The sequence below is a fragment of the Amblyomma mixtum genome, chromosome 7 (assembly GCF_055824585.1).
Source record: "Amblyomma mixtum isolate Tamu chromosome 7, ASM5582458v1, whole genome shotgun sequence".
Lineage (NCBI taxonomy): Eukaryota > Metazoa > Arthropoda > Arachnida > Ixodida > Ixodidae > Amblyomma > Amblyomma mixtum.
Window position 1 is genome coordinate 47810289 of NC_143018.1, and position 70804 is coordinate 47881092.

General features: G+C 49.3%; 4 protein-coding genes and 1 pseudogene across 6 annotated transcripts; 3 read left to right on the forward strand and 2 right to left on the reverse strand.

The window, feature by feature from the left end:
* Positions 1-12361: 12361 nt before the first annotated feature.
* LOC149335955 (uncharacterized) lies at positions 12362-13912 on the reverse strand. Its single transcript, XM_089554604.1, has one exon. It carries the CDS (start codon positions 13803-13805, stop codon positions 12642-12644), a length of 1164 nt encoding a protein of 387 aa, XP_089410730.1. The 5' UTR covers positions 13806-13912; the 3' UTR covers positions 12362-12641.
* Positions 13913-16092: 2180 nt separating this feature from the next.
* Positions 16093-24368, forward strand: LOC149335956 (uncharacterized). Of its 2 annotated transcripts, XR_016284129.1 has the most exons (5): positions 16093-16415; positions 17860-17982; positions 18067-18176; positions 19265-21572; positions 22397-24368. XR_016284129.1 is itself a non-coding variant. In XM_089552497.1 (4 exons), the coding sequence occupies exons 1-4, from the start codon at positions 16227-16229 to the stop codon at positions 19425-19427; spliced, it is 585 nt and encodes a 194-aa protein (XP_089408623.1). In that variant the 5' UTR covers positions 16093-16226; the 3' UTR covers positions 19428-24368. The 2 variants fall into 2 exon arrangements, 1 of the variants encoding a protein (XP_089408623.1); XM_089552497.1 differs by having other exon boundaries at positions 19265-24368.
* LOC149335957 (uncharacterized) lies at positions 24369-25856 on the forward strand (annotated as a pseudogene). Its single transcript, XR_016284130.1, has 3 exons — positions 24369-24565; positions 25044-25129; positions 25565-25856. The product of XR_016284130.1 is annotated as an uncharacterized LOC149335957 (transcript).
* A 5070-nt stretch (positions 25857-30926) lies between these two features.
* LOC149335958 (uncharacterized) lies at positions 30927-32090 on the reverse strand. The gene has a single exon (XM_089554046.1). The coding sequence runs from the start codon at positions 32088-32090 to the stop codon at positions 30927-30929; it is 1164 nt and encodes a 387-aa protein (XP_089410172.1).
* A 25964-nt stretch (positions 32091-58054) lies between these two features.
* Positions 58055-59438, forward strand: LOC149335959 (uncharacterized). The gene has a single exon (XM_089554605.1). The coding sequence runs from the start codon at positions 58055-58057 to the stop codon at positions 59216-59218; it is 1164 nt and encodes a 387-aa protein (XP_089410731.1). The 3' UTR covers positions 59219-59438.
* Positions 59439-70804: the final 11366 nt, after the last annotated feature.

Consider the following 70804-nt stretch of genomic DNA (forward strand, 5'->3'; position numbering starts at 1 on the left):
TGCATCGTCAAGAATGCCACCATTTGCAGTCTGTGCGACCGCCGTGCTTTCAGCTTCACTTCGCGGCGAGTTCGTTTGGCAAGTGCGGTTGAAATTTCGCCTGGCTCAAGGAGACGCGCGAAAAAAAGAATAAACTCCGCCACGAATGCTTTTTTTTTCTTTCATGGTATTTATATACATGGATTTGTACAGAAAACATATGCGGTATATACATTTCTGCGTGTGTATACACTAGTGCACTGCACGGGCTCGGGCCGGCCCGAAAGCCCGGGCCCGGCCCGGCCCGCGGGCCGGGCCGGGCCGGGACATGATCTGTTTTTCCGGGCCTGGGCCGAGCCCGGGCCTGAAGTTGCGGGCCCGGGCCGGGCTCGGGCTTAAAGCTGCGGACCCGAGCCGGGCTTGGGTCCGTGTAGAAAAGGCTAGTGTCGGACTATTCATTCACTATTGCAGAATGAAGTGCACAATTGCTACGCGCTGAGACAAAAACTAAGCTTTATTCATTCACTTATTTATTTCCTTATTTCCAAGGCGCGATGGCTTAGTGGTCAAGGCGCTTGATTACTGAGCCGGTGAGCCAGGCTTTGCTCCTAGCCTCGGCGGCCGCATTTCTGTTTCGGCGGCAAGTATGACAGCCCCATGTACTTTGTAGTATCATTGCTCGTTGAAGAAACCCAGGTGGTCGAAATGATCCGGAGCCCTCTGCTTCGGTTTCCCCTTGGGCCCCCAAAAACATAGCTTTTATTTTATAGCTGTATTTTCTCATGTGAGAAAATTCACTAACTAAAACGCGTTTGGTTTTCTTTTTGATCAGCTTACCACAAAAGCTCGCGAGAGTTTGTAAATCTCATCTCATGACCAAATCTATCCATCCTCGCTTCTTCAGCCTGGTTGACATGACAATTAAGTGCTTTTCCCTGTAAGTTATCACGTGATTCGCGCGTTATCTTCTGCTCCACCAGCAAGAGTAAAATTTAACCGGTCCTAATTGGCCATTGATCGTTCGTCATCCCAAAACATACCTATACACTATTATAAATGCATTCTGGAAGAACATATTGCCACGCGCCTAACGCGCCGTGCGGCCTCCGCGCTGAGCCGAAGACGACGACGAAGCGGCGGAGGGCTCTCGAGGCGCGCTTGTTCTGTTCGGTGTCCTGGAACCTGGCGCTGTAATTAAAAGAAGGCTCCCAGTATTGGGTTCTTCCCGACGCCTACCTTCACGGCTCCTCTGGTCGTGACAATATTAGATTACGACGCTTATAGTCTTCAAAACACACACCGTGAAATACCCAAGCCTTTTAGCTTTTCGTTTCTGCTGAAAGGTGACCAGTTAGGCTATGAGTTCAACCTGTGAGATCGCGTTCACTAAAAAAAATGTCATCCTACGGCTTGCTAGGCAGCTTTAATGTTTATAATTCGCGGACGGCAAAATATAACTGATTAAAATCATGGGGGAATGCAAAGTAGTCTATTAAGCGCGTATGCAGCCCTTTTTATTTGGCTCTCGGAACTTCGGAGTGTATCTTCGCGCACCTATAGTACACGAGATCACTGTCTAAAAGAGGGCCTGGCGAGCACTACTCTTCATCACCTCTTCTGGGTTAAAAAGTACCAACTTTCTGCAACCCAAACGGTGGTTTCAGAACCTTTGTCGGCCAGTTTCTTATCGGCCTATATTATACTAGCAGACTACTTGCTCAGTGTGAGCAGTATACCTCACACGTTACTGTGAAACGGGCCGGGCCGGGCCCGGGCTGGGCTTCACTTCGGGATTCACGGGCCGGGCCGGGCTCGCTAGAGCGATAATTTAGCGGGCCTGGGCCGGGCCCGGGCTTGAAGCCGCGGGCCTGGGCCGGGCTCGGGCTTCAAGTCTCGGGCCCGGGCCGGGCTTGGGCCTCAGATTGAGGCCCGTGCAGTGCTCTAGTATACACACACACAAAATCAATTATTTACAGAACACCTAGGTAGGCGCTACGTGGCAGAAACACAATAGTAAACATATTATAACGGAATGCTCAAGGTTTGAGCGTGAATAAAGGCGCATGTAGTGAATGCATGGGTTTCATGAATAAAGTAAAAGAAATAAAAATTAAAAATAAGGAGAGAAAAAATAAAAAAATGAAATTAAGAAAAATAAAAATAGGAAAAATAAAAATATAGAAATATAGAAATAAGAACAGAAACAAAAATGAAAAATAAGATGATAAATAAAGTACGAAAAATTAGTAAAGAAAAACCACTAAAAATAAGAAAATAAACAAAAATGAAAGGAGTAAAATATGAAAAATAAAAATAAACAAAAACAAACAGTGCGCCAGGAAACGCTTTCCCCTTGCAGCACTTCAGAGAGCCAAAGTGCGCCCAGAATTTTAACCGCGCCGATTTCCGTCTCCTCCTCCGCCTCCATACAGGCAGTGTGTGGACGGCCGACCGCCTCACCGTGATCTAGTGCGCCAGCCGTGAGCGAGTGAAACAGCATGGTTAAAATTTGCAAGGTCGCTTATTCATTATTAGCGCTCCGATTTACTTACCAGGTGGCAAGGCGAGAATGAACCAGTGTGCGGACACAATATAATATGCATCCCATGCGTTCTAAATATTGCTTCACTGGCCACCGCAACTGCCTCTCTACAGAACTGAGGGAAAAACTGGAAGTCAAATGGATAACCGATACTAAACCGCCCACACTGCGTCTTTCCGTAGCACAATCGGATGCGAAGACCAGCGCACTTTCATTTGTTTTTCACGCAACACATGAAAAAAATTGCTGCTCTCGATCTATGACGTGTCGTCAGCATTGGCAAGAAAAAGAACGGAATGCGGAGAGGGCGCAAAAGGGCCTTTTATTTCCATTCAACAGTAACACGCACACTTGCACAAGTAGCCCAAAGATATACAGCTTTAAAAAAATAGTTCACTCAACTTGACAATTAGCTGATAAGAAAGCCACATTTGACTGATCGTTCACAGGCTTCGATATTTCATGAATCGGGAAGTCATGATTCCAAACTGTTTCACTGTTCTGACACAGTATGGGGGTCATTAAACATATAAGTCATCATCATCAGCCTGACTACACCCACTGCAGGGCAAAGGCCTCTCCCATGTCCCTCCAATTAACCCTGTCCTTTGTCAGTTGCCGCCACTGTATCCCCGCAAACTTCTTAATCTCATCCGCCCACCTAACTTTCTGCTGTCCCCTACTACGTTTGCCTTCCCTTGTAATCCACTCCGTTACCCTTGAGGACCAGCGGTTATCTTGCCTTCGCATTACATGCTCTGCCCAAGCCCATTTCTTCATCTCGATTTCAACTAGGATGTCATTAACCCGCGTTTATTCCCTCACACACTCCGCCCTCACCCGTTTTATTCCCTCACCCACTTCTTTCGATCTCTTAACGTTACACCTATCATTTTTCTATCAAAGAAAGAAAACCTATAGGCAATGAAAGCTAAAATATATCGAAGGAGTAAAATAAGCCACAAGGCGCGCCCCTTGCCCGTCATTCAATCTCGACGTTCACGTAGAGAGCTCTATTTACGACAAATCCCCGAAGTTCAATATCGTTCCAGTCGACTTCTCTCGTAAAACTGCCACGGTTCGCAACCCCGAGGCACGGCTGTTGAACCGTTTCGGGCTCCTCCATGCTTACTGGCAGCTTTATGTCTTGTTCCGTGCCCATGGTGTGCGTCAGGATGAGCGTGACCTTCTTGGAGAACGGCCATTCTACGAAAATATCCCAGGCGCCTCCTAAAAGGCAGAAAGCAAAGCGCGCTGTCACCCGGTACTTGCTCCTTTCGAATTGGCACTCCAGCTTGAAAGTGTAACCGGCCAATGTGCAGCTGTCACTTGATAACACCCGATGCATTTTAGTGTCGGTCAGCGTTTTGTTTGCGTAATATACATCGAAGAACTTGCACACTGCGATGAAAGCGCTAACTTTGGACGGTGACCGGTAGGGACCAGGGGAAAATGGAGCCTTCTCCGCCATGCAGAGATCAGAGCCGCGTTCGTCCTCGCTGTTATCTTGTTGTGCCTCCACCAAGTGACACTGAAGGCCGGCCATGCGCTCTATTATAGAGCTTACACTCATCGCTAACGCATCGTGGTCGAATTTCTCACTTGACGCCCGCTTCTGCATGGTTTCCAAATCCTTCTTCATTCCTCCGAGCTTCTCGACGACACTTGAGATCACAACAGAGCGCACACGTCGCCGTGGAGCAGCTTCGGCGGAGCACTGTCGGTAGTGTTTGACTGCGGCGCTGCGAAAAACCGACTGTTGGCATTTGGCACACCTCACCTTATCGCTGCCGCAAGAGACGACATGGTCCTTTAGGTCGCGCAGCTTACCGGCAAAGCTGCACGCCTCTGTGAACTTTACATCATTCAACGGGCATGCGCCTAGTTCCTTCGGGATCTGGTCCTTGCATACGTGGCACAAAGCGTGACCGCAGGGCAGCAGCAGGGAGCGACTGGGCACCAAGCCGCAGATACCGCAGACTCGTGTGTTGGGCAGTGGCTCGACGAAAGCGACAGGTCGGTGCTCGAGGAAGTCGTCGAATCCCGTCAGCAGGTACTTCGTACCAGACATTCTGACTTCTCCCTCGGTGGTGAGGCGCCGGGAAGGACAGAGTGAAAAGGTACGCGAAGGATGTACGCAAAGACTGCGGGCGCAGGGAGTAACTGCGAAAATGGACACCTGAACAGTCGGGTAACGCTGAGAGCAGAGGATGAGCAAACACTCTGTTGTGAACGTTATCACCTGGCGCGCTGATAACTTCGGGACGTACCGAAGCAAAGACTGAAGGCCCCCTGAGGCAGAGCATTGCTAAGCGGTTGCCAGACCACCATTATTGAGAGTGTTGACTTATTGGGTTTCAGCGGTGAACTATACTGTTAAGGCTGATGGCATATCCATTCTGAACTGCGGACAGTTCATAGTGGGCTAGTGACGCATAAAAAAAAAGTATTAATAGCTGTGAGTAATTATTTGCGACCTGCGACGTTTATGCAATGCATGCTGTATGAAGCCATTTTCCAGGACAAGCTGCGAGCGCCGACATGTGATACGTCACGAAACGAAGGGGCGAGGAAGTTTGCGGTCTCAAAGGTGCGCATTGTTCCGTGAATTGCTTTTGTCGCTCTCTTTATCTCGTCTTGTATGTTCGGTGAAAAGATTAGACCCTCGACGGCAGCACCTATGCGCTCCGAAGCGATTAGATAAGAACACACAAGGAAATAGCGTCAAGAACAAATTCAAAAGCGTGACACGGAAAAACTCTTGTGTTTGTGCTGGCTCTTCTTTCTGTAACAGGCACCAACTAGCCCCTGCAAAAAGCTTTTCTTGAATAATTCTGCTTCGATCAGCTGTTTTGTGCTATGAATTGGTTTATGGTTTATGGGGGTTTAACGCCCTAGCGAGACTAAGCTTATAAGGAACGCCATAGTGAAGGGGTTCGGACATTTCGACCACCACCTGGTTGCCCCGCCGCGGTGGCTCAGCGGTTACGGCGCTCGGCTGCTGGCCGCGGCGGTTTAATTTCGATGAATGCGAAATTCTAGAGGCCCGTGTACTGTGCGATGTCAGTGCACGTTAAAGAACCCCAGGTGGTCGAAATTTCCGGAGCCCTTCACTACGGTGTCTCTCATAGCCTGAGTTGCTTTGGGACGTTAAACCCCATAAACCAAACCATTTCGACCACCTGGGGTTCTTTAAAGTTCACTGACATCGCACTGCACAAGGGCCTCTAAAATTTCTCCTCCATCGAAATTTCGCCTCCATCCAGGCTCCTTAATAATTAAGAGGCGTGTAACCCACCACAAGTAATATCCGTGTCGCAGTTTTTAGAATTTAGAAAACGAATACATGAGCTTTCGAGAAGCTTGCATGCAAAGCAAACTCTACAGTTCAGGTAACTCGCTGAAATATCCAAAAAGCGTAGGTCACATCACCAAGGGTAACCGCGTTTTGTAAGTTCTAAAGACTGATACAGATATTTCTTAGGGTGGGCTACACGCCGCTCAGTAAATAAGGAACCTAACAGTAATAACGTTTCCACATAAGTTAATCAGCCTGCTAGTTAGCACCCCTTAGATCTATTCTGATGTACATCACCGCCATGACGAAAAAAAGCGCTGTTCTCACTCAAAAAGCCTATTAAGCATGAAATGCTTTTAGCTCCCGGTGTCGGCAGTGTGGTGACGTCACGCCGAGACCGAGAGCCAACATCTGGGCACTGAATTCCACAAATCGGGGAGCTGTAGCGAGAGCATCTGGGCACCGTACGAGATTTAACGAGACTCTCTAAGCCCTCCTAGAGGACCGGCATACAAGCGCCGGTAGCTTTGCGCCGAACAGGTGCTGGCGTTCCTCCCTTCCTGTACGGTGCGGTTCGGGTGTCCACCGAGATGACAGAGAATTACTGCGCCATTTCCTTTCCTCAAAAAGCGTCGCGTTCAAAGGGCAAGGCATCGCGCCGAACGGGTGGTGGCGTTCCGTGGACTGCCTGGCAGCGCTACAACACGCTGTCGCGTTCCACTCCTAAAGGCGAAGCTTAAGCGTCATTAATAGCAGTTGATTAGTATTATCATTAATCAATAATTAGTCGCTAATTAGTAATTTATCAATACTTCATCATCATTTATGTGTAACGTAATCCAGTAGTGACGTCAACAGTGTCACATAGGCAAAGTGGTGCAGAAAACGCTTTCGCCTCTACGCACTTTAGTCAGTTTCGAACGCGCTGCATATACATTCTTGTCAGGCCTGCGTCTCGTCGTGTCCGCGTACGCTTCTGCATCGTCCTGCATTTCAATGCCGCCACCGTCACAGCTGCTTAAGCCGAGCAATGCAGCCTGATGAAAGGAGAGGTAGGAAGCGTCTTGCGGAAAGCGATCGCTTTCCGAGTGATACGCCACAGCAGAAGACTTCTCGCCCCTGCCGACAACGCCATGATTATGCGGCCGCTCCCGAAAGCGACAAAGCCGCCACGGTTCGCGGCTGCCTACCTAAGCCCGCACTATTGCAGGCGATCGCTTCGACGCAACAAGAAGAAAACAGAAACCGGATGTAGCTGACGAGGCAGGGCGGAAGAGATTCCCCAGAAACTCACAGGAAACGATTGCGTCCACATGGACCAGTGCACAGTATGTCTGGTGTGGTGTGGTGTGTTGAACACTAGACTCATTTCAAGATTTTCACTAGTACCATCTACAACCAATGTGTTATGCCCGTAAACATTTCATGCTTACTCTACTCTCGGTTACGGGAAAGGCAGAGATTTTTTTTTTAATCTTTGGCGAAACACTCTGTATATAAGGTCTTGTCGGGTGGGCAGCACTCACCATAAAGCAGCGTTAGTTACTTCAACTCGTGCTGACCTAGCAAAACAACCGGATTAATTTCACAAAAAAGAAGAAAAACACGACAACTTGTGCGCATGACATTTATCTTAGACCACACTAAACACTACGAATGCTTATATGGGCGCCAACCACAGTTGAGTTGTCTCGCAATAAGTACGCAGTAAGGGAACAATTATGTCATACAAAGTAATCTGAGCGCGTAGTTGGTGTCACATTGCTCATTACTTCTCGGAACTTAAGAGTCAAGTTACCCATAAAGGAAGTCCAATGACACAATTCATAAAAGGGAAGTGCTTTAAATCCTTTCACGAAGGCGGACAAGAGACCAATGCGCGTGCGCGCTTTTGCGTACGTGCTCACTGACAGCTTCAGGAAACATCGCACTAATACAAGCTGAAGAACCATGCGTTAGCACGTCCCAGCGACGCCACCTGGCCCCTTGAAGAACTTCTTTTAGCTGGTGCTCTCCTTCGATTCCGTGATTACCGCCTTCACAGCGAACTTTATTTCGCTCTGAAATGGCTTGTATTCAAGCTCACGGAACCTCAGGGAACCTTACTGGGTCTAAAAACCACCGAAAACTGCCGTTTATAATGCAATGTAATTGCGCTGGGATTCTAAGGCGATTAGCTCTACTGAAACCGTTCTTGAAATAGTATAGTGCTCCGGTACTGGCCCTCTCGGAGCTGGTCCGCCATAAGGAGATCTTTGACTGGTTATGTCGTCCATAAAAATAGCAGGAGAAAGTCTCTTCCAGCAGGAAGTGCCGCGCTCTTTACATACGCCTGGAGATTCCACATGCATCTCCGAACGTCACCGATCTTTGCACGGATCACTTTGGTGAGGATACAGATCGGCTTTCAAACTCTTTCAATTGTATTCGTGTATATGTCTCCGCGGAGGAAGGTAGCATTGGATTTGTTTATTCAGCAGCTTTGTGATCGCTGTCCAGCTCCTCGAATTGTCTGGGGTGACAGGAACACGGATTCCCGTGGACGCAAGCTCATCGATGTCATTGAAGGTTTGGAACTATGTGTTGCGAATGATGAAAGCCCCACTTTCTTTCGACCTCCAGCCTCAGCCACAGCCGCAGATCTGACTTTACATTCACCTGACGTCCGGGTGAAATGGTCAACACCACCTGACCGCATGGGAAGAAACCATTATCCGATTTTTGTTTTTGCTTGTAACTTCCGTATGCGTGCCTCTAGAATCTTCCATGTTGTCAGCTTGTACACGTACAGAGAGCATCTAGCATGTGTATACGGTGATGTTATTGACGACATGATTTCTAGTAAGATGGCAGCAACTTGGGCGATCAAGGTACCTGTAATTTTCCGACCCCGGATTTAAAAAATTCAGAACATTTGCGCAGCACGCAGAAGGGCGGACTGACAACTCATGAGCAAAAAGGACGACGGAGCGCTGACAGCAGGAGAATGTGGAGAATCTCGCCCTTGGAAGCCTTTCGAACCTCTTGCGATATGCAAGCACAAACCTCCTGCGTGCTAAACCGAGGAATTTGCAGACGCGTTTGTACGTGAAAATTCTGAAGTTGACGTCTGTCCTCCACCTGCTTCGTGCACGCCCTCTTCAAGATTTGAGAGCTCCAGACAGTGCTCAGTGGTCTACGGCGCAGGTGTACACCACGCACCGACGGCAGCACCAACCAAATGCTGCGGAACCTGCCTCTGGAACACAGGGAGGCGCTCCTGAACTACTTCAATGGAGTTTGGGAGACTGGCGACGTTCCTCCGTCATGGAAGGTGGCTTGTATTGTTCCAGTGCTGAAGCCTGGCAAAGAGATGACGCACCTGGCTTCGTATCGTCCTGTGTCACTAACATCCTGTGTGGCTAAGCTGATCGAGAATCCGGCAACTGAACGGTTATCGTGGTGGCTCGAGGACAGCAAGGCACTATAAATATATGTGACTGGTTTCTACCGAGCTTCAAGTGCGCAAGATAGCATCTTGGACTTGGTAAGACATACAGGGCCGTCTGCTAAGATTCATTCACTCCTTTGTCTGTGATCGTACAATTGGAGTGCGGTTAGGGAATATCAGAAGCACCGAAAGGGCTGTATCGCGAGGTGTGCCTCAGGGAAGTGTTCTTTCCCCCACGCATTTTTAGGTTGGAATGACTGTCTCCCCGATTCGGTCTAGAAAAAGTGTGGGCATGTGCATGCGTCCATATATGCAGACGGCATTTATTTTTGGTTTACCGGTTACCAAAACAAGCGATTAGCCTTGACAGCTCAAAAGGCCCTACTCTCGGTACAAGATTACCTTCAAAGTGTGGGATTGTCTCTATCAGTGGAAAATCCTGCTTCGTCCTGTTCGCATGTATAGGAAAACGTTATGCGCGGTTGAAAACTGACCTTCCTTAGTCACTCTTGCACTCGTCAGCTCAGTCACATGCGCTTTTAGGCCGTCATTATTGACTCGCGTCTACAGTGGCGACGAGATGCGGATTCGATTGCGTCTTCTCTCTCTTCGCGTCTGAATGCGATCCGTATAATATAAAGTGAGCTTAATGCACCGGCTGCCTTTAATTTCTGCATCGGTATCAGAGCTTGACCGTCTCGAAATTTTGCACAGAAAAGACCCAAGAAGAGCGCTTGGAGTTCCGCAGGCGGTAGAGAACAATAGAGTTATTCATGAGTCACTGTCGAAACCTCTTAGCCTACTTAACTACTTAGACGAGCCCTTCTGCAGCGGCTCCGAACGTGATATGGGCCCCGAGCCTACTTGGCACTTAATACTCTTAGTTCCCTAGGCCTTATGTCCGAAGACAAAGCAAGCGGTTGAAACCGCCTTGGTCATTTGCGAGCCTCGACTGTACGGTCTCTATTCATAACATGCGCGCAAAGCGCTGTTCTACTCTGGCGGCAACGCTTTCGATCCTAGTCGAACATTTAGAAACAGAGTATGCCTGCCATCTTCAAATTTTCCTTATGGTTCTGTGGATAAGGTCAGAGAAGCTAGCTCAGCAGCTTTTCCCACTCCTTCTTTGAATACTGCCTGGTCTGTATGCTTTACTGAAGTCGTGCCCTTCACAACGGCCGAAAGCGTTGCAGTTGAGGCGGCTTTACGGAAGCTAGGACCTTGTCGGGCTCAACCTGTTGTGATCCTCACGGATTCAAAATCTGTCCGTCAGAGGTTAGAGCGCCTTGTCTCTTATGACGGCTTATCTCTTAGCTCTCTGCGCATGGTACAGAATCTGCACAGCAGAGGCTTCTTCATACGACTCCAATAGGTAGCCTCACATATAGAGGCAACGAGGTGGTGGAAAGTTAAGAAATCCATCAAGAAAAGTCAAAATGCCAACACTCTTCATATAAACGGTGACATCGAATTCGCACGGGCTCTGCTCGCACCCCTGCGTGAATGTATAAGACAGGTCTGGCATCGTCTCCACTGTGTTCCGCATGGTAGTACGTGCCGGTGATATAGAACATTATCTTATTTACTGCCCAGTGTAAAACGCAGAAAGGTGTGCGTTGTTCGCTTCCCTCAAGAAAACAGGAGCCCCTGACAGTTTCCCTTCACTACCTTTGTCTACCCGCCCGCAGAAGTGTTATGTAGAAAGGAGGCTTCACTCCTTCTTTTATAGTTCCTCCAGGACTCGAATTTGGACTCGAGATGACAACAGGAGTTCACTATTGACCGTTATAGGTGACTGTGTTTAGAGCTATGTCGATCAGTCAGGATATGTGACCTCATTTAGCATTTAAGTGCCGCTACGGTGGAGCAATTCCTGGCAGAATGCGCAAGGCTAACAGCTTGCAACATCTCAGCCTCCTGTCTGTAATTATCGCTACTCAATTCCGCCATTCAAAGTATGCGCGCTTTTGAGTGCTGACACCACATCCCAAGGTTAGATATATATATATCTCTCTGTCTCACACACACACACACACACACACACACACACACACACACACACACACACACACACACACACACACACACACACACACACACACACACACACACACACACACACACACACACACACACACACACGCACGCACGCACGCACGCACACGCACTCTCTCTCTTCAATCGCAGAAACGACCCCCAATGCGACCCCCTTGCTACCATGCATTAGCGGCGCGCTCGACACACTGCCTAACTTAAATCAGTGGTGGCTTGAACCAGAGGATGAGGTTCGCGTGCGGCTAAGTTGAAGAGTTGGAAATGAACGGGAATTTTTCAACGACGCGGCACAAGAGCGTCCCTGTTCGGCTGAAGCAGCCGTTTTCAAATCGAAGCTGGAACGCGTAACGGTATCTGATGTTTCTTCTACACCCACAGATCTACGTCGCAGCCACTTCTAGGCGCATGCGGTGCCGAGAGCAGACTTGGTAACAGCGAAATAGGTTCAGAGCTCCGACGTGCTATACTCCTTCCGTTCCAAGGCCTTATAACCTCGCTGACTAGCGGGAATGAGGGCCGAGCGCGCGGCGGCCACGTCATGAAGTCAGTGATGTAATCCGTGAACCACCACGTTGTTGCGCGATGATAATTACTTTATGCCGGTGGGCGATGCACTAGAAAGTAGGCCGCTACATCTACTCGCGCGGTCATGCGGTTTTTACGCGCCGCTCAGTGCAGTAGTGCGTTGGCCTTACAAGTGCAGCTTTCTGTACCACTGCCATTCCACGTGCAGGAGAAGCTTTGCCTATGATTGTTTAAGTAAACTGTGAGGAGCATGCCTGCGCTCATATTACCATGCGCGCACCGTGCACGTCGAGTTACAAACTGCACAATTAATTTGCCATGAGAGTGTACCGCAGGTGAGTTGAAGAAAAACCAGCCGGTTGTGAACAGTACAAGCTTGCTACTCCAAGCAGTAGCGCCGAAAGAGCGCCTTCAAACTAAATGGGTAAACTCAAGAACTTGAACCTCCGCGTAACCAGCAGACCGCTGCCATAAACTCCAATTCAACCAGTCAGCCAAAAAAAAAAATTAATGATCGAAAAATTTTATTCACCTTCAGCAATTCAGAGCCAGACAGTTAACGAAACAAGAACTAAAAACTTAAAAAAAGAAAAAAAGTTAATTAGCAACGTTGTGCGCATGGCAGGTCTCCAAACATACGGAAGCCAAAAACGTTTATATGTGGGCATGACAGGTCTCCAAACATACGGAAGCCACAAAAATTTATATGGGAGCCAACCAGATCTCTGTCGTCTCGCTGTAAGCACGCGTCGCGACAAAAACATACAAACAAGCAAAGAACGAAACGAAGAATTTAGAAAGCGCAGATTCCGCTATTCGAATTGCACGTTGATGAAGAGATTTTTGCTATGGAAGAAGCCTTGCATATGGAGGTCGCTCCAGTCCTTGGCCACCGTCGATGAGCCCAAATTCCAGGTCTCCGGCGGTGGTCTCCTTATCAGCTTGGGATCCTCCATGCGAAACGGCAGCCTGATGTCTTTTCCTTCATCCCTCGGATGTCTGATGATCGCAGTAACCTTCTTCGAAAAAGGCCACTCTACCCAATCATCCCAGGCACCATCGCGAAGAAAGAAGTTAAAATATATTAACACCGCCTCGTTCTTTCCCCTCATGCAAACGCAATCCACTTTGAAGGTGTAACCAGCTGTTGTGCAGGTGCTCGTCGAAAGGCGGTGTGATTTCTTGCCACCGTTCAGTGCCTTGTAACCAGCATATACATCGGTGAACACAAAGTCTGCTATAAATAAACACGGCTTGGAAGTAGCGCGAAGAGGTATCGCACTGACTGCCGGCTGCGTCAAAGCTGGAACCATGACGTCGAATTTGTCAGCACCGGTCTTTTCTAGTTGGATGAAATCATTCTCAAAGGAGGCCATGCGTTCCACCAGGCAGTTGGCGCAGTTGACTACGCCATCCTGCTCCATTTTCCCGCTCGACACCCCGTCTTGCAACCTCTCCAGATCTTTTTTCATGCCACTGAGCTTTTCTACGGCACTCGCAATGGCAGCGGCGCTCACAGTCTTGCGCGGAGGAATCCCGGCCGAGCACTTTCGGTAGTGTTCGGCGGCTGCGCTGCGAACTACGCAACTCTGACACTTGACACAGGTCACCTGGTCATTCCTACATGCAGCAAGATGATCCTTCAGCTCAGACAGTCTGCCAGCGAAGCCGCACTTCTCACCGCTGACGATGCAGACAACGCGGTGCTTCTCCAAGTGGCACTGCTTGAAGCTCACTGGCACCATATCGGCCTCCGTGAAAGCCACGCCGTCCAAAGGGCACGTGCCGCCGTCCGTTCCATTCGAACCAGCGCAAACGTGGCACAACACGTCACCGCAGGGCAGGAGCAGAGACTGAGAGGACACCACGCCGCACACGACGCAGACTCGAGTGCTCGGCAGCGGTTCGACGAAGACAACCCGTCGGCGCTCAAGGAATTCGTCGAAACCCGTCAGTGTGTACTCCGTGCCTTCCATCGTGACGTTCTCAAGGGTAGAACACGAAGGAAGCGGTCAGCACATACAATCGTCGACGCAGCGCCAGGCTCGAAGCACGGACACCACTGACGGTCCCAGCAAGCGGCAAGCCATGGAGGAAGGAAAGAACTAAGGAGAGGCCCTGACGTCACTTTTTGTGAAGCTGCCCCGCAACCGGAAGTTGGCTCGGCTCTCCTCACTATCTTCTTTCTCCACCCAGCTATACGGGGCGGGGATCGCGCGCAGCTCGCAAGCACTTCGTAAAAGAAAGGTATAAAAAAAAACCGCGCCGCTCGCCGCTACACTCCTACACCTCCCTCCCCGCAAACACGCACCTAGACACAGACCGGCGCACAGGTGCGGTGAACCTTTTCCGACGCCAGGCGAAGAAAGACGACATTGCGCGCCGCTTATATAGCTCAGCTCACCATCCTCCTCGGGCTACCGTACACCCGCCGTGTGGCCTTCGAAACGCAGCTCAGCAGCTCCGAGAGCGGCTTCATGTTTCTGTGCTGTTTGGCGAGGTGCGAAAGTTCGCTGATCAAAACAATCAACGCTTCTTCGCGTGTCGAAGCGCAGTTCCGGAGTGCCACCTTTTCCCGAGATTCATTTCAATGCATCGATCGCTCCGCGTAACGACACCAAGTTTGACGAATAAAATATCAAATGAGTGGTTATTTGCTGCATTTAAAAGCAATCTTAGATGCGTGCGTAACGTCACGACACCAGGCATGTAGACGTTAACACGCAAGGCCGAACACACCGTGCCGAAAGCCCGTCCATCGCCACACACTAAACAATTTCTCACCCTTAAGGGTGCAAAAAAGGGTGTGCCATAAATTTACACCCTATTTCACACCCTTTGAGCACCCTATTGAGCCGCAGCACCCTACAAGCAGGAAGCAAAGGGTGCATTTACCAGAAGGGTGTAAACGAGGGAGCAAGAAGGGTGCTACAACTAATGGGTGCTGAAGTGCTCACAAGGGTGTACATGGAACTGAGTATATTTATTAATGTACGGATAGATATAACCAAGATATAAGCAAATATCTAAACGAAAAACACGGCGAGAACTACAGCTGATATCCTTTGTACAGAATACGTATTTATTTGCCTTGCAGAATACTACAGTTTGCTTTGTCATTCCTTATTGTCGAAAATGCATAGCGATTATGTGTGCATATTACTCATGTAATTTATAGCAGCAGCAAATACAAGCGATAAATGTTTACACAGTGAACCACAAATCCTATAAATGTAAACAAACCAAATGGCTGACATGGCGGCGCGCGGACACGCGCGGAGCATGGAAATGACTTCCAAAAGGTGAACTGCTCAGTTACGTCTTTAAGTACTTTCGAGCTTAGCGAACATGGAACGCCAACCAGCAAGAAACACGCAACCCAAAATTACCGACGGTCGCGGGGAAGACCCTGCTACACGCTCGGCCGCTGCGGTTGGCTGCTTTTGAGATCGAGAGTACTAGCTATCCACGACAGCCTCTAGTGTGAACAGATTCACACCAACAGTAACTTTTGTTAGCAGAACTAATTAAATATACTTTCTAGGTTTGGCATTGTGCACATTATTTTTTCGCGTCGCTTGTTTGTGGTGCGTATCTGGTGTCCAGAGTACGCATTCGGTTCGAGATCGAAGGCGAAAGTTCCCCTAACTCATTCGATGGTGAATGTCAATCGAACCTAATGACATTACATGTTCCCGTGTAGCAGTCGATTAATGACATTAGGTGCTAGTGTCATGCGACGAGAATTAATTCATGACAATTAACCAATCAATTAATTCATTAATGAGAATTAAAATTAATGACATTAAATTTGGTACTGCTCGAATCGTCTTAGCTTTGCAAGTGTGCCTGCGCAGTTAGAGCCTTAATACACCGATAACACTCACCAAGCGCAACGCACCAACCCATGATTGGCCTTTCTAGAACAAAAAGAACGCAAGCAACGCAAGCAGGAAAGAAAACTCGTGAGAGGCCCTCGCCTGGCCACCCTCGCTGGGAGTCTATAGTCCTCTCAGTAAAGACTCAAACAAGTCCCATAATTGTCTATTAATTTTAGAACTTTTAAGTTGCTCTGACACCTATGAAGAAATTTGTAAAATGTTTGTGCAGTTTTAGTGTGCCAAACTGCGTAGTTGTGTTTTTGTTTCTTCCCTATAGATGGCAGAAACATCGGCTTAGGCCTAATAATTTGAAGTTTTTTTAAACTGCTAATATTGTTTGCATGCTGTGTGTGAGAAGTTTCGCGACTGCCTCTTGTTCTGCTACGGTCACGTGATGTTGTTTTCTTGGTGCCGTCGCCGCTTCAACAGATTGCTGCATCTGTCAGAGCCTGCTGTTTGGAAGTGCGTGCGACCGAAACGTTGCGTGCGACCGTGTGTGTACGATTCTGCCCCGCGATGCCGCGTTGCCTAGTTAACGTACCACACTTTGGTGTGGTCGGCGCGCGAACGACGTTCGCTACGAGCCTATACGCTTCAGGGCACGGTGGAATTCTTCAGGGCGACACCCTCAGCGCTCTCAAAGACGCAGTGCGCGCGTGCCCGGTTCTTGGCAGCAAATTGGACCTGGCGTCATGCTCGTTCCAGGCAAGTGCACGTGTGTTCCTTTCCTTGTTTTCAGCTGCGTTTGATAAGGTGGCGGTGTATGGAGTTTAACGTCCCAAAGCGACCGAGTTTTTGTGAGACTCCATAGTGAAGGGCCGCGGACAGTTTCGACCACCTGTGGTTCATTTAACGCGCACTGACATCGCACAATACACGAGCCTCTAGCATTTCGCCTCCATCGAAATGCGACCGCCGCGGCAGAGATCGAGCTCGCGTCTTGTGGGTCAACAGCCGAGTGCAACACTGAGCCATCGCGGTGGCAGCCGATAAGGTAGCGTTACGCGGAAATACTGCCAACTGAGGCTTTTCGGCAAATGTTCGAATCCGGATGGTGTTCACATCGCTAAGAGAGGCATGGCATATTCATGCACGTGAGGACCAGAGCTATACAATTTGCAGTGGAATATATGGTTCGCGCCTGGTTCGCGTCGTGTTCCGCTTGGTAACCGTGCGGGCCGAGCTGTAGCTTTTACATTTGTTTGTGTAAGAGCACATGGCACATTTTGTTCTCTTCCTTTGTGTTCTTTTGCGCTATTCATGTGTAAGGATTACATGCAGCAGTTTTTATTTTTACTATGGCCTTACGAGAACAGGCACTGCTGAACTGTGCTATTATTTCTGGCGATGGTTGAAATAAACAGTAACTGGAGGGGCGCTAAACGTTTCGTTTTTCACAGTCGCGTTTCGGGCTTCGCGGCCGAAACCTATGTGCATGAACCTCAGGGCGACGGCGGCCAGCTACGATACGATGCGGTGCTGTCGAAGCGTTTTGTTCATGTCTCTTGTCTTGTAGCTTATTTTCTGAGTCTTCCAAAATTTCCCTATTCGCCCGGAGATAGTACCCATACGTAGTTTGACTAACCAGGCAGTCACCCTCTGACTGTACACGTTAACCATTTGCCATACTGCTGCTCCCCCTTTGTCTGGCTTTGCCTTAGCAGTCGCGCCATGCAACCTAGCTGTCATCGCCGCTGCCTTGCACAGTCCGCAATGGACATAATATTCGATTTGCCGCGGCTGTGAAGCATAACCGAGAAAAAAAAAAGAAAATATAACTGTTTGTCAGTAACAAAAGGCTGAAACACTTCTTGTGGGGCTACGTGCTAGCACACACAAGAGCGAAAGGCATTTCATGCCCAGTACAAGCACTTCATCCACTTTGCTGATTTTTGTAGTGGTCGGTGGAGGATCGCTCACCATGCAAATGCATATTAGTGATTTTGCTCATATCAGAATAAATTTAGTGTACATTACTGGTCTGTTTTCTAATCCGTGTGCATAGCTCTGCTGTTGCACATTTACTTTGTTTTGCTGTACTAGGCAACGGAGGCAGTGACGGCGGTCCTTGCCGCACCAACTTGTCTTGCATGGAGTTTCCTGAGACTCGTGCACAGTATAAAAACCAATTGTTATTTGCCGTTTCCAGATTTTGGACAAGACGTTTGATGAATACGTCAACCTTTCTGCTGAGGACAGTATCCCAGATTTGTCCAAAATTCAGCTACGTGCACATGTCAGTGAGCAGCAGTGTGCATCGACATCTTCAGAGGTATTTGGATTCAGTAGTCGTGTAGTCAGTGAAATCACAACTCAGTTCCGAATTCATGAATGAGCTGTTGGCTTTTTCTTGCAGCCCACTGTGTCTGACAGGACTCTGGCCAGTGGCGGAGATGACCACGAAAACAGGACTGTGGCCAGTGGCAGAGATGACCACGAAAATGGCCTTGATGTGTCCTTCAATCTGTAAGTGCATAGAGCGGTACAGTATGATCTCAATAATGAGCCTCATAGTATCGCAAATTAATATTTGTTTTGCCTGTTAACCATGTAGTAAAGAAAAATTTATTTAGTGTAAAAACAGAGAAGTCGGCCTGATGGTACATATCTATATATCAACCTGCTACTCTGTGCTGGAGCGTGGAAGAGGAAAAGAGGGTTCAGAAACAAATGAACAATACACTGTAGCATGGAAACTGAAACCACACCTATCCGTTATGGCTAACGACATTTGCCTGCTGCTCACTTTATCGGTGCTTGCAGTGTGCACTTTTCAACTAGCAGTCATGGCGGTGCTGATGTCAGGATAATGCTTATTGCTCACTGTCGTGTTCGCTGCTCCCATGCTTATATTGCCGCCATTTCAAGTAAAACTTCTCTACACATCAGATTTTAAAATTCATACACAGTACACTTGTGGTACGAAATTTTATGAATTCGAATCATATCGAAATTTGTGACAGACGTGATTGTATCACCGAGATTCTGCTTGGATGTAATTCTGCTTTCCTCATCATAACACTGGCTTTGAACATTAAGATTCTTAAAGTCCAAGCGTCATAAATATTCTGAAGCACAACACGCTTCACATAGGCATCCACTATGGCCTTTTGTTGCATTTAGAATAGAGGCTAACTTCAGAATACTATCCAACAAATCCATGAGAATGTTCATTACTGATCTTATGCATTTCAGTTCCTCCTAATTTATATACTAGACTAGTTCTGGAACCTTGACAGTGAATTTAGTGTTGGAATTGGCTGGCAGAGACATGCTACTCAATCTTACACAGAAGGCGTACAATTAGAGTGCAGTAGTACAGCGGGAGACAATTTCTGAGACCAAGGAGCTTAAGAGTTCAGATAAAGCAGTTCCTTCTTCAAGAGTGATCGAAGGCATGCTGACGGAGGTCTCTCCTCTTGTGTTAATGATGAAAGTTCTATAGATGTTCTGGTTGTTTTCTCTTGATATCTTCTTAAGATGCATATCTGATGAAGCGTCAGTCTGCAGTTTTTATAGCATTTGCAGTGTATAGAAAGATTGCTCCTCCCCAGGCAAAAAGCCTCCCCAGATGAACTGCAAATGCAGGAAAGGATGTCGCTGACTTCCCGCCATAGGATTACCGAGCTTTCAACAAGTACTGTTCAAGAGGCAAAGGAGAAATACCCTTACTTAAGGAACTTTGAAAAGCTAAGTCAACTCTTCCTACTATCTTAGAAGAACTTGTTGTTGGGCTAGTTGGTAGTTATTCATAATTAAATTCAAAGGCGCCAAACCATACGCACACACACACACAGGAGAAGAAAGACGAGACAGAGCGCCAGTCTTCCTACTATATTTGAGAGACAGCATTTACATTATTTTAGGCTACTTCTTAGGTGAGGCAGCATTTGTTGAAAAAGTAATATAGGTTCTGTGACTGGTCGAAAAACAAATTTTTAATGCACACTAAATGCGAGTGATTGAGTAAAACTTGAAAAAATGGAAGAAAAAATGCCAATTTTCGAAGCTGAATTTTCTGCAGAGTAGCACCTCACAGTACGCACTATAAAATTTTGTCTAAATGAGCTGTTTGGGAATCAACCATCCACATCGTGGCAATGTCTTTGTAGCAAGCAACTGCTGACATCAGTCATGTGTCGGCTACTCCTGATTCCAACGTTATCTGTGTTGTGAAAAAAAAACTGGTCGCAGTTTGGTAATGTGCACACTGAGCTGCTCTACGGGGGGAATGCATACAAAGCGTTGTGTACCTGTATGCTCTCGAGCCTTAATGCAAGAAAAGGTGCATGAGCATACATTTTTTTTACCCAGCGATGATGTCATAGTGATGCAACAATTTTGTTACTGCTGTAGTTAGACTCTAGTGACTACACTTATACTAGCAGTTCCTGCATTTAGCTGTTGTGTGTTTCTTAAGCCAGGGCTCACTGCTTACCTCCAGCGGGGGATGCACTATGGGTGATTTATGCTGATGTCGCACATTCAGGCGACTAAGTAGTAATCACTGGGCAGGTACTAACAACATATAAAGCAAGAACCATGCAGGTGGTAATCAGGTTGTAAGCTTGGACAGTAACAGGGGGGGGAGGGGGTTAGCCCATGAAGGAAGACACACCCTACACACATTAGCGTGGCAACGTTTTAAGATGCAAAACCAAGTGAAACAAAACGAAGCATATCAATGAAAGCAGCTCGAACTACCACGCTGTTTTGACTTTGCCTAGCCGAAGAAATGATTGCTATTTTTTAATGTGAAAGCATTTATTTCTTGGCTCATGACGCGGTGTTCTGTGCATCGAGTGTGTGAACAGAAAGTGTGCACTCCTAGTTGGAGAGCAACATGGGTCACACCCTATGGCAGTGATGGAAGTGCTGCGCCAATTGCGCCAAACTGCGCCAAAAGAAAAATGCTGCTACATGTTGCGCCAAACAGGCATTTTTATTAGTAATTGCGCCGCATCTGCGCCGAAACGGCGCTGCGAAAACGAAGGCGAAAAAACGTCAAGCGTCAAGCCACACAGAAACCGAAAACATGTCTAATATCATCATTATTGAAAATCCAGGGAAGCCTGTTGTAGCCTTCGCCGTAGCCGGGTCAAGCCGCGCCCGCCTCCATGTTTACACGGCGCACGTTGGCAAGCTGTTAGGGCCGTTTCACATGCTGCGACTAGAACGAAAATAGTCGGCCTAGTCGGTGACGCCGCAGTGCGATTTTCGCACAGTGCTTTCACATGCAACGCGTACCCAGCGAATTCGGTCGGAGGGACACGCAAGGTTGCTCGATGTTCGCATAGGCAACCCACGATTAAACGCGACAGAAACGCTGCACGGAATGTGTTGACGATGTTATGACCAGCGTGTTTTTAGATACAAGGCAATATTTCGTATGTTTTGATTAGAATAAACAGTTTTGCTTACGCCGCGGGAACAGCTCCCACGTGACCCCACGCCGAGACGGCGCGTGACGTCACGTCACGTGCGAGCTGTCGCCGCGGCCGGTCTCGACGCACGTGCGCTCTCGCTCGCGCGCCTGGAGACCGGTCGTGGCCGCGGCAGCTGCTCCCGCGTGACGTCACATCACGTGCCGTCCCGGCGCTGCCCATTGGTCAGTCGCAGAGCGAACACACCGACGCTGCGACTGGATTCCAACCGGACGGAACTTGGTCGCAGGCCGTCTGCGGCTAGACCGACGGCCCTCCCCAGTCGCAGACCGACAGAATTCGCAGCGTCGCAGGCGAGAATCGCATGCATGTGAAACGGCCCTTAGTCGTGTTTCCAGTGTTAGAACACTGTAGTCGTGTTCTTTGTGGGCTGCCTTCAGGTTCGCTGCCGGGTACATGGCGCTTTCAACGATCAGAGGTAAGTTTCGACTATTTTTCAGGGTGATTTATGTACCCTTTTGTAAGATCGACACCGCGTTTAAACGTTCTTGAGTTCCTGGTGCAAGTCAGATGGCGATATGACTGAAATTGCGTCACCTTTTCCCGGGCGCGCGTCTCGCCAGTTCACTTTCAGTCACGGTAGCGGTGTTTATCGTTATGCGTCTGGAGTCGGCACTGTGCACGCGGAAACGTCCTCAGTCACGACGTTGTTGCGCGACGTCGAAGGCTCGGTACTTCGCTGTTGTCCATCGCGTATGTGGCAACGCGGTGTTGGCAGCATGAACAGCATAACGAGCACGCTTTGCATCCTGACTCTTTTTCCGTTTCTGACCGAAATAACGCAGAGACCTAGACTTTTTCGCACCAGTGGGCACGGATAACTACTCGACGACATTAGGGTTAGCACGCTTCAGGTAGCAGGCGCGGGCCTTTATTTTAGCCGATCGAAAACAACCGCATTGGTCACTTGGTTTAAATCGCAATGGAATCACACGTTGCGTATAATTTTTGTACAATTTCTCATGTTGCGTGTTGCTCGCGGTTGCTTAAAAGAAAGTAAAAATAAAAGCGCGGGCTTTCAAACGAGGCCAAATAGGCGCTGACGGAGCGCGTAGTTCGCTAGTAGCAGGCGGCCGAAACAGTGTGACTTCAGATTCAGACATCAGTTTAAAGGTCTTTGGCGCGTATTGGATTGACATGAAGTAAGCTTATATGTGTATATCTATTTGTATTTTACAATCCGAGCCAGCAGTTGTCAATTGTCAGTAGTCTGAAAAAAAATTTTTTTTTTCATTATTTCAGGGCGGAAAAGCAAGTTTAAGGCCCAGGTGCTAAATGAAGAGGATGCCAATGGTGACTGTATTGCTGTGTGGTGCAGAGCAGGACCAAAAGAGGAGGAGGCCACTTGCATTATCTGCAACAAAGTTATAAACTGCTCACAACATGGCGTAAATGCTGTGAAACGGCATGCTTCTAATAAGCAACACGTTGAAGCTTGCAAGCAACACAGGAATGAGCTGGGAGTTTTGAAGAAGCCTGCTGCTGCTCAAGCTCTGTTGACATCATGCCTTCTCGCAAGACCGGATGTATCTGAAGCAGATCGTGTCACATTGGCAGAGACTTACTTTGTTCTTGGTGTGGCTGTTTCTGGGATACCATATTCATGGGGGGACACCGCAACCTCGCTCTTCCCTCTGATGTTTCCAGATTCAAAGGTTGCAAAAGAATTTCAGTGTGGCAGAAAAAAAGTCTCGTATATAGTGTCGGATGGCCTTGGGCCATATTTTAAAAGAGCAGTTGTTGATGAACTTAACAAGGCGGGTGTGTACTAAACCATCCGAATTCTTGTCATTCGTGTTGACTGTTGTGTGAAATGTACAGTGTGTTTCATAATAAATAGCTGTAATTGTCAGTCGCTTCAGTGATGCTTTCAACACGGGAGGTACACTGGCGTAATTTATTCGCCATCTGCTCCAAAAACAACAATGGTTGCTCCAAACTGGTATTTTTTCTGCTCCGAAAACACCAATGACTGCTCCAAACTGGCATTTTTACTGCTCCGAAAACACCAATGGCTGCTCCAAACTGGCATTTTTACTGCTCCGAAATCTGCTCCAAAAACTAAAATGCTGCTTCCATCACTGCTATGGGTGCTTGTGGCAAGAAGAGCCACTTGCCAATGCATTGGCGCTTCGCTTAAACGCTGCCCCACTGTGCTGGCAGTGGCATGAGCACTCACCGGCGTCTGTGAACGTTCAGCAGAGAATGACTAATTCTGCATTTAGTATGGGGATTGGCCCATGGAGGAGCTCTGAATGGTGTGCGGTTTGGTGGCCACTGCGAACTAAATTGCACAAATGCACCAACAGAAACAGCAGTAGTGCACATTGCTTTCGCATTTCTCCACTAAAGCAGACTTCAGTGCCCCCGGTATACTCTTTTGATTATCAGAGTGAACCTTCTTAAGCAAGTCAAGTCTTTGAAGTACAAGGTAGTGGAGGGCTCCGAATTAATTTAGGTCATCTGGGATTCTTTAACATAATTCACATCCCATAGCAGACGGACGTTTTTCCATTTCGCTTCTATTGAAATACAATCACAGTGGCCAAGGTCGAACTGCCGACCTTGGAATCTGCGGCCGAACGTTAGTCACTGAACCGTCATACCTGGTAGATTGATGCCATGCTTTGCGTCAACTGCATTCTATGCATTGTTACTAACTTTTCCTGAAAACGATTTGCAGCACTTTTGCTCTGATGTCAACAAAATTCTTTACTTATTTCTGATTTTCAAGATAAGTTTGTTGAATGAAAATGTGCTTTATCGTTTTTTCCCCCTAATGTTGCATTCTTCTGGGGAAGAAAACAAAAAATAGCTGTTTTCTAACTTCCAAAATTTCTTGAGATTTCACATCTCTTCTGTGCACTCATGTTCTGTTGTACTACAAGAAAACTCAGCTACTGCTTCCAAAAAATTGATGTGGTGAAAAAGTTAGTGCTCAAATGCATTTGGGCAGAAGACCCATTAGCTGTGCCACGAAGGCTGTGCTTGTGCCAAGGTTAAACTGTCAGCATCATAACTTTTGGTTTTCTTTCGTGTGTGACTCGAAATTTTCAGGCTCAAGTACACCTTCAGAAATAAGGTGGTGTTAGTATTTTGTGAGGTCAGAGTGCTCATTTGAACTGTGCATTCGTCAGTTCCTTGCCTTATATTCAGTAGATGCCATGATAAAGTAAAATCACCGCTTTGTATGCGTTGCTGTTTTGTTGTAAAGCACTTTTACATACTTTTTTTTTCAGTTTTGCAGTGACTTTCAGAGATTGACGAAGGTCAGCCCTTCAGCTTGCATAGCAGAGGGGATTGACAAGATTATAAAATCAGCCCAAATGCAACTCATTCCTTGCGAAGCAAGCATAATGGATTCTCTCCGACGTGCTGGAGAAATGGCACCAGAGAGGCTGCGAACGCGATGTGAGTAGTGTTACAAAGGCTTTATTGCTATATTTCAGACCTACACTCTGTGTCAAATTATTTTTGCAGGGTTTCATCTTATAGGCATAGCATTAGACTTCATCTGTGTTTAAAGGTTTGGTTCTTTCGAGGTTTGCAACTCGTATCTGGTCCTGCATGGAAAGAATTTGATGGCATGTTGCTTAGTCTGCGGAATAGAAAACTGTTGTAATATAGCACAATTATATGTGTAAATAAGGAATGTTTTTAGCTGTGTCAAGCACTAGACAATATTTGAAGACCCGTTGGAATGGCCATCAAGATAGAGCAGACTTAAATAAGATAATGTTAACCTAGCAGCAATGTTTCATTACTTGTGGGCACAGAAGATTACAAACAACTCACTTTCTAAACAGCCTTTGTCATATAATTAGGGAACTTTAAGAAGATACTAAAAAAGTGCATTCAAACATTCCCTATAAATGTTTTGCTTTTGCAGACATCCTAACAGTCGCAGTTGTGCGGATACTGTCTGCAAGTGTTAAAGAGATGAATGGGCTCTCAGCTTTTTTTGTGCGAGAGAAGGTAAGTTTCTTAATTTTGTGCTGCTAGAATGCGTGGCCTGTCAACCAGCATTGTCTGCAGATTCGATCATTCTACATATATGGACTATACTACATTAAACAGGAGAAGCCTAATATCAACGTAATTACTTTAGTGTAATGGTTTAAATTTTGTTAGCAAATGTGTTATAAATAAATAAAGGTAATAAAGTTGTCATCTAAGAATTGTGAGTGCTGCTGGCTATGGTCCAAAAGTTAACATTGCGTATAAACGAAAATTGCATGTGTAAATATGAGACAAGCCATTTTGTACTGTTAACATTCTTTGTATTGTATTGAAAAAATGTATAATGTACAGACAACTTTATGAAGAGGGTGACTTAAGCATGGAGAGATGGGATTGAATTAATCCCTCATGGGCTGTTTCTAATAATGAAATATTTTCTTGCCACAACAGGACTTGAGCGTTCCGGCAACGCCATGTATAATTTTCACTGGACAGCAGATTGAAGAAGCAGACATTCTTCATATTAAGGTGGATCGGGAGAAACTTCATGGTCAAAAGAGCAGAGGAGGGGCTGGCGGCTGTTTTATCGGCCAACTGGCTCTTCAGTGTCCAGTACGAACGCAAGCTCTGCAACACGCCTGTAGTGTTAGAGCGCCTTTTTCTTGGCCTCACACTAAGCACACCAAGAGTAGTGGCTACTAAGTTTCTCAATAAAGTCACAAAAAGTGTGTAGTTAAGTATAGTCAGGGTGATGTGTATTTTTCTGTGATATGTAGACACATTGTGTGAAGTGTTTTATTAGTGTTTTTAATAAATTTGCTCTGCTATGCCAAAACTATAGCCTCATATGCACTCACTCATGTGCACTCTGATATGCATATATACAAGGCTCCGTGTGCCGCACATGCCTGAAATGAGGAAAATGTGGCCCTGCTGTATGATGGGTTATCTGCCTGTGTTGTCAAGGAAGTGTATGTTACTATTGAAGTGGTCAGCATTGTTTTCCGTAATGAATTTTTCCTTGCAGGCATGTCTGGATGGTGACCAAGCATATCCGGCACATGCATGTGTGCATGGAGGTGCCCTCGATTGGCATGCATGTGATCCAAAAAACTGGGTAGCTATAGAACATTATGCAATGTGTTGCCAGCAGTGGCCTGTCAACCAGCATTGTCTGCAGATTCGATCATTCTACATATATGGACGCATTTGCTGTCTTGCATCAATCCTAGCCTATTGCTTGTTCGGTGAATCAATGCGGAGCACCCTTTCAACACCCATTTTGAAGGGTGTTATGGTTAAAATAGCACCCTTTAGTAAGGGTGCAACCTTTACACCCTTCAAAATTTCATGCTGTGCACCCTTTCTTAAGGGTGCTGATGTCTGCACCCTATCTCAGCACCCTTTTTCGAGCACCCATTTGGGTGCAAAGGGTGTTCGTCTGGGGACAAACTGATTTGCACCCTTAAGGGTGAGAAATTGTTTAGTGTGCACCGAGAAACACTCGGGCCCCTAGCAACAACGACGCTAACGACGCTGTACGCCGTTGCTAGTGGCCCGAGTTTTCTTTGCAACAACGACAACGTTGCTAGTGGCCAACGTTTCTAGATAAAGACAGTTGGAAAACTCTCTCCGGGTATGCGGCCCCTTTCTGTCGCCGATTTCATCTCAAAGAGATGCGAGCGCCATCTCTTGGGTGGTGGGAGTACCGCGTTGTTTTCCATGGCCTCCGTGACCAGCTAAAGCATCCGTACTTTAACACCACGCTTGATCTCAGAGGCCACGATTTCTCTTCACCGCCGCGGCGCCCATTTACTGCGCTTGGTCACTGTTTGCTGTGCTAATGATTAACGTTAGTTCGCGCCTCGCATAGTCTGCGCCGGCGGCGGCTGCTTCTAGCCGCGCTCATCTACGAATTGCGAAGTCCGCGTGCGCTCCACGTCTGGGGTACGTGAGGGCAGGATGCTCGAGGTTGAGCTTTTGGGCGGTAAATATCGGAAAAAACCGGAAGCCCTTCTTTCCGCGGTTTAGAGAAACATGACGTACCGCTTGCCTCTTCGTAGTTTATGTTGATAATATTCCTCGGGCGGGTAATATTCCTTAAATACGTTTTTTTTTTTTTTTTTTTAACGGACGCGAGCCATCTCCTTCCGCCGCTCCTCAGGCTGGCAGTAGCAGACGACGCGCTCATCCTAAAGCGACCGCAGCGCCACCGCCTAGACGGCGATCGCGTGGGGCCGCTCTGCTCTTTGGCTCGCCGGCGAAGTTTCCCAACTGTCTTTATCTAGAAACGTTGCTAGTGGCCCGACTTTTTAAGCCTAAATTTTGACGTCACTTCCGCCACATTCTTGTCAATGCATTGGGAATACGAAGGGCCTCTCCTTAGTTTTCCTTCCTCCATGCGGCAAGCGAATCACGAGCCGGCAAAATTTTCCAGCTGGCGCGCAAGAGCAAATGACGACAGCGCCGCTAGGCGAAGCGGCGATGGCGAGGCTACGGGAGAGAGCGCGGGAGTGCAAGAAGAGCAAGGGTACCGACGGCCGGCGGCACCAATGCCGAGAGGGAAACGACGGCGAGCGAGCCATGCCGGCGGCTAACGGCACTACTTGGCGCTGCTAGGCGGCGAGTTCGAAACCACCATGGTAAACGGGGTGGGAGATTTGTACCCATGCGTGTACCACCTGAAGAGCGCTGCGCAGTGCAGTAGAATGCTGCGCAGGTCCAGCCCCAGTTGAGCTTCCTCTTACAGCTCTAGAGGAGGGCATGCATGCAGGAGCAAAGCGGGTAACGAGACAAGGAAGCCGGTGACGTCAGCTTCGCATCGCGAATATGGCGCGCGTTAGGAATCACTCGACGTGCGCACTCGAATGGAGGTCTTAATTTTTGTGCGGCATTTATAGCGTATGATTGGCCGGTGCTGTAACCGTCCACTCGTCGCGCAGAATTGCGCGCTTTAGAGCGAGGAAACCTGAGCTGGCGAAGACGAGGTGGCCGGTGACGTCATTCCGGCAACATGGCGCGCACTCGAAATCGCCAAGTTTTCGAGTGGACGCACTGTGAAGTCTTTACGCATATCACAACTAACGCCTATCATTTTCATGGCTCAAAAATGTGAAATGAAGGAGACGCGTAACGGATACATAAATTGCCGTGCTGTGATCGTTGACACCCAAACACATCACACCGGCGGAACATGAGAAACGCCACTGGCAGTGCTCGGTAAAATGCTTAACAACATGCGGGCGAGAGGAAAGAAGATTTGAAAGTTATGCAAACGCGCCATAAAAGAGCTCGTGGCGAAACCTGATCATAGAAGGATTACGCCGCTTCTGAGAAATGCGATACTAGCTTGCGATACAGTTCCCTAAAAAGTAATAAGTCGTTATCGCGCAAGCTCTTGCGAAAGGTGATTTTGCGCTACCATCTTTTAGTAAAGGACGTCTTAAGTGCAAAAACAACCGCAAGATATAAAGTGTTTGCAACAGGGCTAACTTTGTGATTTGTCTTCAAAATTGCCCTTTTCAATAGTGATGTTTTCTAAAAGCTTGCCGCCTTTTGCTCAACGCAATATCGACAGTACTTAACTAGAACCGGGGGTGACCCGGGCGAAATATCGACACGTCGATAGCCCCCAGTGAGCTACAAATGTTCACCGTCTGTCTAATCATTTTGGGAGCAGATACCAATTTGGTTTTATATAGCGATCATCCAGATCACAATGCTGGTGTACCATACCTTATTATTTCTCGCAACGTAAGCTTCGCATTGCGATACAAGCAGTGCAATCACACAATTCACAAACGGGAAATGCTTCAAATGATTTCTGGAGGAAGGACAGGCGGCCTCTGCTCGCGCGCACATTGCAACCACCAGTGGCGTACCCAGAAATTTTGTTCGGGGGGGGGGCTCATGTTGCAGCGCGGCCTCCTCATAGAATTGTGGAGGGATGAAACGCAAGAATAATAAATGCATTGCCATTGACAATGCTATTGTGTATTGACGCTACGCACTGTCAAGACAAGTGAAATATGTATTTTTTTAATAAAAGAATATATTCGCAAGTCTTAAAAATTGTGGCAGACATAATTGATACGAATACTTCTATGTTTTTGCGTATTTGAAAAGTAAAGAAAATATTACTCGAAGTCTAGAACTATATCAGTCCGAAACAAACAAAGCAGTGCACGCTGCTGATATGAAAAAACGTAAAGGCCATGGTATGAGCAAGTATAGAGGACAAATATTTAAAGGAATCTTTATCGTTCAAGAACCTTTACATCTTTGTACAAAGAAAAATCTCACTGACGCTGTCCTTTGTTCTAGTGTACTGCGCTGCAGCAGCTCTCACCGGTCCTGTGTTGCGAGTAATTACACCGACATTTTAGTTGAAACAGCGACCACATTCATAAACGAGTAATTTTGCAAAATATACATTAGAAGTGCGAAGAGAAAATGGATAATATTCCCTTCTGTGACATGACGGCACAACAACGCTTCGTCTCATCGGACCTCACTGCGTGCTTTGTCAACTTGTTTAAGAGTGTGTTGATTTGGCTTGTCTCGTTGTACAGTCCGATGTACGAGATTAAAAAAGTCAGTGCAACTTTGACTCAAAAGTTTCTAAGATTATTAAATTAATTGAAGTTCCCTATTTGTAAATCTAAAGCACGAATTTTGAAGTGTCAGTGCAGCTTTCGCGTCGAAAGTTATGGGAACTTTGTGCCCATTAAGATTCGGAATTGAAATGCGTGACTCCGTAGACTCCACGGCCGCCGCGAGATGGCGCGGCGAGCCCGCTTGCCATGATAGGCCCATGAAAAGTTTGCGCTAGTATAGGGCTCTTTTGCGTTACGTGACTGCAGGTGCATGGGCTTTGCCACGAAATCCAACCGAGTTAGCAATGTTCGCACCCAAATGTCTTGTCTAGTCTGAAAAAGACGTAGGGGACAAAATCCAGAATGATTTCCGGCGCCGGCGGTTCTTTTGTTTAGCGGTGCGTGGCAGTTCGAAAAAAATCTGGCGGGGTGGGGGGGGGGGGGGGGGGAGGGGCTGAAGCTTCATAAGGTCTCCCCCCCCCCCCCCCCCCCTCTGGCTACGCCCCTGGCATCCACGTAGGAGAAAACACAGCTACGGCAATCGGGCGATGAAACAGCCAGTTACATCCACATCGCATATCACCACAATGGCGAATGTAATGTAGAGGGCTAGCACGCACCATGTGATCCGGTGTTGACGAGCCTAGTGAAGCTTTTCGCTTCAAGATCATACTTCTGCGAACGGATGCCAGGCCACCATGAATGCAGAATACCATAGCCTTTATTTCACTTCAATAGAAAGAACAAACTTTTGTCCTGTTATAACCAAGTAAAAACAATCATATCTATGATCATAAGACCATGAATGCAATAGAGCATATCCTTTATATTAATTGAATAGTGAGAACGAACTTTTGTCCTGATATAATCAAGCAAAAGCAATCATACCTTTGATCATAAGAATAATGCCAGCTTGACAATTACTAGCAAAATAGCGTGATAGTTAGTCCCGTTCTATCGCTCTAGCTGCAGCGGGACTAATCACTGCAGTAAGATTCACTGCTTGATATCGTACGACACGCGGCAAGAAAACAAGCGATTTCGAAACTGCTAAATGCACGAATACCACTGACAAGAAAAAGTGGTGTGTAGCATTATTCGATCTTTCAAGTCCAGCACACGATCACTCCACGCGTAACAATATCTTTCCAGTTCCTTCCCACAATGGAACCGGACACTTTCGATGAACCAGATGAACGTGGAAAATGCTGTGCTCGTCATTCTAACTCGAGGTTGACATAAAGAGTGTCCCGATTGAAAAAACCTTCCACTTCGAGGTACACCCAGCTCTCAGTCTTGGTTGGTACGCCCCAGTTCAACGACTCGGCCGGTTTCTTCACCACCTTGGGACCTTCCATGACAACCGGCATCCTGACATCTTTCGACTCATCCCCGGGATGCGTAAGTATTATCGTGACCTTTCTTGCGAAAGGCCACTCTAACATACAATCGAAGTCACCCTCCTTAAGATGCAAGACAAAGCTTACGGCCACATGTTCGTCGTCCTTCTTTTGCAACTTGCCCTCGAGCACGAAAGTGTAGCCAGCTAATTTGCAACTCCTCCACATCAGCCTGTGATCTTCCTTACTCCCGGTCAGTGCTTTATAGCAGGCATATATGTTGGAGAACTCGCACAAGGTGATGAACGCGCCAAGCTTGGAAGCAGGGCGGCAAGGTCCCACAGGAAAGGCAATTTTCTTCACACCAGGCTGCGATGAGGCGCATTTTTCTCCGCAGGCCTCTTTTCCTGCACGGGTCAAGTCACGCTCAAGACTAACCACACGCTCCATCAACGAGTTTACGCCGTTCACGACAGCATCCTTGTCAACATTCTCGCTTGAGGCCAGCACCCGTATGCTCTCCAAATCTTTCTGTACGTCGCGGAGCGTTACAACAGCACTCGAGACACTCCTGACGCTCACGCAGTGCCGCATAGGAGTCTCGGCAGAGCACTGCCTGTAGTGTTCGACGGCAACGGAGCGAACAAACGACTGTAGACATTTGCCGCACCTCACTTTGTCGCTGCCGCATCCAGTCAGGTGTTCGTTCAGGTCACATAGCCGACCGGCGAAGCTGCACTCCCTACCACCAGCGACACAGAAGACGAGACGCTGCTCCAACTGGGACTGCTTGAAGGTTATCTGGACAACGTCGGCATCTGCGAACTCGCTGTCGTCCAAAGGACACTCCCCGCATTCCTTCGGGATTTGATCCTTGCACACCCTGCACAAAACGTGACCGCAGGGCAGCAACAGGGAGCGGCTGGGCACCACACCGCAGACGCCGCAGACTCGGGTGCTGGGTAGCGGCTGGACGAAAACGACGCGTTGGCGCTCGGGGTAGTCCTTGAATCCAGTTAGAGTATATTCCGTGCCAGCCATTGTGGTGCTCTTAACAGTGGCGATTAAGCAGGAGATTGCAGAGACTAAGCTAGAAATGTTACCTTCGTTGATCGTCGGGTGACGGGCTAGAGCGAAAAAACAGCGCGCCACTGAGCGCCGACAACGTACGCCCCGAACTTCCGTGCGATAGCATGTGCGCTTCGCCGCGCCAGCCCCGCGCCGTTTTGACAAGGGCCAGGAGAGAGCGTAAGTGCTGGAGCAACGCGACTGGCGAGAGGAGCTGCAAGGGGGAGGGGACGGCGAAGATGAAGCCGCGACATCCCGCTGTATCACCATGACTTCTATCTAGCCGGTGTAGATATGCGGCTTCGAAAGAGAATGTCAGTGGAACGTGATGCTACTCATGGCCCGCCACAGTGCATTTTTGTTCAGATCTCGACTTCACAGTGTAGTTTTTGTATTATTACAATTGCTTATGCAAAAGAAGCGCGACAAGGTGCATCCGGGACAGCTAAGCACCGGCACTATGGCACGTGTTATAAGCTAGTGTGCGCACTTCAGAGGCACGTTCGGAAGCAGGCCAGGATTTGTGTAAGCGGCCACCTACGGCTTCAAATGGCAGTGCTGTATGCGCACTTAGCCGGCGTGGTCACAGTCCACCCTTCTTTCGCCCTAAACTGCGCGCGCAGTACCAAAGAAAGCAGCTGCTGGCTCGAGATGACGATGAAGCCGCTGACGTTACCCTTCCTCGATGGCAGCAATGATTTTGGGTTCGCGTTCGCTGTCGGGTTTAGCCGATATATGTAAGAATCTATTGCAACCTATGAAGTAAGCGCGCGCAATCATGGCGAGGCGAGAGTGACGTCATCGCCTTCCTCACCGGCACCTAGTCGGCGCCGCCATGATTGGCGACAACAGTTTTTGCTCCTATCCGCTAAATTGCGAGGGATGAATAAATGGACTGTGCCCTATCCTGCCCAAGCTGTTCCAAAGCATGAATTTTCAGTCGTGGTTCGTGCGGAGCCCAGTGGTGCTGTGAACTGCGCTCTTCGAGCCGTACGCACTTTTACATGCGGGCGCGCAGACACGGTGGCCTGGATTCGTGCGCGCTGTCGATCCACGTTAGCGTGCCATCAAGGCGATGCGAAGGTGACGTCAACGGCTTCCTTGTCATCGCCAGACACCGTGGTCGCCTGCTTCAATCGCCACTACTCTCTCTTTTCGTACATACGACTGCTCATGGCGGCCGAGAATCAGCTGGGCTGTAACCACAAAACTTACCCAGGATTTAGTGACATGTTGCTTTCAAGCTGTGAATTCGGGGCCCAGATAAAAACGATGGAGAGCGCTTGTCCTTTACGAATTTTGTTATCGTTACATGATTCCATGGTGGTCGCCGCCGCTCGTGGTTGTGGAGGCGTCGGGCAGCTCATGCGTAGAATGTCGTCTAGGCGGAACGTACTAGTTCGATGATAGCATTCCTCGGGCGTCAGTACTGAGGCGCGGTTACTCCGTCAGCACCGTTAGCGTCCACCACCTTGCCCGCCGCGAGGGTGACGTCAGCGGCTTCCACGTTGCTGCCTCCGCCCCCTCGCACTGCCACGCCCTTACCCCCAGCTTTTTTTTTGCCGACCAGTCAGTTGTGCAGTCAGGGGCGCGCTGTCGGCCGCCATCCATCCATACATCCAGCGCGACTCGCAAAGTGCTGACGCATGCACACGTAGTGCGCGGGCCGCGGGCGAACGGTCTTAACGGGCCTTAATCGGCCTTAACGGGCTCACGCGTGAATTGAGAAAGGTCGCGTTCTGCTTTTAGAGCACAAAGCTCTATTCTTCCCATGCTTAACCTGAAGAAGCTGGCTCTTGGATTTGACCTCTAACAGCAGGCGCCCCGCATCTTCAAAATTGCTCGTGGTAGGTGCCTCGATTTTCTTAATCGACGCCATAGCTGCGCGCTTGGCAGTCTCGTCCGCAGTTGCTCTGGCTGCTGCTTGGCCGCTCTTCCTCGGCAGTTGTGGCATGTGATGTGTCACGTGATTCGCTCTTGCGCTTGTCAGTCACGTACGCCGCTGCGCCGACCGCCGCTCTGAATGCTCATCGCGTGATTTGATCTCGCTGCAACAATTTGTTCTCGCTGAAGCCATGAAAAAAAAAAGTTGCACCAAAGCTAAACCGTGTCTAACTATACTTAACAGAGCTTTCGCTCTGTATATTCTAGTAAGCCACCGCCACTTTGTTCGCCCTGTCTCGCTGGCTCCTTACTACTACGGTCAGCGATATCCTACCTTTGTACCCAGTTGCATGCTTGCACGGCTGTAAATGGTATGTGTACGCCTTACCCCGTCAGGAATGAAGTGGCCGGCTTCTTGATTTAAAGCAAACCGGTTTATTAAAACTTGGCCGAATACACGAATAAAACATATTGGATCATTAAAACTTAAGGCGTTCAGCCGATCTGCAGAGCGCGGGAGGACGTTGCTGACACGTCTCGTTCCGTCGGCGTCTCTCGTGCGTCTCCCTCGGAATGGGCCTCGCTCTAAGCTTGGTGTTCTGGGCAGCGCGCTTGTCGGCGGATCACGTTCCCGCGCTCTTCTCCTGTATTTATCGCTCGTTGCCCTCGTGATGCCGAAACTTGGGGAGTGCAGAAGAGGGCCACACTCCGAATGCGGGCGAGGGCATGCCTAGTGAACGTGTGATTTTTGTCCAGGAGCGCAGTGCCGGGCCCGCGTGGCTGTGAGTTATGGGAATGCTGACATAAAGCGTTACCGTCCTTCCTGTCGGAATTGTTAGCAACGTCGTGGTCGTGGTGGTGAAAACATTTATTAGGAAGGGACAGCAGGTATGCTTGGACCAGCCCGCAAGAGACCGATCCTGACAAGCACTAGGTGGAGGTCCCATTATAGTTTGGGACCCCAGTGGCGGTGGCCGCCGCCCGGGCGCGCCTGACTAAGGCTTGTTGGGCCTGTAATGGCAGCCGAGCAGGGTCGCCTCCCAGTCCTCACGGGTCGTGTTGGAGATGGGGGGAATAGTGCCTGGTATGGAATACGCTCTGACCGGATTGGACGACTTCCCCGACCACCCTCTGGTTGTCTTCGTTACCCCGCCGTCCAGCACTCGAGTCTGCTGAAGTCAGCTGCCTGCACAGCGTGCCAGGTAAATCTGTGCTCCTGCCCCCCGCTCTCGTTTTGCGTGTCCGGCTAGACGTGAGACAATTACTGCGCCATTTCCTTTCTTCAAAAACCAATTTTCATTCTCCAAGCTGGTAACGATGATGTGACGCACCCCAGGCATGAGAAAAAGACCCCAGGCTGCCGCCGTGCATCGAAGATGCCTAGATTCTAAAGAAATGAATCCCAGAGCTAAAGAAGATGCAGGCTTTAAATCCATAGTCATATGGACTCCAGGGCACTCTGCGGATGTCGGAAACGAAGGCGCTCACGCCGCTGCCCGCACTCTATTACCCCGGGTCCCCGAACATTCGTAGGAACATAATTACTCAGATCCGCTATTAAGCCATAGGGATGTACTCCAACATTTGACATTAATGAGGAAAGTATACGCCGAACCGCATACAAATCCAAACAGGGAGCGAGGTGTCATCACAAGGAAACTGCAATCAAACACTTATACAGGGTGTCCAGGCTAACTTTAGCCAAGGGTTAAAAGATAAAATATTTGAGATAGGCCAGGGAAATCACTTACATACGCCTACCAACTGGCTTGCGCACCATAGGCAGTTTTTTGTATTGCTTTTAATTAAACAATACAGCCAGTAAAGCAATAGCAAAGTTGGATAGCACCTTTAGTAACCCCCATTCTATTTATTTGCGATAAAGAAAGCCTCACGTGTATGTTGTTTCTGGGGTCCAAAGAAAGTCCACTAGATACAAATGATGCACGTGACTAGACAATTCGCACGCCATGATTGTGCTGCTCTCAATCCTGGCTTGAGTTAACGAAATCAGCCGCTGGTATGGCGCGACGACCCCACTGCTCCGGCAGGCCGATATGTCGACTGTGGTCGCGACGCCCGCGCGAGCAAATCTGCAAGCGTGCGCCATACCAGCAGCTGATTTCGTTCACTCAAGCCAGGATTAAGAGCAGCACAATCATGGCGTGCGAATTCTCTAGTCACGTGCTTTTAAGGCGGAAGCCGTTAAGGCCTCATCATTGTAAGCAGGAGCTGTCGACAGAAATGTCACGCTTTTCAATTGGTCGAAATGGTCGTGACTCACAGTGCGCGAATTTCAAACGGGGCCAATTGTACTTTGGCTAGTAACCATGCAACCAATTAAAGGGATCGTTTAGTGATGCTCGAACTATGTGGGACTGAGTTTAGTTCATTGCTTAATTAACCAGTTAGCCTAATTAAAATTTCTAGCCAGACCAGATAAATAAATAAAACCGAGAAAAAATTTTGTCAAGTTCGGGAATCGAACCCCGGTCTCCGGAGTGCGAGTCGAGCACGGTAACCACTCCGCCATGCCAGCTGTTTTTCCTTTATTGCATGGAAGAACTTCCGTAAAAAGGGGGAAAACTTCAATCAAACTGGTTCGCGTCTCAAGTTATCGGGCTGCTTAATACGAGCCCGCCATAGCCCTAACTCAACACTGCATCCCCATCAAAACATCAAAATTCAGGGAGGCACACACATGCATCTAGGCACGGAAGCCAGCTTGGAGGTTCTTCGCGTGCAGCATATACACTCCTTACCCAAGCACACTGTTCACGAAACACAGATTTGGACGATCTTGGTGGCTCGGCATGTCTGTCCATCATACGGCTTTTCCAAAGACTGAATAGTCCCATCAACACAGACAGATCAAAAGGCACAACAGAGTTTTTGCTAACAGGCAGAAATCTAATAGTGTATGGTGTACTTTCAATGTCCTTCTTAAGAGTTCGTTGTAGTATGTCCCAAAAGAACATGGCATCACGGCACAGGATGAAGCAATGATCAATTGTCTCAGGCACGTTACACAGACGGCAATCACATTCCAGGGTACAAACATCTTGTCATTAAGAAATGTCTTGACAGGCAGCGTCGCTGTGTGTAGTTTGAAAAAGAACGTTTTAGCGGCTGCCTGAATGCACATCCGCCTAACACGCTTTAGAACACCGATGTCCAAAGGCCCCAGATAAGGCTGCCGATACAATGGTGTAGGGAACAAAGACTCAGTGAGAGCCTGGGTCATCTGTTTTCTCGAGAGCATATAGAGGTAATCTAAAGAGAAGCGCACAGTGAGGAAATTGAAATAGTCAGCAACCTCCTTAAGGAATCCCCATAAAGTCCCCTCACGAGCCTGCACAGTCGGTGCGAATAAGTAAGGCAAATGAAAACTAAGCCGCCTAATTAGCACAGCTACCAGAAACGGGTGGTTTGCCGATTTGAAAAAGAAAAAAACGGGAAACAAGTTGAGGCACGAACAGGTGAACAAGGCCCACTCCACCACCCTCTAAGGGAAGGAACAAGTTGTCACGCCTCATGGGCTCCCATTGAGAGCGCCACACGAATGTTGCAAATACTCTGTGTATTGCTTGCACCTTCCTCCTTGCACAATGCAGGACTTGAAGGACATACGCGAGCTTTGCAAACAAAAATATGTTACAGACCTGTGCCCTCGCAAACACTGAGAGTTCCCTACCCATCCAAGCCTGTGTTTGCCGCCGTAGAGTTGCAATTTGTGAATCCCAGTAGGCTGTACTGTTGCGAACTTGGTGCAGCGGAACGCCTAGGCACTCAAGAGGGCTACAGTCCCAGCATATGCCACCGAACTGGCTTGGCCTAGTTCCCCAATGACCCAACCAAAAGCCTTTGGATTTCTCTAAATTAAGAGCCGCGCCTGATACATCGCAGAACTGTTTAGTCAAGTGTAAAGCGTCAAGTACACTCTTTTTGTCAGAACAAAAGAGGGCGACATCATCAGCGTAGGCTAAAACTTTAACTTCACATTGAGCCAGAGAGAAACCGCGGATAGCTGCGCTGTTAATTATACTGAGACAGAGGGGTTCCAGATATAGGGCAAATAAGAATGGAGACAGTGGACATCCTTGACGAACAGATGCTTCTAGTGGTATTGGTTTCGTTAGCTCCTGATTAAAAATTACCCTTATATAGGAGTTCTTATAGCACAGCCTTATTATTCCTTTGAGCAAGACGTCACCAATATTTGCATACTCCGAGACCGCGAACAAGAAATCGTGCCGAACTTTATCAAACGCCTTCGCCAAGTCAATTTGAATCAGAGCTACCTGGCCTTTCTCATCTTATACTGTCTCTAATACTGAACGTGCAATATGGATATGTGTTTGAATACTGCGGCCTCTACTACCACAGACCTGATGCGAACCTATCAAGTCCATAATGACGAGCTGCAGATGACTGCAAAGAACCTTGGCAAAAATTTTGTAATCAACATTGCAGAGGGAAATTGGACGATAGCCCTCAACAGTTTTCAACCGATTAGCATCTTTGCTTTTGGGTATTAATATTGTGTGCCCAGAATAGAAAGTGGGAGGCAGGACACCCACATCATAAGATGCTTGGAAAACTTCCATCAAAACAGGCACTAGGCAAGGCGAAAATGTTTTATAGAATTCGCTAGTAATACCATGTGGCCCAGGAGATTTCTGGGCCTGCATGGCAGAAATGGCTGATTGAATTTCATCCAAAGTGATAGGTCCCTTCACTATAGCACACTTCTCATCGTCAAGTCGAGGGAAGTTTCCGAGTAAGGAACTGTAATCGAAACCCTGATTTGGATCTTCGCAACTGCCAAGCAACTTCCGATAATAGTCGAAGAAAGCAGCAAGAATACAAGGCACATCGCTGTATGTGCAATCACCATACTGAATTTCCAATATTTCCTTCGCAAGAGCATTCTCTCTTTCATCACTCAGGGCCCGACGAGGAGGTTGCTCGTCGAGAAACCTTCGGGACGTAGATCTTATCAAGGCCCCCTTATATCTTTCTGTCGCAAATTGTTGAAGCTCTGCTCTTACGTTATTAATCTCTTCGAGATAGGCACCCGGGCTAACCCCCTCTAGCTCGTGTAGTTCCATTAGGGTGGGCCCAAGCCACGGCCCAAGCTAACGAAGGTGGTGTCTCTTCAGGAAAGCGATTCTTGCTGAGGCCTCAATTGCCAAGTTTTTGATCTCCTGCTCAAACAAGTCCCACTTTTTAAAAACGGACAGATCATGGCGTGACCATACGTCTTTTAAACAAGTAGGTACAGCACGCTGAAAGATTTCGTCTGAGAGCAGACAGTTATTCATCTTCCACAACTCCCATCGAGGGTGAAGTACATGCCGAGTGTACATCCCTATCTGAAGAGACACCATACAGTGGTCACTGAAAAAGCTGGGCCGCACCCAGTAGCCAAACACACTTGCTAACGCGTCTACAGAAACGTAAATTCTGTCAAGGCGAGCATTAGAGGAAAACTGAAAATGAGTGAAATGTATACTGTCGCCTTTTTCCTGTCCCACATCCACAAGATTATATTCAGAAACCAAATCGGTAAGTAATGCAGCACTAGGGTCGAATCTCTTACATACCACTGATCGGTCCTCATCCCTACAAACGCAATTAAAATCTCCCAACAATATAATTTTGCGGTCCGTGCACAAATGTTCAACTAATGACAGAAAGAAAAGCCTTCTATCGCGCTGCTTTATGGGGGCGTAAACACAAATAATCCGCCACTGTACACCTGAAATTGTGAGATCACAGCATATAAGTCGCCCCTCGTCATCTGTGCAATAAGACATGGCTGTCATCTCTAGCGTGTTCGCCAGGAATAGCATACGACCTCCGGATAAGCCTCTCGCGTGGCTAACAATAATGCTGTATTCCGACAAAAAAGGCTCGAGAGCAGCTTCTGTCTCTTCATCAGAGGACAACTTTGTTTCCTGGACAGCGGCTACACACACACTCCATTTCTTTAAGAGATGCCGTACCTGGTGTTGCCTCCTACGATTACGCATACCCCTAACGTTAAGGGTATGCGACTTGATATGCTGCGACGCTCGCCATTTTTGGTGTCAGTCTTAACAAACGCCATCCCCTGGAATGGGGTGGCCCGCCTCCAAATTGGCGGCCTCTCGGGCAGACATCGCCCTCCACTTTAACGCCGCCCTTCCCGTGGCCTCTACACATTGTGCCTTGTGGTCAGCGCCATCAATACACACCTCGTCAGCATCTGCTGGACGTTTCAAAGGCGCGTCTAGTGAATACGGCGTCTTCGTTCACTACCATCTTCCTCCCTTCCCTTAAGGTGAGGTTCAGATGTCCACCGACATATGTGAGACTGATACATTTACTTTCCTCAAAAACTAATTTACCGACAAGCAAGACGAAGAACCGAACGGGCGATGGCGTTGTGTGCTCCCTGGCAGCGTTGCAAGACGCTATCGCGTTCCACACTCGGAGCCGAAGCTTAACATCGTAACCACACATCAGTTACACTAGCAGCAACACCGCGCTTTAGGTCAACAATGCGCCCACCTGAATTTTTTTTGTATTTGGCGGACTTTCTTTGGTCCTCAGAAAAAACATGCACGTGAGGCTTTCTTTATCGCCAATAAATAGAATGGGGGTTTCTGAAGGTGCTCTCCAACTTTGCTATTCACATCTGCCGTCTGAAGTCAATATTTACGCATTTAGAAAAAATACTTTAATTTCTCCCGAATTAATAGCAATACAAAAATCTGCCTAGATGCGCAAGCCGGTTGGTAGACGTATGTAAGTGGTTTCCGTGGCCTATCTCAAATATTTTGTCTTTAATCCTTAGCTAAAGTTAGCCTGGACACCCTGTATAAATTCCGTCAATGCCTGCTAGTATGTTTCCCAGTGCGTTGTGTCCGCATTGAACCTTCTGCGATGAAGTGGCTGACTTATTCCATGTGGTACGAGCGCGCCAGAAAAACCCGGCTACACAAAGAATCAATAACCGCACAACTGAGGACTTCGAGGCGCCGCTGTCCAGCTCACACTCGGAAGACCAGCCTTCGCTGGTGAACCCGGAAAGGGCGGCGGCAGAAGCCAATGGGCTCCTGGAATGGGGGCCCACCCAAGCATTCTATGCATTAAACGTTTTTCTCTCTCTCCCTCCAAAGAAACTAACGCCGGACTCAGTGAATTAGGGCACTCACACGAAGGCGAGCGTTTGGAATCATCTCCAACTGCAAGGGTTCTTCCGTACCAACAATATCTGCCAACGTGGATTTCGAGCAGTGAACTCAGGGCCTTCCACCTTCTTGGCTTCATTATTTCCATCTTTGTTTCTTTTTCAGTCCCTGCGCGCGCTTACTTCGAGAGAACCCTGATTGGACACCAAATAAGTATATGTGTCTTTTAATACTGCAGAACATAACTTTAATCACATGCGCGAATTACAGTTGATGTACGAGGGGGTACCCAAAAGAAACCGGACTAATTTTTTTAATCGGTACAGCTTCTGTGCTACCGCGTATTATCGCTAGGAGCGCATATAACGAACATTTCAGAGTAAGTATGCCGAGTGCCGTCGCTGAAGGAGGTCATACTAGTTTAGGAAGAGTTTTAGAGTGACGACTGTTTTGTGTGAGTGTCGTTTTTGCAATGGCTGATTTTCGTGAACAGCGTGCTCCAGTGAAATTCTGATTTTTTCTCGGAAAAAGTGGAACGGGAACTCTTGAAATATTGAGAAAGACGTTCAAAGACGATGCTATGGGGACAACTCAAGTGTTCCTGAATTAAATCTTGAATCAAAGCAACAGTCATGCCAATGGAAAACTCCAAATTCACCTCGCCTCAAGAAAGCTCGTCAGGTGAAACCAAACCTCAAAACAATGCTGATTTGTTTTTTCGACGTGAGGAGTCGTCCATTCAGAATTTGTTCCGCAGGGTCAGACAGTTAACCAGGCTTTCTGCTTGGATGTTTTGAAAAGATTGGGCAACAGTGTTCGGTGGAAGCGGCCTGATTTGAAGCAGACGGGTGACTGGTTTTTCCACCATGGCAATGCCTCTGCTCACACAGCCCTGTCTCTACGACCAATTCCGACCAAAAATGGGATGACCTCTGTTCCTCAACCCTCATACTCACCCGACCTTGCCACGTGCTACTTTCTTTATTTCGTAGAATGAAAAGAGAGGTGAATGGAAAGCGTTTTGCTGATGTTGCTGAGGTGAAGAAAAAAACGACGGAGGGACTGTCAAGCATCACAAAAGATGAATTTAAACAATGTTTTGAAAAATGACATGAAAGATTCGACAGACGTATCATTGTAAGTAGAGAGTACTTTGAGGGATATTGAAGGTCTGTGCTGAAAATGTGAACAAATAATTTGAAACAAAAATAAGTCCGGTTTCTTTTGGGTACCCCCTCGTATTGCAACCTGATCAGGTGGAAGCAGTACCAGATCCAGCTGACAAAAAAAAATTGCTGCCGGTTTAGCATTGGTAACCACGAAATATTATGCGAAGGCAGGTTTTTGCAGGTGTACGCCTGAGCCAGGCATCTGAAAGTGTGTTTTCTTTCCTTTCGTGACTTGTGCACAGGTGGAAGCTGATGAAGACGACGACGTGCAATGCACAGCGCGAGAGCCTGTCGCCTTGGCCCCGATATTTTGTCGTAATCGCTTATGGAAATTTCCTTGTTTATGCCGTTACAACGTGGCCAGTCCCCCCCATGTGGGTATGTGCCATTCTTAAGAGGGTGAAGAAGAAGAAGAAGAGTCTGACGCAGTTTAACACGATACAATCACACCAAACAGTATCCGTTTTTTTTTTTTTGCCTGTGTAGAAAAACTATGTTGTGCTAAGTAATCTATTTATGCTGATGGTACTCCCTAGGAGAACCGTGTGATGAACCGCCACGCCAAATCACCACGGTCGGCGAAATCTTCGTTTCATGAGCAGTGCGCTTTGGTGCGGGGTGTATACATGGTGCCCTGGAAGGGCCGTTTAGCTGGCTGCCCTATCTGGATGCATGTGTGTGCCTCCAAGAATTTTGATGTTTGGGAAAGTGGGCACGTGCGGAGGTATGGTGGCCTCGTACTACACAGCCTGTTGTTTTGTGGCATAAGCATACTCCGATTTTCCTTTTCGGCACTATTTCCACTCAGTAAAGGAAGAAAAACTGCCGCGATTGCATAGTGTTCTCGCGCAGTGCCCAGCGAAAATGAACTGTTCGCGCCGCCACGGGCTCGAAACCCAGCTGCCGCAATAATTATTTTACTTTTCCATGTTGACCGAGGTCATACTCATTCAGAGTCTTGTTTATTTCCCGCATTTTCCCGCATCACGTGTCTAAATTCAGAAGCTTCACAGCACACCGGCATTTTGAAGGTTAGGAGGCCTATAGCGCTTTCGTACTAAAAGCAAACTTCAGAGTCGTCTGTTTGCTCTCTGTTTGATTTCGAGGACTTGCCATGTGGCTTAAAAAGAGGCAGACAATAAGCTAAAGCTAAAAAATAAGCATATGTAGATGGCTCGTGTGGCTGAAATAATATGTATTTTAGGCTCTGGGATATAATTCTATTCGTCATGTGCTTGTATACGAATACGTAGTATTAGGCCACATTCTCACAGCCGGTTTTTGGCTTGCTCCGTCGCCTCCGTCACGCCGGTGGCCGACGGAGGGGGCTGCATTTGGACAGGGTTGCCAGATGGCTCCGACCTCAGATAGCCAAATTGGCCTCCGTAGTAACCCAAACGTAGCCAAAAGCGAAATTTTTGCGTAGCCCAAAAGTAGCCAAAAATATTTGTTTTTGTGACGACATTTCTTAAGCATATTGAATTAATTTTCGGCAGGAATATTTACATATTAGATTTCTTTCCCGCACATGATGTCTGAGGCGGTGCGCACGGCGTGTTCTTTCCGTTGTTACGTTTCGCACCCATCATGCGCGCTAACCAGTGTGCTAACCAGGTGCGCTAACCATGTCCGAAAGATGGGGCCGCGGTTCCACTTTGCAGGCGCGGCAGTAGGCCATATCACCTGAGGCAGGTGACGACAGCTAGTCTGCACGCGGAAAAGAACGGCGGCGTTATATAACGCAATCGCAGCTCTAGTTTAGGAATATTTCACCTTTTAAATGTTCGCGCGCAGATTAGACACATCGACAGCGAAAATACCCTACTGTATACTTACGCAGCCTCACATTTCAATTTTATGCTTTAAGAGAAAGGTTCTGACTGACAGCGTCACCTCAAAGCATCTAGCATGCGCCTTCTTGAAGCTACATTCTATGATATGCATGAGCTCAGAATAAATTAAGGATATATACCAATAGATGATAATCTATGTCGATCTTATCTTCAGTCTAACAGCACGTTCACAATAATGAGAAAAACATATTACCCTTGAATTCCCGCTCCTCTTTCTATTTCTTTTTTTAGTTCTTGAAGTTCATCGCCCACTTGCCCATTCTGAAAGTTCTCGTTTAAGACGGATCTAATGCCATGTCATGCCACTAACTTCCGCCGCCTTCGTTAGTTACAGTGGGTTCCGCGCCGCGCCGAAGGATGGCTCCATGGCACCGCATGAGTGTCTGCAGATTACGCAACGTACACGGCACTCTCGCGTCGCTCGCAATGAATCTCGAGTAGGGAGCCTTCATGTGCCACATGAAGGCTCCCTAATCTCGAGGGCTGCACTTGTGCTGCATGAAGTTGCAGAAAAAGCGTAGGCTCTTGCGAATGGCGCTCTTGCTTTGTCCACCACGAGAATAGTAAGAAACAGAAAAAGACCTTATTAATGCGTAAGCATTACTTGCCCCATGAGTATCTTGAGCAGAATGTGTCCGCAGAACCAGAATAAACAATACAAGAAAAGGACATGCCTGACCGCCAATGGGTTTCCAACCAGCCACAAATTAAACCAGGCAACAGAAGCGAAACAGTAGCATTTAATGCTTACGCATTCGCACCACGTAGGGAGACTTAAGTTCTCTTAGTGTTTTCCCTCCATTCTGGTACCATGGTCACCCGTGGTTCAGCGTCAATGAGAGAACGTTCACATGTGCAGACAGCAACAGTCCATGTTCGGTGGCGCGCGCGCGGGTGGCGCTAATTCGCGGATTAAGTGGAATCTACAGGCCGTGAAGTGTTTCCGGGGGGCAACTCTTTATAAAAGAAATCGAAAGGCCATGATCCTTGACCGCCTGAAACACAAGTTTTCTTTAACACAGCGTTTACAAATTGTCATTTTGTAGCAGACGCGCTCAATTTCTTTAACCTGCTATAGCCTGCATTTTGATTCCAGCATGTCTTTTATTTCTCTCACTGTATAATTGTAACAGAGCACATTATAATTACTTTTAACTTTTTTTTTCACGCATGAAAAAGATGTAGCCCAAAAGTAGCCACATAGCCAAAACGAAATTTCTGACGCCAACTCGGACAAAAAGTAGCCCTATTTGGCTATTAATAGCCCAATCTGGCAACCCTGCATTTGGACCGTTTTCCCCCCCAAATCGGGTGGCCGGTGCCACCGGGTCCTGCTCTAAATAAATTAAATTTATTTAGAGCAGGACCCGGTGGCACCGGCCACCCGATTTGGGGGGGAAAGGGTCCTGCTCTAAATAAATTAAATTTATTTAGAGCAGGACCCGGTGGCACCGGCCACCCGATTTGGGGGGGAAAACTATTTAGAGCAGGACCCGGTGGCACCGGCCACCCGATTTGGGGGGGAAAACGGTCCAAATGCAGGGTTGCCAGATTGGGCTATTAATAGCCAAATAGGGCTGCTCTACGTTTCCGTCGAGCGGCGGCGACGGAGCCCGCCCCCACGGAGAGCGAGCCAGTCACAGCGCGAGCTCGCTTCACGTCACCCGCGGCTTGCTCGCTGCGACCAAGAGATGGCGCTGGCGAGCGTCGGCGGCGGCAGCGATGCGCGGGTGCGCGGGCACGGCGAAAAAACAAAAAGCCTGCCACTTTTTTACTCTCCGTCGGCAGATGCACGCGCCTTGCGCCCCGAAAAGCGCCCGCTGCCGAGGAGCAGAGAGCGGATGAGTTTTATTTCATATGGCAATATACGAGGTGTTCGAGCCAAAACGGGTCTCCGAATGAGCATTGTGTTTGCACTAGGCGTGGGATATACGATAAATAATGTTTTTTTTTTTTTTTGGGGCGCTCAAGTAGCACCACTCTTATGTACTTGAATTTCATGCGCTATCTTTTAGAGCTTTAAGAAAAAACTACTCGGACGATACCTTGTTGCGAACACTCTAGCCGGCCGTTTGTCAAAGTGACCTGCAACTTTTAAATTGACACTTTTTTCAAGAAATCAGTCAGAAGAATGAAAAGACAGCACCAAAACCTTTTCCAAGAGAACTTCCTGACGTCCATGTTTTTTGTTTTGTTTTTTTTTTGGGGGGGGGGAGCAATCATGGGGGCTGATGCAGAGGGGAACCATCCAGGTGAAGAAAGTAGAAATGGGCGAGAGAGGTAACTGCGGAGAAAACGAAAAGAGCAGAAAAAACAAAATTCTGTTCACCCGTTGCTAGCTCTTGAGGGCTCATTTTTTTATTAGCCGTTTAAATTGTCTTGCTAGTTTAACTCTTGAACGGTTGTATAAAGACCAATAACAGAGTTCATTACCACCCTACATATGTTCAATTTCGTGCAGATTGGCCTGAATACTGTGTCTGCAGCACTCATTTCTGCAGCGGCTTTAATTGTAGCTTGCTATACTCATACATATATTTGTATTGGTGTTGTACGCATGGTGTTTTGTTGCAAAAACAGGGAAGTTGCGTAGAGTTAATAAACTAACTTCAAACTTTTTCCACCGCTTGCGAGATCGCATCGTTTTTTTTCTGCGATAAGAGCCAAGCGAACCAAAGCGTGAGCAGTCGACAGACGACTTTCACCGCTACTTCGGCATGTCTTTCGGACACCGCCGAGCAGCGTTTTTTTTTTCGCGCGGAAGAAAAAAAAAAGCACTGACGTAGAGTCACGTGGGAGCAGCGAGCGCCCGCCCAAACTGGTTTGCCGGTGTCCGGCGCCTCTTTCGATTAGAACACAAATCCGTTCCGTTGCGGCCGGGGTTCCCGGCTCCGTCGCCGCCGCGCCGGAGAGGAGAACGGCTGTGAGAATCAGGCCTAGCCGTACATGGCTCCTCCGGTCAACCACCGGATACAGGAGAGGGTGTGCGCGAAGTTTGTTCTGTTTGTAGTTTTCTTTTCTGGTCTCCAAGGTGACTCCTAGGATTATAGGAGTAACAGCTTACGTGTTTTTTGTTTTTTTTTTTTGTTTTTATTTTTGTGGCGATCGCTGACCTCAACCGCGGCCCACAATCCAAGTGACCTTCATCCCTCTGCAACAAGGAGGGCCAAGAAGAGACAAAGTGGTCTGTGTGTGTGGGGTGAGGTGATTGATGAACCAAAGACAGTCTCCATGAGCGTCCCCTGGCGTCCGGCACAAAGCCTACAGAAAGGGGCCCGTCCGTTACCCGCTTCAGTTCGATCCTCGGGAGTTAGAACCGCCGCAGAGCACTCCCGGGATTCCGAGACGCCGACGACACTGTATCTCCCTCAACAACCCGCTTGCTGTTGCGGAAGGACCGCTCCGTGTCGTTGTGAATGGCTGTCGCCGCGCCCTCGGTCACTTCAACTTACCTCCAATTTGGACTTTACGCTTCATTTTATTATTCACCTGTCTTGGGTAATTGAATAAGCTTTTTGTAATTCCCATGTACTCCAGCAGCAAAGTGTTTATTTGTGTATATAGCACTCTGTTGTCAACTGTTTGTATTTATTCATTTATTTATACATACGGCGGTCTTAAAGGTAAGACCGTAGTAGGTGGGTTATACACATGATTCCACAGTAACACAAAAGGACAAAGTAAGAGAAAAAATACAGCAGGCAAGGCGCTGCGAACAACAAAATTACTGCACCATATATAAACATTAGTAAAACGGCACCACAGAGGTGTCATCCCACTGAAGCGCATAATAGAAACGTCCAAGAAATTGTGCGTACATGCAGTTCAAATCACCAAGTAAGTTATTCTGTGAGGGACCAATTGTTGTAGCTCTGACTCAAACAGTGACAAAGAATTCAATGTAACTGCAAGATCAGCATGGTTGTTCCGTTCTGTAATGGTTTTAGGGAAGTAGGAATATTTATAGCAGTTAGTTCTTGCTTACAAATGTTTTATTGAAAGGGAATGTCGCATGCTTGTAGCATAATGACTAGAATAACAGATCATTAGCGAAGTGTCAATATTGTATTGCCCTATCTCTACCACTTCGTGTTCACTGATTAATGTAACAACGCATTTGATTTGCCTTAGTGTGTGTTTTTCTGACAATATCCCTGTTGTCGTTCTCGTTACCTGATTTCGTAGCTGCATGTCATTCACAACGCTGAACATAAACGCGCTAATGCTGGGCGTCAAACTTCCCCCCTTTTTGCCTCGATTCAGGAAGCTGCCTCGTATTTCTGCGGAGCTGTCACGGTGACGCAGAGTGCCACTCACATTTCAACGGACGCCGTTCTGCCAGCGAGTGAGCCATTTTTGTTGTTTGTTTCTCCGAGGGTTGGAAAACGTACAGGCTTCTGGCTGCCATACCGAGCTCGTCTCCGATCGCGTCTCCCCCCGAGCCAAGTTCAAGGTGTGGGCCGCGTCCGGGATATGGGTGTCCAATGACCACCGAGCCTAGGAAGCTTGATGCCTGTTCCTGTATAAGAATGAGACTTCCGTGCGCGGCTTGGTGGGCGAGCGTGGGAACAGCGATACAAGAACAAATAGAAAGCGGACTCATTCGACACCTGCGGTCTAGTCGTCAAGGTTCCGACAGCGAGGCCCCCGACAGACGAGGGCTGCGGCAGTGAGCGTTACATGCCGTATTTTCTGCGAAATACCTCTCTCGGATTTAATACGCGCGCATAATTTGGATCTCCATGGTAGGAGACAATAATTTCTAATCGCAATAACCCCATACTTTACTGCGGAAAGCACCCATGTGCACTGTTACCGCGAAATGTGCTATGGGGACTGCTTCCGGCGGTTGCCGGCGCTCGATGCGCGTAGACCTTTAGCATCCGGTCACGTGACCAGCGCTAAGCTTATGTGTCTGCGCTCGTTCCAGTCATTGTCCTAGTCCAGGATGCCACAAAGTCTCTACGTTTCAGGCATTAGCAAAAAATAGGCATCGGCATAGCGTCGGATTTCGCTTATTTACAGTGCATTGTGCTGAAAAGCTTAAAAACTTGGCCATTTCTATAACTGCAAGGGCAATGCTGACTTGCTGCCAGAGGTTTATTTTGAGATGCTTGCTGACACGTTTAATCCGTAACCACATTCAGTTATGGTTGTTGGTTTACTGGGTGGCACTAGCCCATTTCCTCACGTTTGTACATTTGAGCCTCTTCAGATCCACCTTGCAGGTGATGATAACTTCTTGCAACTTTAGAGCATCATGTCAGCTGGAAATGACCTCCACCCTTAATGAATTTATGGGCTCTACCGCGCACACACACGCGCGCACGCACACGCACGTACACGCACACACACACACAAGCGCACACACACGGCTTACTCCTTTCTCTGTAGAGTGAAGGCGGCAATGGTGAATATGACAGTTGCGCAATGCACGCATTGAAACACAGACAACAGTTTCCCTCACACAAAGAGTTAACGGGAGAGGACGAATTGCGGTCGGCCTCTGTCAATGCGGTACTCCTATTTAGTCACAAAGGGACCACTCTCGTCGAAAACAGAGCTTTCACAAGCTACGAAAGAAAAAATAAGTACATGTGGCGGCATCGCTGGCTTCGAGAACTGAGCTCTTCCGCGTCGCTATAACTAGGAGGCCATTTAGAAGATAGCGATCGCCTCAACTCGAATGTGCCGCGTGGCGGCGCTGAACTCTTCATCCCGCACAGACCGAGCATGGTAACAATGTTGAACAGCGTCGGAGTCGGCCCCGTTTTAGAAAGAGACGCAGAAAAAAGGTTCTGCCTGCATTATTCGAAGTCAAAGTAGAAGCACGGACGAGTTGGTAGTTACTCATTCTAAAACATTCTCATTCTAAAGTGCTCGTGTTCTACGTTTCTTTCCGTCATCCTTGTCTAGTCTGAGCTGTTTTAGAACGAGTTATTCGAAGTTCTAGCCAGTTACTCAAAAAGTACGTTAAAACTTCAGTACCTATCTGTCGTGTCCGGTCGCTGTGTTGAATGCAGCGAAAGACGCACACGGTACTTTAAGACTTCGTTTATTTAAAGCCGATGAGGGTGCGACCAGCGTCGACCGAGGCAGGAGCCGAACTGGCCGCCCGAAGAAAGGAGGGAGTGGAGAAGCGTCCACGGGAGGGAGTGGCTTCCCAGAACAGGAGGAGGGTGCGGGGGCGCACCGTGGGGGGGCATCCGGCGACAGCGTGCGACGAGGGGCAAGCGGTCGTTAGGAGGAGGATTGAGTGGTCGTTAGGAGGGGAATGCGAGTGGTCGTTAGGAGGGGGCGCACACACACAAAAGCAATAAGGGGACACAACACTTCCTTCCCCCTTAGAAAGTTGCCTGGTATCGTGCAGGGGGTCGGCGCTCACGCGTGGAGGCGCGCTGGCTTTGTGCGCTCGGGGGAGAAACACTTGTAGGCTGGCTGTTGTTCGCTGTGTCTCCTGGGTCTGTCCTGGGCGAAGTCTCTTCTTCCGGGAAGAGGTGCCAGGCTATGTGGGAAAATGGTGCACGTGTTCTCTCCGCTGGCGGACAGCTCTCAGACGGCGTCGTAAATCTACGCAGCTGGTTGAGATGTCGGCGTGCTACTGTGCCATGTATGTTGACGAGCCAAGAGCGCAGGCCTATGCGTCTGACAATTGTAGCTTCCTCCCAGCGTGGCTTTTTCAGAAACTGTCGGGCGAGGACGCGCTGCCCCTCATTAAGCGTGCCGCAGCGCGGAATTGCTTTTTCTTCCCGGAACGTCTCTGCCTTTGACTCGGGGAGGATGGCTGTGAGCTGGGTTCGCATTTCACGCTCGAACATCATTTTCGAGGGGGTCTCGCCTGTTGTGCTCTGAACCGTCGTGTGCTGCTTGAAGAGAAAGCGCGCAAGGCGGCGCTGCAGCGAGCCTGTCTGATCTCTTTCAAGGGCGCGTTTTAGCTCGGCTACGTAGCGCTCGGCTTGTCCGTTTGTCGCTGGGTGGTAGGGGGCCGATGTAACTGATGAGATCCCGTTGTCGCGATAAAACTTGAGGATCTCCGCAGACACAAACGGTGTTCCGTTGTCCGACACTACCTTGCGCGGCAGGCCGAACGTTGCAAATAGTGATCGGAGGTTGTCAATGACTGCTGCCGAAGTCGTCTGTCCCATTTGCCTTATCTCAAGCCACTTTGTGTAGGCATCTACGACCACAAGGAAAGTGCAGCCCTCAATTGGTCCTGCAAAATCAATGTGCAGTGTGTGCCATGGTGTGTCTGGCTTTTCCCATTCTGGGACAGGAGCTTTCGGCGGGGCGCTCCGGCTGCTCTGGCAAGGCTTGCATTCTCGCACCACTGTTTCGATGTCGTTGTCAATGCCAGGCCACCACATGTAGCTTCTGGCGCACTTTTTCATTGCAACGATGCCCCGATGTCCGGCGTGGATGAGAGACATAGCTTGTGCGCGTAGTTCTCTCGGCATCACAACTCGGGACCCAAATATGATGCAGCCGCGATGGGTGCTCAACTCTGTAGCTCGCCTGCGGTAAGCGTCGAAGTTGTACCCTTTGAGTTTATGCACGTTGCCTTGTTGAACAGCTGTGTAAACTAGCCGGAGAGCTGCGCACTTCTGCGTAGATGCTGCAACTGTGCCTGCTGTAAGCGGAGGTTCTGGCAGTGCTTCGAACATCAGAACGTCTCCTGGTGGAAATGGTTCGTCAACAGTTGCGTCTAGTGGCAGACGGCTTAGCGCATCGGCGTTTTGATGTTTACCGCATATCATCACGCCTAGTGGAGAAAACCAGTTTCTCCCTAGAAGGCTTGATCCTGTGCCCTTCACAACAAGCAGAGGTAGCGTATGGGTCTGGCCGTTGTAGTTAACCTGCACGTTGGCAGAGCCCAATAGTGGCAGATTCTGTCCTGACCACGTTCGCAGGTGCGTGTCGTCTTGTTGCAGGGCGGGTGCGTCAGATGGCCATGAAGTTCGGAACGTGTCCTCACTGATCAGAGTACAGGCTGCGCCGGAGTCCACCTCGAACTTAATCAGCTGGTGATGTACGCTTACTTCTGTAAAAATCTTCGGTCGCGTGCCGAGATTCATGGTGTTCAGGTCGTACAACACAGATGGTGTTGCTGATGTTGTTCCATGGAGATCAGATAGCGGCGTATTCTCTGAGGCGTTGACGCTGTGATTAGGCTGGGAAGGTGACTTTATCTTGGCAAGTCTCCGTTTCGTAATGCATGCTCTTTCGATATGCCCTCGCTTGTGGCAAAAATTACACGTGGCTGACTGGAATCGACATCCCTGGGGGTTGTGTTGGTCGTCACACCGCCAGCAGCGTTGTGCCTTTTTGACCGATTTTACAACAACAGAAGGCTTGCACACCTGGTTGCTTGTCTGGTGTACCGGCTCGGTGTTCCGGCGAATCCCTCTCTGCTGGTGACCGGCGCTCTCCGCTCGAACGGCGATGTCGTAAGCTTTGCTGAATGTGAGGCCCTTCTCAGCGAACAGGCGCTGCTGCAGTGACTCGTCACTCAGTCCGCACACAAATCTGTCGCGTAACATCACGTCCAAGGGAAGCATGGTGGTGTTAGCAGAAGAAGCTGCGTCTCCCTCCTGCCCGGTAGCTGTTGTCGACAGCGTTCCAAAATTGCAGTCGGCAGCGAGCTTCTTGAGCGCGGCTACGTAGGCGCTCACAGTTTCTCCTCCCAGTTGATCTCGTCGTTGGAAGCGAGCCCGGCTGTAGACCTCGGATGGCCTTGGGTCGTAGTGCTTTTGCAGCGCTTTTACGATGTCGTCGTAAGACACTGCCGCTGGTGTGCTTGGCTGAATAAGGGCGCAGACAGTATCGTAGGTCTGCTCCCCACACAGCGTCAGCAGGTTGGCCCTCTTCAAGGCTGGGTCTGTGATGTTGTTAGCTTCAAAGTAGAACTGAAGGCGTCCAACCCAGGATGACCACGATGAGCCGTTGAATTCTGGTATCTGATTGGGAAACCCTCGCGTAGCCATGGCTTGTCAATAGCGTTGCGTAGCGCGGGTCGAATCCACTTTCTCGTCGCCACTGTCGTGTCCGGTCGCTGTGTTGAATGCAGCGAAAGACGCACACGGTACTTTAAGACTTCGTTTATTTAAAGCCGATGAGGGTGCGACCAGCGTCGACCGAGGCAGGAGCCGAACTGGCCGCCCGAAGAAAGGAGGGAGTGGAGAAGCGTCCACGGGAGGGAGTGGCTTCCCAGAACAGGAGGAGGGTGCGGGGGCGCACCGTGGGGGGGCATCCGGCGACAGCGTGCGACGAGGGGCAAGCGGTCGTTAGGAGGAGGATTGAGTGGTCGTTAGGAGGGGAATGCGAGTGGTCGTTAGGAGGGGGCGCACACACACAAAAGCAATAAGGGGACACAACACTATCCGGTTCATTTCAAATAATTTTGAACATGCGAGTCACTATTGATGTTGAATGTTGCTCTCCTTCTGATGTTGATGTGGAGTCGTAGAGGGCGGGTCTCGTTAGTGACCCTGGGGACGTACTTTGCTACTGGTGAGATTAGACAGGCGTACAGGTCATCGGATGATAAGGCACTTGGAAGGCTTCCATCAAGAAATTATTTAATACAAATATATGCACTACTGATTTACATATGCCGAAAAGATAAGGGCCCCTCCGCTTCAACTAAAAGTAAAACCTCAAACTTGCACGACTCCGGACCACCGCTGCCACACGGCCAACCCGTCCGGCCGCCGCTCAAGTAACTCGCGTCTCCAACTCTACGCTCTCGGCCCCGGGACCACCACCGGCCGCACACGACCGATCTGTCCGGCTGCCGCACACCCAACCCCGGCGCTCTCCTTCGCGCGCACCCATCTCGTCACATTCGCGCCAAAACCTCCATCCTCAGCCAATAAACAATCCTCCCTCCAAAACTTACTTTTTAGCCAATAGATGATTTTCCCGCCGTCGTTTCGAAGTAAGAGGTCACAAGGCAAAAGACAAGTACACAATCTAAAGCACACGCCTCGCTGTAAGCAGCCATGGCTAACTAGAAGCTATTACAACAAGAAGAAACCAACACAATTTACAACACACGCTCCACTGTTAGCCGCTCTGGCCAGCTAGCAGGAACGAAAACAAGCACAGCGCCAGTCCACCCCAGCCGTCCTGTCGTCGTGTTTCGAACCGACTTCCGAGAAGAAACCATTCCCCACTCGCTGGGGCCGAGAGGCACGACACTCGCACGCTACGCCGTTTTAAGTCCTTCTTTTGTCTGCGCATTCCCCTGCTCCCCTTCGGCGGCACTCCTCACACTGTTTACCACGACGCACGCTAGATGCGTCGTGACAATGCACTATTTGATTAGTTCGACGAATCGAATATAGGGATATTCCATTCGATATTCGAAGGCTTCGAACATTTGCAGACTCTTCTAGTTTCGTTGAATCTAACCCTACTGCGAAAGGGCGTCGAAATAGCACCTCCAGCCCTCCAGCATGTTAGTAATGTTACGAAACTCGTAAAGCATAAAATAGAGTATCACGCTCGCTTACCCGTAAAGCATGAAATAATGTAACACGCTCGTTTCAAAAATAAATCGAATTTAAAAATTTGCCTTTTTCGGTGCCCGTTCTCGCACCGTACTACCAGTCACACGTCAGCGGCAGCCGTTCTGTAGCGAAGTCCACTTTTCCTTTGTTGGTTTGTTTTCTGAGGGAGCGAAGGCTTTCAATTTCCATACCGAGCGCGTCTCCGATTCCCAGGAGCGGGGAGGAGGTGACGATGCTATAGCCACATCCGCCACACGGGTGTCCGATGGCAGCCGAAACGTCCACAGCGACACTGGGAAACGTGCGGACTATTCCCAGGGAGGAATGATGTGCTGCAGTGAACGGCTGTGCGCACCCGTGGGACCAGGCGATGCAAGCGGAGATTTGCAGCGGACTCAGGTTATGTCGGTCTGCCGGGCGTCCCGATAGCGACACCAAGACGCCGATGCTCGGAGCTGGGCGAAGCCTTTGGCGGTACAATCACTACAGTAGGATACAACTTAAAAAAACAGCAGTTGCTAACACTGGGCCGCGGTCCGCGGCGTCCTGTATTACTCCGCTGGCCAACCGCAACTGTAAACGAAATCAGCTTTTTAATGCTTGGCTATATCAAACAATCCCCATGTCAAAATCCTAGAGCTTATAATTTTTTTCTTGTGATAAGCTTCTTGTTTAGGTAACGAGAAACGTTTAAGCAGAGGACTACTTTTTCGTCGTGGAGGAATTCTGTGCGCGGAGGCTGAATGTGGGCGGAGCTTCACTGCAGACTTAAGTTGTATCCGACTATACATACAGTATCTTCGCCCGTGCTACCCACTCCTGTCCCCCTCCTAGACGCTAGTGAGTGAAAAACTTCATTGTCGCAAAGGGATTCTCCCGGTCAAGGTGGGATCCTAAGTCCAGGGCCCTGTGCCGTCTTGCGAGCTCTGTGGGTAAGCGTGAGCTGTTTTAATTAGTTTTCTAATCTAATATTCTAAATACTTTTCAGTTGAATCCCCCGCACACTCACAAGTGGGAGGTACCGGTAACAACTTTGATATTTGAGCGAAGCATGCTCAATTTGCTGTCAGTAGTTTATTTCGAGGAGGCCGCTGGGCTCCTCAATCCGTCATCCCGATCAACCGTCGTTATGCAGCCGTATTCCTAGACCTCTTCTTCGCTGTTGTAAATTTCGTCGTCCTCTTATTAGAGATGTAAAATTTCATGAAATATTGAATGGAATGAAAAAAACCGTTTTTTTTTCAGGGTTTTTTCATGAAAAATTGGAAATTTTGCAAAACGTGACAAAAACAGATTTTTTTTGCAAAAGCACAACGATCAATAATAATGCTCCGAAGTTCAGCCGAATATGCAGTTATAGATGTCATATTGTGAAACGAACTTCTTGTTCTATTGCACCGAGAAAGGGAACATGAAAACTGATCTATAAGTCACTCCATATCGGACTCAGAGTCATTGTCGCTGGATGCGGCACCACGCGCCGCAGAATGGATTGAAGCGGTGTCCACAGCTGGGTTCAACTGCACATATAAAAGCTTTCGAACGCGTTCTACTGAAAGCCTGTTGCGAATCCTTGTAAGGACGTTTCCGAAACGCGACCACTTTCGTTCGCAGCTGGACGGTGGTATCTGCAGTAGTCGGCAAGCCAGACGAGTTAGGGGCTGCTTGGTGCAAAGGCCTTGCCGCCAGGTAGATGGGGCCACGTGCTTCACGAAAGACCCCTGTCCTGGACCCAATTCCTGCGGATGTCCTGTACTCTGTTATGTTTGAAATCAAGAAGCTAGGCTTGTATTTGGCTAAAACCGCTTACGTGCACAGCAGCCTATGTTGTTTATGCCATGTGCTTAGCGCTGTAGAATTCGCAGCCATTTTGTTCCACTTGAGCCGTGAGTTCAAGTTTCAGTGTGTTTTTAAGTCAAGACTGGATCTTATATGTGATCTGGCCTTCAACCCGCGTATCACAGCACGAACATTTTAAGAGCACTACCTGGCACTGGCGGTGACAACTCCTCTCCAATAGTTCAACGATGCACGCTGTAATGGTTTTCAAAACAAAAGCATAAACCTTAACTAAAAGCAAGCACTCATAAAACCTTCAAATTGCATTGTGAAATTTTCTATGTTTCTTTCCATTTTTCCTCTTCTGAAAAAAAAAAACGAACAAAAAACGGTTTTTTCCCAAATTGCAGTGTTTTTTTCAGGCCTTCACATCTCTACCTCTTATACGTCCAGATTGTTGGCAACGCTATGAACTGGACCCTTCAATGATTCATCGGCAGCACAGTCCTTCGATGACAAATGGGAACTCATACTCCACAATTGTGGATAAAACGATTCTTCAGCTGGAAACCGTTGATGAGCGCAATATTTTTCATATAACGCCAGATTTCACTATAACAACGAATATATCCGTGGATCACTCGTCTGCAATCTCGCATTTATTTTTCTATTGACGTTTTTGCTATGGTCCTGTTCGATGCGACGGAGGAAACAATTTAAAATAGAGATTTTGCTACATATTAGAATGATATGCTATAACCTTCAATATTGTCATAACAGTACCTTACAATTTTCTAATTTTCAAAACATGTGTCCGAGAATCTTTTACATAAACTGAGCAAAGAGCCGCCGTAACCACTCCAAACGCACTGCTTTCACTCGAGCACGCAAGAGTCAGTCCTCGGGGTGGGAGCAGCCCGATGTGTTTTAAATGTTCGTGCACATCTCTCTAACGGCAGTCATCGAAAACAAAGAAGGATGCCTTCGTCAAACAACAACGACTCGGTGAGAGGTTGGTATATGCAAAGGCTTCGCCGCGTCCAGGCATGCCGAGGCGCTTCAATGGTAATTCTCTAAACCTTCGCAAGGTGGCGGTGCATTCCTGCCGTTTATTGTTTAGAGTGACTTTACTTTCGAAATTCTTCGTGCCCCCTCATGTAGCCTGAGATCGTAACAGCCAAGCCGGACCGGGAAGAAGCTTACGTCTGATCTCAGTAAATATTAACCCATTACTGCCATCTGTGCGATAGTTGGCCACTTCACACTTCGCAGCTCAACTCTTCCTTTTAGCGCCCGCCCTTAAAAGAAGCCTGGCAACAAAGTGCTCACTCTTTCTCACCTCCATGTTCTCACCCACTCACCTTTCTCCATAGAGCCCATGGAGCCGGACCCTTTCTCAAACGCTCCTTCTCTCCCTCTTCTCCTCGGCGCTCTGCCGTCGCTCGCACACATTCTCTGGGGCTCAGTGGCCACAGTTCACGCTCACGCTTTAGCGCGTGAACTTCGTTACCGACGCTTTGCTGTTGTGCAACTTTGTGGTCATTGAAACTCGCTCGAAACGACGCTATGGCTGGCACAGAATATACTCTAACTGGATTCGAGGACTACTCCGAGCGCCAACGCGTCGTTTTCGTCGAGCCGCTACCCAGCGCCCGAGTGTGCGGCGTCTGCGGTGTGGTGCCCAGCCGCTCCCTGTTGCTGCCCTGCGGTCACGTTTTGTGCCGGGTGTGCAAGGATCAGATTCCGGAGGAAGGCGGGAAGTGCCCCTTGGACGGCATGGAGTTCGCAGAGGCCGACATTGTCCCTGTAACCTTCAAGCAGTCTTACTTGGAGAAGCACCGCGTCTTCTGTGTTGCCGGTGGAGAGCAGTGCAGCTTCGCCGGTCGGTTATGCGACCTGAAGGACCACCTGATTGAGTGCGGCAGCGACAAGGTGAGGTGTGCCGTATGCCAGCAGTCAGTTGTTCGCAACGTTGCGGTTGAACACTGCAGGCAGTGCTCTGCTGATACTCCTCCGCGAAAGCATGTGAGCCCCACGGCAATCTCAAGTGTCGTCGAAGAGCTTGGCGACTTGAAGAAGGATTTGGAAGGCATTCTGGAGCGTGCCTCGAGCGAGACTTTAGACAAGAATGGTGTTGTGAATGGTGTAAATTCTCTAATGGAGCGCGTGGATAGTCTTGAGGGTCAGTTTGCGATCATACGGAAAGAGACTAGCGGGGACCAGTGCGGCTCGCTGACTTCAGCTATGAGGAAAGCCGGATTCACACCGGGTCCCTACCGCCCAGTTTCCAAACATGGCAACTTCATTGCGGCCTGCGTCTTTTCCGATGTATACGGCGGTATAGAACTGCTGGAAGGCAAACCTGGAAGCACTCCCGAACTATCCAGTGAGATCTGTACAGTCGCTGGCTACACATTCAGGCTGAGGTGCGTGTTCTATTACGGTAACGGTCTTAGTGTAAGACTCTCTATCGCCATTTGTGAAGGCGCTTGGGATTTGCTCGTAGAATGGCCGTTCTCTAAGAAGGTCACGCTGATATTGACTCACCCCGTGAGTATGTACAAGGACAAAAAGCTGCCGGTGGACATGCGCCGCTCCTCGGCGACAAAGAAACCACGATCTGGATCCAAGAACGCGCCCGGTTATGCGGAGTCATTCTTGTGGGAGGATGTCGAGCTGCAAGGGTTTATCGCCAACAAAGCGCTCTACGTGAACGTCGAGTTTGAATAACGCACATTCCTTGATTTTGTTTTTACTTTACAGTACTCGTTTGTCCATCGAGAACCGTGTTGTGCCAGAGGTGTGAAACTTCTAAACATGCTCAGTTCCCAGGTAGTTTCCTCAATAATTCAGGAAACGAACATGCCCTGTAAAAGTCGTCCTCGCTAATACGAAATAACTCGCTGTTATCATTCAATTGTCAAGTGTGCATTACTGCTCCGATGAGCATTTTTTTTCCTTGCTTGTCACGCGACAAAATTTGCTTCTGTGGTTGTGTTCAAGCGAAATAAACCCGCATCTTTGTGCTCATTCGCCGGCCTTTCTGTTGCTTGTGTCATCGTTCGTATCATCATCATCGTTCGGAGCAGCAGATTTCCACAAATCAGACTCGAAGATTAAATTGCTGCCAGTAGCCACATCACAATTGTTAGGCCTTTTCATTTCCAGTTATAATGTTGTACTCATTTGCGTCGACCGGCTCATGCCCTGCACACTGTGTGGTCTTCGAACGGCCTCTGAGCAAATTGCTGCTGGCTTTGCACAGCACGCCATTCTCGACTTGATGCAAGGTGAGTAAATGGCAACGTCATTATTAACGAGAAAGGGTTATATGGCTCGTCGGACACTAAAACTTGCGTCGGCGCGTTTACCAGCAGTAGTGGTCCCAAAAATCATAGACGCCACCGCGGTATAAAAAAAATAGATAAAATTTCTTCCGAAGGTGCGGGGTATCCAACCTGGACTCGTAGATTGCGAGGCGAACAGGCAATCTATACATAGCTTGCACCGACGTCACATCCGGTGGCCGTCGGCTGCTAGTCGGCCATGCTGCCGAACCACCGCCAGACCGCCTCTAGCTTACCGCTGCCTGAGTTAGCTCGCATCGTGTTGGTTCTCGTCCATCCGTAGATTCAGTATGGTTTTGTGTGCCACCCTTGGCTGTTCCAACCGTATCGACGGGTCCAGATGAAACAAGAAGCCGATTAACACGAACTTCATCTGCATTCGTCAGATAATCGCAGGCTGCAAGTGCGAGCGCTCCATGACTCATTACGAATCTGCGCGAGCTGTGGCTGGCTCGCATTAAGTGCTACAATTTGGACCCCGATAACTCAAATTTACTTGTGTGCGGAGTGCACTTTTTGACAGGTAAGAGGCTTGCGTCGTCCACTAAATGTTTGCGAAAATGTGGGAAGCAATGGTTACACCCTGAAGTGAATGTTGCTGTTTTGATTGACCCCATCCGATTTGTCTGGCAACACAAACACAGACTGGGTCCCGCGTCGCTGCATCCTAGCTACAGCATTAGGCAAGCCGGTTCGGATAGCCACGACCGCAGCGAGCAATGACGCCAGAGAAAGCGGCGTGCCTAGTGTTGGGACTGGGGCATCCCACCGTTGTCACCACTGTTGGGACTGGGAGTCCGAGCCAGGAAACGGTCGAGGCGACGGTGAGTCAAATGACTTTTATGTACAGTATGTACAAGGGCTTTTACATGATACAAGGGCCAAGAGCACCACGGGCTAGCACAAAGAAGAAGGGCGGCCCCGGCGGCGAGCGTAGCTCCGGCGTGGTGGCTCTTCTGCTGCCCGTCTGCTGCTCGGGTTCAGCGCGGCTCCGTTTTTATAGCCGCTGGTAACGGTTACGGCAGCCAGCCGTTCAAATCCTCCAATCACCGGCCACCGTTCAAATTAGACCAATGGTCGAGAGCTGGCGAGCGTCGGAGGAATTCGCACCGACGGAGAGGAGGAGAAGAGGAAGGGTCCGTGTCGGCGCCGCGTGGCGGGATGAGTCACGCTGCACGCCGCGACATGTCCGAGAGAGTCTGGGCCTGCTTTGAGCGACGGCGGGCGCGCAGCGCTTGTTTCCAAAGAGGCCAGCCAGCGCAATGTGGGCTCCGGCACTACACTAGGCCGAGCTTTTCGTCTCGTAGGCGCATCGCAGACAGGCTTCTCACCTACCTACTTAGAAGTCGTTGTGTGCCTCCATTGGTTAGAAGGCTTTCATTTCTTCCAATTTCACAAAGCTGGAAAGAGTACACGATATCCCCCTGGGTCACTTCAGGGAGCACATCAATGCCCATCGCCGTGTCGACTCCCGGTCGCAGCGTGTACGGACCTATATATCGTCGCAAATTTTCACTTCGTGTGCGTAGCGTGCGCGCGCCGATCGAATAAGTTCAGAGCAGTAGCCTGCACTGAATAGTTCATTTATCCGTGGAGTAGGCATCGCGCCCGAAAGATGAGAAAATAATCCAAAGCGTCCGAGGAGTGGTCAGGCGTCGCAGGGCGGACGGGCGGAGATGGCCGAATGGTTCGGCAGCATGGCCGCAAGCGCTTCTTTTGTCTTTATTGCGTTGCTTGTTGGCGAACAAGGATAAATCAAGTATATTCGTTGCCTTACGACCGCATGCTGATGAGTGGGCGTGTCATTAGAAAGGAGAAACAAAAAAATATAGACATCAAAAACCGTGCCTTATCCTTTAAAGCACGTAGTGCCCTCCATAATTTGTCAGTACCGTGTTTGCTCGAATGTAATGCAAGTTTTTTTGTTTTTTTTTTATCGGACCTCGAATTCGCATGCATGGTACTCCGAGAGCGAACATTGTAGTGCCGGAGCCACGGTGTAAGAAGTGCCGGAGCCCACATTTCGCTGGCTGGCCTCTCTAAACAAGCGCTGCGCGCCCGCCGTCGCTCAAAGCAGGCCCAGACTCTCTCGGGCATGTCGCGGCGTGCAGCGTGACTCATGCCGTCTCGCCGACGCGGACCCTCCCTCCTCTCCGTCGGTGCGAACTCCTCCGACGCTCGCCGGCTCTCGACCATTGGTCTAATTTGAACGGTGGCCAGTGCCGTGACCTGATTGGAGGATTTGAACTGCTGCCGGCCGCAACCGTCACCGGTGGCTTTAAAAACGGAGCCGCGCTCAGCCCGAGCAGCAGACGGGCAGAAAAAGAGCCATCACGCCGGAGCTACGCTCGCCGCCGGGGCCGCTCTTCCTCTTTGTGCTAGCCCGTGGTGCTCTTGGCCCTTGTACATACTGTACATAAAAGTAATTTGCCGGCCGCAACCGTCACCGGTGGCTTTAAAAACGGAGCCGCGCTGAGCCCGAGCAGCAGACGGGCAGCAGAAGAGCCATCACGCCGGAGCTACGCTCGCCGCCGGGGCCGCTCTTCCTCTTTGTGCTAGCCCGTGGTGCTCTTGGCCCTTGTATCATGTAAAAGCCCTTGTACATACTGTACATAAAAGTAATTTGCCGGCCGCAACCGTCACCGGTGGCTTTAAAAACGGAGCCGCGCTGAGCCCGAGCAGCAGACGGGCAGCAGAAGAGCCATCACGCCGGAGCTACGCTCGCCGCCGGGGCCGCTCTTCCTCTTTGTGCTAGCCCGTGGTGCTCTTGGCCCTTGTATCATGTAAAAGCCCTTGTACATACTGTACATAAAAGTAATTTGCCGGCCGCAACCGTCACCGGTGGCTTTAAAAACGGAGCCGCGCTGAGCCCGAGCAGCAGACGGGCAGCAGAAGAGCCATCACGCCGGAGCTACGCTCGCCGCCGGGGCCGCTCTTCCTCTTTGTGCTAGCCCGTGGTGCTCTTGGCCCTTTTATCATGTAAAAGCCCTTGTACATACTGTACATAAAAGTCATTTCACTCACCGTCGCCTCGACCGTTTCCTGGCTCGGACTCCCAGTCCCAACATCTAGTGTACGCCTTGCGCAGCCAATGCGTATATAGGGTCAAAGGCTCAGCATAAAATGCGTATAACGGCCCCCGCTGTAAAATGATGATGAGTTTTGTGTCAGACTAGTGTGGTATATTTTACACTTCTGGCTAACTTTCTTGACGTTACCCGCATATACCTGTGGACGAGTGAGCCAACTCCGACATAACTTTGCCCTAAGCCAATTTTGTTAGATTTACAGGCAGAAAAAAATGCTTACACGACGGTTATCACTGTTTACCGCGATACTAGCTCGGCGATAGCTGCTGAGGCATATTCATTTCGCGATACATTGCGGTAAATAATTTGAGAGCGTCATGCATATACATACCAGGCCAGGGCCATGTTACTACCGGCCGACCTCTCCACCTTTTCCTCATTAAAATTCCTTTCTCTCTCTCTCTCTCTTGAGAGAAGCATTTTATAGTGAAAAACCGTTTATGAACGAAATTTTTTCATATAATGTGTAGTCGACACAACAAACGTTTAGATAAAACAAATAAATGGGCAGGTTTATTAGCCTGCGAAGGTTACATAAGAACACTGAAAAGACAGAGCACAGCACGCATGTCCTTTTCCACAAGCGAGCTCGTACGGCGCTGCCCGTGTCCCTCTCTCCGACCGGATGTGGAAGGGGCCGCGGTAGCCGGCTAGCAGTCTCCAGGTGTGGCCTCGAGTCACTCGGGCCCCCCGCCGCTCTTCCAAGAAGGGGAGCGCGGTCGCCGGTGCCCGGAGAATGGGGACCGCCGCAGGGCTCGAAGGGCCGGCGTCGCCTGCGCACCCGTTCCCAAAATCCGGAGCGCCTCCGTCGACAACAAATGTCCTGCACCCGCCAGGCACCGCCACCATCGAGGTAGAGTCACTACGTCGAGGCTGCGTTCAGCTCCCACTCGCGGCCAGTTCCTCGTCCCTGTCAGGAAGGCTCGCCCCGCTACTTCGAAGGGATGGCGTCTGCTAGCGGCTGCCGCTGTTCGTAGAGGCAGGATTTCGACCTATTCATTCATGAGGCTAAAAAATTCCTTCGAGGAGCGAACGTCAGGAAAGGAACGAAGCTTTTTGAAGCAGGCCATGCACACAATGTGAAAGAGGTGGTTTCGTGCGACGGGAGCGTAGTAGCAGCCCGTTGCATTGCGCAGACAAGCATCACTGCGCCACCGAAAATCATCAAATTAACGCTAAAAAATATTTCTATCTAATGCCTGTCAGCGCTGCACTCTCACTCAATTTTTTTTATGTAGCTATCTTCCAGTAGACTGCTTGTAGCCGCGAGCTGCAGTTGCAAGGCAGGCAAATGTAAACACGCTACTGCCGTTACCGTGTTTTTGTGAAACGCTCTCCAAAACGAGCCAGCCGCAAGCCTGCGGTGTTCCTGCATTTAGAAAGACTTACCCTGAACTTTCAAAGACGGCCAGGCGGCATAACATTGAAGGTAATTAGAAAACTCCACATTCTGAGCGAACGGCGCAAGCCTGACTTCATAACATTCTCGTTTGCCGCTCCTTCGCCTTGAAATGATGTGCCCATTGCGTAATCTGCCTCTCATATTTTCTCTTCTTTCAGCAACTGCCAGGCCATTGTCGCTTCAACACGTATTGTGTTGATATGAGATGTCCAATGAACGAGCTTTTGCAAGCAGAAGAATGCGAGCTGCGGCGAAGCGCCTCTGCGCACTGTTACGACCCATCTTGAGACCCGCGATGAAACGGTGGTGGATTCAAAAGCAGATATTTCGACGGGTGGTTTGACCCCCAAGATGGCCCCACGGCTCGGTGCCAACGACCTTCTAGAAGGACCGACGACCGGGGAAGATAGGTTGCCCCTCGACTGAAAGAGGCCCGGAACGAATCAGAGGAAGCCGGCGCAGCTGCGTCTGTGACGTCAACATGCCACACCTGTGTTCGATGGACGAGAGCTGCCAACTCAGTGCTACAGTGATGCGGACTTTACGCTTCCTCCTCGCCAGTTCCCACGTGCGGGCTCTCAACAGGTGTCTTAGTTGGCTGTGACATGTTGGGCCGATCTTTTGTGTCACGATGAATTGCCGCCTGGTGAAAGGGCTCAACAGGCCTTCGTTGGCTGTGACGTGTGGTGCCGATCTTTTGTGTTACGATGATTTGCCGCCTGGTGAAAGGGCGGAACCTTGGGCTATTTAACCTGCGCCCAAAGTGAGCACGAAGCCTCTGGGCCCTGGGTAAAAGGCTCATCCAATCATTCGAAGTCATGAACTCTTAAATTCTGATTCCTTGTTCTTCTTCTGTAAATTTATGTAAATAAGTGTCTTAGTTTCCTGCCATTAAATCTGCTTGTTTTGTAATCTCCAACTTCGAAGCTTCAGACTTTCCTCAGCCCGACGACTCAACACGCTACCAAATGGAGCCCGGGTTCGAGCTTTCCTGTGCGCCACAACAACCGGTGGCAGAGGTGGGGTTCAGCTACCACGAGCGTAACAGCACTAAAATTCCTGCGGAAAACATAAAACTTTCGGACTGGGATTCTGCAAGAAAAGAGTATCCCGGCTATTTCATGCATGATTCTTGCAGAGAGCTTGTGCTCAAAAAGCGGAATTTCAATGCATGGTTTGCTTAATTTTTACGCATTTAGTACAAGTTCCCTGACTCTTCGACATTCTGATATATGATTATTATATTATCACCCAGTCGTTCAGACGTGGAGCCAATGATTTATCAGAAGCATGTTGCCGTTGCCCCTGAAAACGTGCCTTTACTGTCCAAAAAGACGCTGGACGACAAGGCGCAGTGGAAGTCAGAAAGGATTCTGCGCAAAGCTGGAACTAAGGTAAACAATTCTTTGCAGCGTAGAATTTGGGCTCCTTCCTAAGGTGCGACTGCGGGCGATTTTCGGCGTGGCTTTTTAAGCCCACATATTGTTGACAGCCAAGTCAAAGCCCACATATTGTTGACAGCCAAGTCAAAGCCCACATATTGTTGACAGCCAAGTCAATGACCGTACATCGTGGGCGCAAGAAGAGGGAAGGGTTCGTTCCCAGAGAGCCATTAGCATTCCTCCGAGTCTGCTGAATTTGCCATGAGTCAAAAACCTGTCTAGGAGGTGTAATGATCGGACACCCAGCAAGCGGAGAACGGCGAGCCAATCAGGCGCCGTCAGGTATGCGGCCAAATGCGCTGCTGTTTCTCGGCGTTGGCGTGGACAAAGGCTCAAATCCCCTTCGCCGGCGATGCGGAATGCGGCTCTGGGGCCGGACTGCGCTCCTGGGGACTGGCAGCGGAAACAGGCGAGACAGTCGGGCGCCATCAGGCCACTTCGGCCTAAGCGCCTGCTGCTCGGGGAAGACAAAAGAGACACTGCGTGGGGCAGCTACTGGCGACGGCGCCGCCAGCTCAGTGCCCGCGTGCGCCCTGGGCAGCAGATAAAGCCGAAGGGCGACACGGCTGATTTGTCCCTTCCACCGAACTGAAGAGGTCACCGGTGTGAGCGGTCAGCGTACGCGTCCCCATCGATCAGGAGCACCACAGCAGGAACGACCTTTGGGCCTGGTCAAACAGTTCGCGACTAAGAGACGCCAAGTTCCTCCTTGCCCTTGTGTGTGTGTCTGTGCGGTGTGCGCGATCACGTGGGGAGGGCGGAGCTTAAGAAGACGCTAGCAGCCCATTGGACGCTCAACCAGAGATCAGATTCCCTAGCTGGGTGCCTGGGGAATGTGAACTGCATTTAAGCAGCAATCTGCGGTGTGCCAGAGGATCCTCCCCATTTTCTGACTTTGGTCTACTTGCTACTATACAAAATGTAAAATAAACCTTCAAGCTCGCTATTCCTCCCGAAGGCTTCACTCCGTAGTCTGGCTGCTTCGTCCTTATGCGGTGAAGACCCTGGTCTCGACCACCCCGGGCACATCAGAGGTAATGCATGAGTCAAGTAAGCGTCTTCCGCACGGGTTTGCCATTGTTTGACCAGAAACCGCGCGCGCGTGTTGCCCGTCGCGAAGGTTGAGCCGTCTCCCAATGTCGCGTCGGAAATTTATAAAACCTTGTCCGAGGCGAATTTATATAAGTATTAATGCATCCTACAACACAGCAATGTGTCTTGGTATTGTTATGTGCCATTTTATGCTCGGGAAGGAGGCGCACAACTGCTTCGCGACAGCGCGCGCAACACAGCGGGAGCTGTCGGACTGTCCCCGCCTTCCTGACAGGGACGCGCACGCCGCCGCCAGTGGCGCGCGCGTCGCGCTGGAGTTAGATGCGCAGGGTGCCTTATCCGTAGATCACCCGGCGGCAGTCTTGTATTTTTTTTTCTGTCAACGTTTCTCACTATCTACAAAAGCGTTCCCAATTGGTTTTCTAAGGCAGTCTTCACTACTCGATGCGATCGATGGAAGCATTTTAAAACAATACATATCAGTAGAATGAACCATTCATTACCTTCAACGTTTCCGTAAGAGTACATTACAAATGAAATTTCAATTTTCTAAATTTTTGTCCCAGAGTGTTGGGCATGGTAAAGTTGTAGAGCTCTCCGCTTAGTTTCTCACAAGTCTGAGGCGGGTAATGCAAGACGTGTGTGTCCCGCGTGGCGTACAATTGGTGGCGGTACGTAAGCGGGCTTCGCCCACATAACGCGGTTTCTGACTAGAGCAAGCTGAGGCCATATATCATAACAGCCATAGCCAGCTAGAGTTCACCGCGCACCTGGACTTTCGATCCGAAGGAAGGAAAGCGCAGCTTATTGAGAGCACAAGTGTTTATTACGCAGTAAGCTTTATTGCAAAACACTGCAGTAACGCTCAGACGTCAGTGCAATCCATACCCCTGCAGGAGTAGATTACGTGCGGCCAGCTGCTGGATCGAACAAGTTCCGTGGTCCGTTTTGCGCGCGAAAATGTTTCGTGCGCGGGTCTGCAGAGACCTTCTCTCCATAGAGAGAAAGGGTGTCGCACCCAGGACGGCCCGTGTGTTCGGACTCTGCGAGTGTTTTATTTGAGTGAAAACTGAAAATGGAAAGAGTTTTGATGGGCCCGGCCGCAGGAAGTCAGCGCCGCCCCTGAGGCGCCTGTCCCCCTCCCTGACCCTTTGCATCGCCATAGCACCGGTCACGTCTGCAGCATGCAGGCTAGACCTTGTCGCCCTCGTTTTCACTGCGCGGCGCGAAAGAGATCCACGCCGATTGACGGATGGGCCGTATATATGAGGCACTTGTGGCTTCGTAGGCTCCTTACCGGGCGGGACGCATCTCTCTTCATTCGCAACCGCTTGTATAACGGCGCTCCATGCCGTGCGCCGGAGGGTACCGCTTCTGACCGCTGAGTTAAGTTGGACATGACTCAGTGTGCACCCAGAGACGGGCTCGCGGAGCCGCGAGCGCGATGCATTCTAGACGGAACTATGGGTGCCAGCGGGTCCCACGGCTGGCTGCAGCGACGCTTCTCTCTGACGACCTTTGTGGGTCTCCGTTGTGGTTGTGATTTTACAGGAAAGGAAGGGCGTAGGAACTGTGTAACATCTCGGTGGACCCTGGAAATCCACGCCGTGAGAAAAGGGAGGAAGTTTGTAGTGAAAGAGAAAAGGCATAAAGGGGTGGCCGTAATGGAGGTCTGCGTCTCCGTTGGCGTCGCATTCGTTGACCACAACGCCACACACAAGCGTACATTACACGCGCTCGGTTGGTAGCGGGTTCCATGACATCGAAAAGGTTTACACCTGCACTAGACATGACGCCCACATATCCTGTCACCGCTCCTTGCCAATCTGAATAACGTAGAGGTGGCGATGGATTGCACCCACGCTGCCGCCCGCGTTGGCGAAACCGCAGGTCTCTTCGATATGGCTTCACTTTATGCACCCGTTCAAGGAGTGAAGCACTTTTGCATTCGTTTCACCAGTGCAGCTCGTGCGGCCGCTGCGCTTCGGTCTTTGCTTTGCAGAAATGCCACATCCTAGTGCAGCACGGGTTCTCGGCTGGCTTGCACTCTCCAAAGTAGAACTGCAGCTGTGGTGCAGTAATATGTGTAGTTCGGAGAAGCGAAGCAGATATGACAGTAGTCTCTTGATGAAATAATGGCAGTTATTTCTTGAGAGGAGCAGGTGCGTAACTGTTTGTGACGTCATAATCATAAACCTGAGCGCTCAAGTCGAGCCGCATGGGTAGCATTTCAGCGCATATTCGTAGCTCACCTGTGGGTATACGTTCAACTTTCTTCACGTGGCTCGGGATGCCGGCGGGAGGCACTTGGCTTCACGGCAGAGCAACGACATCGCAACGCTTGGCTGGCGGGGCCAACCACTGCAGATTTACCCATAGAAATACAGCAGGAGCTGAAACACGGCGGGCCGAACCATAGCTCGCGCAACCTTGTATTGTGCATGCTGCTAAAGAACAAAATTGCAGTGGACACTTAAGCTCCGCCTCAAGGGCATGACGCGACAGCGTAATGGGTTGATGGCCACACATGCAGAAGGTCATTCTCTATTTTACACTCATAGATCCCTGGATGTCCTCGTACCAGACCTGGCGCAGTGGTTAAGCGATGTGCCACTGCCCTGCGACGGCGGGTGCTGCCATCGTTGGGTCTTATGAAACCCAGGTTGCTCTTCCCGAGCGACCGATCGTTTATTCAAGTACCACCTGTTACCGTGGCGAGTTGCGATGGCGTCACAACATCGCGTGAGCCAGGTGGCCCACTTAGGTTGCTACTCCGGTGATTTTTCGCTCACAACGGCGACGCCGGACTTTTTGCAGAAGGGGAGCCTCAACGCTGTGGAGTTAAAACACTGTTATGCAACAGATAACCTTAAGGAGCGTCTTTTGGTTTATCTGTGTTTAGGGTGAGGCGCGTAACCATGTAAACGCCCGCCCTATATCATTAATCGAACTGCCGGCAAGCACGCACATTTTTTGAGCAGCCTAAAACGCGCAAATCAGCACCGCCCTACCGGTCCAGCCCTGTGACGAACTTACCCGAAGAAGGAAGCAGGCGCGCATGTAATACTACTTGGACGTTGTAACGCTAGGCTATAGTAGCAGCGATTAACCTGCAGTGAATATGGGAAATTGGTTTTTGAGGAAAGGAAAAGATGGAGTAACTGGCGCGGCTTGTGCGCCTCCTGCCTCGCCTGTCAACGTGGCAAGACATCTGTCTCCTCATCGTTGTGCTGGAGAGTTGCCCACCGTTCCCTTTCGACCACATCGGTATGGATTTCTATGGCCGCCTTCCGTACACTGCGGCCGGTACCCGTTGGGCTAAGGCTTCGGGTGATCATCTGAAGAAATACGCAGAAACCACCGCCTTTCCGGCTTCGACAACGACAGACTTCGCCTCCTTCCTGTTGCAGGGCTTCGTCCTCCGCAACCGTGCACTCAGTGAACTACTTAGCAACCGAGGCCGCGCTTTTTGTTGCGAAAGCAACGCTACGCTAGTCGCCGAGTCATTTCGCTGAGCTCTGGAAAGGCCAAGCTGCGCATGCCCCAGGAGCGGGTGACGTCACACGGCTTCCAGCTGGCGCGCCGGAGCCGCCGCCGCGCGCTCTCCATCGCCTCGCCGACAGTCTGCCCTCTCTTTCTCTCTCCCTCTCTGATGCGCAGTATCGATTTGTGCACCTATGAGAGAAACATTCGGTCTGGATCAAGTCAAATGACCCGCATGTACAAAGCACACAGTGGGGGACTACGATAGACTACGTCTTTCAGAGACAAACACTTGCTTCAATGTACTGTGTGGGAAGCATACAAACCGCGTCATGCTACTCCACTGACCATCGTGCTGTGTTTGCATCGACCGTGCGCGAAAACCAAGATGAAATCTGAACAAAAAGGTTGTATAATCAACACGTCTAGCCTCTTCAATGAAACTATAAGCTTCAAGCATAGCGAAACAATTAGGCCTATCCATAGCACACAGCAACCGT

What these genes read in the sequence shown, in the direction of transcription:
- LOC149335955 (XM_089554604.1), bottom strand. Translation starts at nt 13,805, where the DNA reads ATGGAAGGCACGGAGTACACACTGACGGGTTTCGACGAATTCCTTGAG.
- LOC149335956 (XM_089552497.1), top strand. Translation starts at nt 16,227, where the DNA reads ATGCCGCGTTGCCTAGTTAACGTACCACACTTTGGTGTGGTCGGCGCG. An exon ending in TGGCGTCATGCTCGTTCCAG is followed by an intron (nt 16,416 to 17,859) that starts GCAAGTGCACGT and finishes TGCCGTTTCCAG; the next exon opens with ATTTTGGACAAGACGTTTGA. An exon ending in CTTGATGTGTCCTTCAATCT is followed by an intron (nt 18,177 to 19,264) that starts GTAAGTGCATAG and finishes GCTCCTCCCCAG; the next exon opens with GCAAAAAGCCTCCCCAGATG.
- LOC149335958 (XM_089554046.1), bottom strand. Translation starts at nt 32,090, where the DNA reads ATGGCTGGCACGGAATATACTCTAACTGGATTCAAGGACTACCCCGAG.
- LOC149335959 (XM_089554605.1), top strand. Translation starts at nt 58,055, where the DNA reads ATGGCTGGCACAGAATATACTCTAACTGGATTCGAGGACTACTCCGAG.